Source organism: Miscanthus floridulus, chromosome 1 (genome assembly GCF_019320115.1).
Source record: "Miscanthus floridulus cultivar M001 chromosome 1, ASM1932011v1, whole genome shotgun sequence".
Classification (NCBI taxonomy): domain Eukaryota; kingdom Viridiplantae; phylum Streptophyta; class Magnoliopsida; order Poales; family Poaceae; genus Miscanthus; species Miscanthus floridulus.
The window spans coordinates 126064831-126136919 of NC_089580.1; the positions used below are offsets into that span (position 1 = coordinate 126064831).

The 72089-nt window shown below is 43.4% G+C and overlaps 1 protein-coding gene and 1 pseudogene across 1 annotated transcript; one reads left to right on the forward strand and one right to left on the reverse strand.

Annotated features, from left to right (window-relative positions):
* Positions 1 to 13354: 13354 nt before the first annotated feature.
* LOC136492957 (transcription factor DIVARICATA-like) lies at positions 13355 to 41673 on the reverse strand (annotated as a pseudogene).
* A 20403-nt stretch (positions 41674 to 62076) lies between these two features.
* Positions 62077 to 67128, forward strand: LOC136540492 (ARF guanine-nucleotide exchange factor GNOM-like). The gene is made up of 2 exons (XM_066532504.1): positions 62077 to 62964; positions 63309 to 67128. Exons 1-2 carry the CDS (start codon positions 62227 to 62229, stop codon positions 66855 to 66857), a joined length of 4287 nt encoding a protein of 1428 aa, XP_066388601.1. The 5' UTR covers positions 62077 to 62226; the 3' UTR covers positions 66858 to 67128.
* Positions 67129 to 72089: the final 4961 nt, after the last annotated feature.

Sequence of the window (72089 nt, forward strand, 5' to 3'; positions counted from 1 at the left end):
TGTCGTTTGGGCTCAAGAACGCCAGGGCTATATACCAACGTGCCATTCAGGCCTGCCTCGCAGACGAGATAAAAGACGACCTTGTAGAGGCCTATGTGGATGATGTAGTTGTCAAAACCAAGGAAGCACATACCCTTGTTGACAAACTAAAACGCACCTTTACAGCCCTCAATACATTCCAATGGAAGTTAAACCCAAAGAAGTGCATCTTTGGTGTTCCTTTCTGGGTATATTACTAGGCAATGTCGTCAGCTACAACAGCATACGCCCTAATCTGGAGAAAGTCAAAGCTATCTTAGACATGAAGCCCCCCAAAAAGGTGAAGGATGTCTAGAAGCTTACCGGATGCATGGCTGCTCTAAGCCGTTTCATATCAAGATTAGGAGAAAAAGGACTACCATTCTTCAAACTGCTCAAAGCATCCGAGAAGTTTGAGTGGTCGGAGGAAGCCGACGCTGCCTTCACGCAGCTAAAACAATACCTTACATCACCTCCGGTCCTTACTGCTCCTAGAGAAGACGAAACTCTCCTACTTTACATTACGACAACCAATCGGGTGGTCTCCACTACCATGGTGGTCGAGCGCGATGATCCAGGCCATGCCTATAAGGTACAGTGGCCAATTTATTTCATCAGTGAGGTACTCAACGAATCCAAGACCAGGTACCCATAGGTTCAGAAACTGCTCTACGCCATACTGATAACATCCTGAAAGTTGAGACATTACTTCGATGGATATCGTGTGGTGGTCATGACCGAGTACCCTTTAGGGGACATCATTCACAATAAGGATGCAAACGGGTGCATCGTCAAATGGGCAATGGAGCTATGCCCCTTCTCCTTAGAATTTGCAAGCCGTACTACAATCAAGTCTCAGGCACTCGTCGATTTCATCGTTGAGTGGATAGACTTAAGCACGCCTGCCTCCCTTAGATCCGATGAATATTGGACGATGTACTTCGACGGCTCTCTCAACATTGACGGTGCGGGAGCAGGAGTTCTTTTCGTGTCACCATCCAAGGAGCAGCTCCGGTACATCCTCAGGATTTATTTCCCGGCATCTAATAACGCCGCCGAATATGAAGCATGCCTGCATGGTTTACGCATTGCGGTTGAGCTTGGTGTTAAACGTCTCTATGTCTACGGAGACTCGGCTCTAGTCATCAACCAACTCAACAAGGATTGGGACACGACCAGCGAAAAGATGGATGCATACTGCAAATCGATAAGAAAGCTGGAAGGTAGGTTCTATGGCATCGAGTACATACACGTGGTCCGGGACAAGAACCAAGCAGCGGATGCGCTGTCAAAGTTAGGATCGTCCTGAGCCAAAATCCCACATGGCGTATTTGTCCAAGACCTGCTCACGCCTTCCATCGAAGAGGAAGATTCCACGGTTGACAAAACTCCAGACCAGCAATTGGTGGCTACGGTTCCAGCGCTGAGCACAACCGAGCCGCCTCCGACCACTCATGAGCCAGACTGGAGAACACCTTTCATCAAGTACTTAACAGATGGCAGTGGTTATACTTATCGGACAGAAAATGAGCACCTGATGCGTCGCAGTAAGCAGTATCTGCTCATCGATGGCAGGTTATGGCACAAAAATGCAAAGGAGGAAATCTTGATGAAGTGTATAACATAGGAGGAAGGCGAACATCTCCTGGACCAAATCCACTCTAGCTCCTATGGCAACCACGTGGCCTTAAGAACACTGGTCGGTAAGGCTTTCCGAGCAGGGTTCTATTGGCCATCGCAGTAGCCGACGTAGAGAAGCTAGTCCGCCACTGTGAGGGTTGTCAGTTCTTCACCAAGAGAATCCACGTACCAGCACATGAGATCCAGACGATTCCAGCCTCTTGGCCCTTCGCATGCTGGGGACTGGATATGATCGGGCCTTTCAAACCAGCTCCTGGGAAATTTACATGCGTCTTCGTACTGATTGACAAATTTTCTAAGTGGATAGAATACATGCCTCTAGTACAGGCATCCTCAGAGAAGGCTATCACATTCCTCGACTAGGTCATCCACCGTTTCGGTGTACCCAATAGCATCATCACCGATCTAGGTACTCAGTTCACCGGGAATGCTTTTTGGGACTTCTACGATGAAAGGAGCATAGTAGTAAAATACGTCTCAGTGGCGCACCCTAGAGCTAATGGACAAGTCGAGCAGGCAAATGGCATGATCTTGGACACATTAAAGAAGAGGATGTATAGAGAAAATGACAAAGCTCCTGGAAGATGGCTCAAAGAGTTACCAGCTATGGTCTGGGGCCTCAGAACATAGCCTAGTCATAACACCGGCGTCTCACCATACTTTATAGTTTATGGCGCTGAGGCTGTCCTCCCACTAGATATAGCTTTCCGATCAGCACGAGTAGAAAACTTCGACGAAGGCAAGGTCAATGAAGTACGGGAGCTAGAAGTAAACAGCATAGAAGAGAAAAGGCTCGATTCTTGTGTACGCACGGCCAAATACCTTGCTATTTTGCGCAGGTACTACAACAAGAATGTTAAAGAGTGGTTCTTCATGGTCGGGGACTTAGTCCTGAAGTGGAAGATGAACCAGGCTGGTGTCCACAAACTCGCAAGCCCATGGGAGGGACCCTTCATGAACAAGGAAGTCACACGACCAACGTCTTACAGGTTAGCTCACCTAGACGGTACGGACGTACCAAACTCGTGGCACATCGACAAGCTTAGACGTTTCTATGCTTAACTACTGAGATATGTACTCCTCTTGTACTATCGATTTAATCCAATAAAGCAATTATGATTTCTCCGACCACTCTAATGTGTCACTTTGATTTTTATGGTTATTCTACCTTAGCCAGTAAAAGCCGACCACCACTCCTTCTACGGTTTTTGAAGCAAGCCTTGTCTCCGGTTCCTCCCAACACGTGCATGGGATCTGCTCTCTACGTTACAGGTGATCGGTAGGTCCCCCTTGGTTTGACTTGTCCATGTCTACGTGTGCACAGGTCACCGCACCTCACACTCCGACCACATGACAAACTAGGGCCACACAAACTTTTCGGGATGATGTGTCGAGCACAATGGTACAACTAGACAGAACGTTAACATGTTCTTACTCAGTTACACCAACATAACGTATCAGGCTTAAATACGCTTTATATAAAGCAAACAAGCTTATAATGATATACAGTTACATTATTACAAGCTTGCCTGAAGAGGCTCAAGTTTACAATAACACAACTATGTCCTCCTTCTACAGCTCTAAGCCTATTACATTGGCTGGTCGGGGTGCATGGCACTTACTGCTCGCCGCTTTCGATATCCTGCTCGAGTCTCGGGGACTCTTGTGCTAGTCAAGCTGAAGGGGATGGCCCCGCCGGTGCCTGGGTGGTTGAGACCACAGGCTTCGTTGGTTGGCTTGCAGCTGATGGCATTTCTAGCTGACTTGTTGGTGGCATACCCTGTATAGGTGCTATCCCACCTCCACGCAGGTTAATGTCGCCAATTATCTTTGACGACAAGTCTAGCTGGGCCGTCCGAAGCTACTCCGCCTTGTCTAGGTCTACCTCCTTCGGGTACCCAGCCTCCAGGCGCTTGAGATCGATCAGGGGGTAGTGAGCACGTACCATGCTTAGCACATGGGCACCCGTGTACTCACCCGCCTCCTTCATGAATTCTTGGAACCATCCCCACGCTTGTCTGCATCTCTTGACCAGTCCGAGCTAGGGCGTCTTTGGCTCTTCCTCTGTGAGCGCCGGGTTGATAAGATCGAGGACAGGGACAATGCCAGTTGCCACTTCTTGGCACCGGTTCTTCCACGTGTCCCGCTCCTCGGTGGCCTTGAGGCATCATGCTTTCCAGCCGTCACGCTCTTTGATCACGGCCTCTAAATGCCTCTTGGCATTGACTTTTAAAACTGAACACCATATGAGACATCAAGATGTTATGGCATGACAAGACAAGGCATGCAACAGAATGAGAAAGGAGGTCTAGAATACTTACTTTTCAGTTCCTCCTTCATTTTGGTGGTGTGGTCCTAGAGTTGAGACTGGCTGCGTGCCAGTTTCTTGTTGTCTTCCTTTAGGCGACCACACTCTATGGTCACGCGGCTATTCCCCTCTTGGAGGCGGGTTACTTCAGTTTCTAAGCCTGCATTACAGCTGTCACTACCAACAACACAACAATACATGTTACACACTTGCTGTGATTAAAGTGACAACTTACTTATTCTTTCCCGCTCTTTGTTATTAAGCTAGCCGACTAGGTTCTGGTTTTGTGCCTCTAGCTCTGCCCTCTTCTGGTTGGTGGCTTCAAGTTGGTGGCGCAAGTGTTCCACCTCGGCCGCCAGTTCTTTATTATTCGTCGTGATCCCCTCAATCTGGTCGAAGCACCTCTTTCGATACTTCGCGGTCTTCATCAAGTCATGCACATAAATAAGCTAAGTCAGACAGGTCGACTACATAACAGGGTCAAGTGGTCAAGCCAAACATACCTGGACTTCTGTCACCAGACGCTTTGCCGCCCGTTCGACTCTTAGGGTCTCTTCGACCTCTGGGATTTCTTCGTGCATGACCCATTCGTCGTTCCGCCAGCGCGACACATATACATGTTGTCGCTTATCTTGGGGATGGCCTAGGACCTCTTCTACTTAATCCTCTTCATCCTCCTGTTCGAGGGGCGGTGCTGGTCTAGAGTCTGCAGTCTCCGCGACCACCATGGCTTTTCCACGAGCCGTTGCATCTGCAAGAGTGCTCTGTGCCACTTCTGGCTGCTACTCCTCGGCTTGATTCGGCTCCCTTGGCGCCAAGGTATCCACCTCAGCAGGGTTTGTGCTCGGAGCACTTGTACTCTGCTCGGCTATCTTCTCCACCAACCGCTCAGGGACTAATGTCTAGTCATCCGCCCGCTGAGGTCCTGGCGGAGTTCCTTCTACAGGCCCCTCCATGGCTGGCTGCCGGGTAGTTTTTTCCGCCATTGCTGGCGAAGTTGTGCCGCACCCGGCTAGCTGGTCGGGGTTCTCGTTGGACGCCGACCTAATTTATCAGAGAAAAGTTCAGAAGATAATAGTATTCAATAGAAATTACAAGCTTACATCAAAGTTATAGATACTTATAGCTTCGAAGCGTGGAATGATGTGGCGAAGGAGCGTCTCTTCGACCGCCCCTGCTCTGCATGCTCAGTAGGTTCCACCGGAACTCTTTCCACCACTGGTACAGGCGTCGGGGTTTGATGCTCGGCATCTCCTTCGTTTGTCCTCTGTGTTGTAGTGATCGGTGATGCGATCACTGTTGGCACATAGGAGCCACCCTACTCTGTTGACCCTGTTTGTCTCCTCCTCTTTCGGGCGACGAGCTAGAAGATGTCCGCATCCTCTGCTTCGTCGTCCGAAAGGGGGAAGACGGCTTGGCGTTGTTTGTTGGTAGCCAGACGCTTACCAGCAGCTCTGGTCGATGCATCCTCCATAGCCTCGAGTGCCGCCTAGTGGACATCGTCGGTCCTAGCGCTGGTCTGGGCAACTGGGCTGGCAACTTGTGGCCAATCTACACCGGGGGGCAGAGACACGAACACTGCTGCCCGGTCACAACCATTACTCTGAGACACATAATGAAGACAACAGTCAATTTCTTGTTACAAAATGATTCTACAGTTAAAAGGAAGCATCATTTACCTTTGGGGGAGGTCAGGCCAGCTTGAAGGCATGCTCAATGTTGTTCAACTTGATGTAATTGGGATCGGCCAGGTTGAATAGCTCCCCAATCCAAGCCTTGACTTCTGTCTTGTCGAGCGCCTCTTTTCTAGTCCTTGTTGGATCTGCGCTTCCCTGGTACTCGAAGCCAGGATGTACCCTCTTCTGGCAGGGCTAGATCCTTTGGCTAATGAAGTTCCCGACCACGCTTGGACCATCCAGTTTTCTCCATGGGATCATCCTGAGCAGTTCTGCGATCTGCTCCAAGTTCTCGGGCTTCTCCGACCAGCTGTTCTTCCTCTCTGGAATCAACCCCATGTCGCAGAGGGTGATTGTGTTCGGCTCTTCACGAATGTAGAACCACTTCTTGTACCATTCGTCCAGCGAGGTGTTCCAGGGGCAGTGCAGGTATTGGGTCTTCATGCCGTCACGGAGATTGAGGTAGACGCCTCTGGCTATCTTCGAGCTGTCGCTCCCTTTCTTCCGTAGACAGAATAAGTGGCGAAAGAGGTCGAAATGGGGCTAGAAGCCACCATAAGCCTCGCAGAGATGGATGAAGGTGGAGACAAGAAGAATCGAGTTGGGATGTAGATTGCAAATCCCAATCTTGTAGTACAAGTAGAGACCCTGAAGGAAAGGGTGCACTGGAACCCCAAAACCCCGTTTGAAGAAATCTTCGAACACCACAATCTCACCTGGTTGTGGATCGGGGAAGCTTTCTCCTTCCGGCGCACGCCATCCTGTGAGTGCCTTGTTGTGGAGCACTCCCATGGCGATGAGGTCTTCGATGGTCTGCTCATTGCTCCGTGACTTCCACCACTCCTTTGCCATGACTCCGCCTTTCTTCAGGGCGTCTCTCTTTGCCATTAGTCTGTCCTTACTAAGGGGGTGGATGCAGTGGAGAGGGGGTTGGTGGTGATTTTCGGAGGAATAGGGTTTGGCAAGAGGAAGAAGAAGGTTGCAGCAGCGAATGACAATGGGGAACGGTATGAGTAACTTACCAGATCTACATTATAAATAACAAAGAGCTCCGTCATTTCGTCCGCCTGAGATTATTGGGAGACGTGCGCACGCGCCGTAGACGGTTGTTCACACAACCTCGAGATCTACGCCAATAAACATGCCCCTTCGTTACCAGTGTACATGCCTCTTCATTGATTGTGTAAGAGGGCCCACACTGATGCACCTCCATACAGGTGCCAAGCGACTGTTTGCCAGAAAAGAGTAAGAAGATAGAATGACGTACTATACCCATCTGCTTTTTTGACCAGGCATGTCAGACTGGACTTGGTAGAGAAAGGAGATAAATAAATACACCAAATAAATACATTAATGGCATTCGTATTTTCGATACTTGTTTTGTGCTCAAGGATGGATCAGACTCCTACAATGCTCGGGGACCGCCCAGACCACTGCCGTGCTCGGGGACTGCCTAGACAACTGCTGTGCTCGAGGACTACCCAGACCACTGCCGTGCTCGTGGACTGCCAAGACCACTGCCGTGCTAGGGACTGCTCCAACCACTACCATGTTCGGGGATTGCTCCGACCACTGACGTGCTCGGGGACTGCTCCGACCACTGCTGTGTTCGGGGACTGCAGCGACAACTGATGTGCTCGGGGACTATCCCGACCACTACTCGGAGAATGGTTCTCCTCGGCTACATGTGATTTGTACTCACATACAGTTGAGAGACATTTATTTAGACCTTGCTACAAGGCTCATATTTCGCCTTTCAGCAAGCTCGGGGATTGCGTTGGTACGATGCACCTGCCGGTGCATCTTGTATCGCCTGTACAACGATTGGATTTTTAACTTTGGTGGAAATTCTTTTTTAGACCCTGGCACCACGTGCCTATGTCACCTACTACTAGGCTCGGGGACTAAGTGGGCACACTTCACCTTGCGGTGAATGTGTTTATTTAAAAGACCCTTATGCTTTGACTGATTGTAAGGATTACTATTGTGCTCGAGGACTATCCCGACCACTGCTTGGAGATCATTCTTCTCGGCTACATGTGATTTGTACTCACATACAGTTGAGAGACATTTATTTAGACCTTGCTACAAGGCTCATACTTCGCCTTCCAGCAAGCTCGGGGACTACATCGGTACGATGCACCTGCCGGTGCATCTCGTATTGCTTGTATGACAATTGGGTTCTCAACTTAACTGGGAATTCTTTTTAGACCCTAGCACCATGTGCCTACGTCACCTACTACCAGGCTCGGGGACTAAGTGGGCACACTTCACATTGCGGTGAATGTGTTTGTTTTTCGACCCCTACGCCTCTGATGATCAAGGACGCTACGCTTCAAGACGCACTTACATTTCTGTTTAGAAATACAAGTGGGCACACTTACCAAAACGGAAATCTTTTTCTTTTTTCTTAAGAGCACCATACATTCTTTGGACAACCTACTTCTCCAGCAACAATGGTGGTCGAAGATGTCAAGGACTCAAGCCTTACTTGTCGGAGAAGGTTAAAATGGCGTCTCGCAGCATAATACATGGTGCTCGGGGACTAGCTGTGGTGGTATTAACCCCTATACCCTTATAGCTAAGCTTGGGCTGGCCCGGATCGATGGGTTTGGTCCACCCGAAAGACGACGTGCGGCCCAGCCAACCTGATCGGAGTCCCGCACAAGGAGTCAAGGCAGATTTGGCAATCGAGCAGGATCCTGGTTGGTTAGAATAGGAATCCTTATCCGACCACATATGGCAATTGTAATTGACTAGGATTGGTTTCCAGATCTGTAACCCTGCCCCCCGGACTATATAAGGTGGGCAGGGGATCCCTCTGAAAACATCTCTCATTGACATACAGCAATACAAATCAGACGCAGGACGTAGGTATTACGCCTTCTTGGTGGCCGAACCTGGATAAAACCTCGTGTCTGTCTTGCGTCACCGCCTTGTTTGTGGCTTGCGCATCTGTCTGCTGATAATCTACTACCTTGGGCATACCCCTAGGTAGATAGCCGACCATATTTCGTCGACAGAGGGGAACTCTCATGGTGAATATGATTATCTAGTGCCACTAGGTGAACTAACTCCATGCGTTTGCATTAGGACCTAGTGAGTGCTAACAACCCTTGAAAATATTTGTGAAAAATTCTAACTCACAGTACACAAGTGTTCGAAAACATTGTGGAGTTAACACATTTGCACGACGGTTGAAGTGTTGGAAGATTTGGAGTAGCTCTTGGGTACATCGGATGCTGTTGGTGTTGGCATCATTAGACAAATGGTCATTGCACCTGATGGCTAACCCTTGGTGCTCGAGCGATAGTAGAGTGCATTGGACGATGTCACTATAGACATTGGACAAACAAGTTTGTGTTTGATGTGTTTTGGGCACTCTCTGTCTCGCGAAATAATTCTTTGGACAACTTTCTGCGAAGACATTGGACAAATGACATCATCTATTGGATGCGACTAAGGAGTGCCTGATGTCACTGTTCACACAAGCGGCTCATGTTTCACTTGTGCATCAAACGTTGGGGCTTTGTCCAATGTGAACCATCGGACATGTCCGATGTGTTTTGAGCGGCTCTAGATGCTCTCTAGAACGCATCGGACACTAAGTGACATTTTGTCCAATGTGACATCGGACAACAAGGCACGGTGCTAGCTGCTGGGCGCCAACAGCTATATTCAAACAGCTAGTTCATGTGTCATCGAGCGATACATCGGACACTATAGACTTTTGTCCGATGTGAACAGTGCAATGTATGATGCTCCCAAGATAGCTACAGTAATGGTGGCCAATGGCTCTTTGAGGCTTAGGGCCTCTATAAATATATGTTGGCCGACTTAGGTTCACCCTCTTTGACATTTTCATAAGTGATACATCCTTGTGAGCTAAGCCAAATATCTCCTGACTCATCTCCTTCATTTATTCATCATCCAAGTGAGAATTGGGAGTGATCCTAGTTGCATTTGCTTAGAGTTTGAGCATCTAGTGGCACTAGAGATTGTGTGAGCAGTGGGAATTCTTGTTACTCTTAGTGGTTGCCGCCACCTAGATGGCTTCGAGCAGCAGTGATCATTGAGCGGAGGGTGGTGATTGTCTCTGGCTCTAATTAGGTGATTTGTGAGGGGTTCTTGTGCCTTCCCTGCTGGGAGATTCGCAAAAGGCAATTCTAGTGGATTGCTTGTGACACTGAGTATCCTCTCTGTGTTGGTTCTGACGATGCCCAAGTGTTGCGCTAAGTGTGTGATTCCTATTAGCACGTGAGCCACCAAGTGAGTGTGTCTTCATAATGAGGACGTAGATTGCCGGCAAGCAATTGAACCTCGGGGTTAAATCATTGTGTCTACTTGGTATTCTTGTGGCTGATTTGTCTCTTGCCGGCTTGGTATATCACTCCTACACTTGCTCTTTACATTATTAGTTCTTATCTTGTGTAGAGCTTGTTGCTAGTTTTGCTAGATTGTAATTGGTTGTAATAATTAGTTTCTTCACTAGCTCACTAGTTGTAGTAGTAGCAACTTAGCTAGTTAACTTGTTTGTGTGACATAGAGATCACAGCAACTAGCTTGTGGTAGGTGGCTTCCATTTCACCTGTGTAGAGCTAGAGCAAAACTGCTATATCGTCTTATTGTTGTCTAACAATTCGCTCTAGTGAATTTGTAGATTTTTAATTAGATTATTCACCCCCTCTAGCCATTTAGGACCATTCAATAGCTACAATTTTAAGATAACGTTCGTCTCCATCCGACTTTATGTGTAAAAAGTTATGAATTACTTTTTTGATGCAACTATCAAAAATAGGAAAAAGAAAAAAATAGATTCACCATAAATTTTAATATTTCTATATGTATTTGATCAAAGTTTAAAATATTTAACTTCTCGAGAATTGAGAATAATATTATTTTGGGACCGAGGGAGTATTTGCTAGTTGTTTTCAATTAAAATTTCTTATGTATTTCTATATTTAAGTTTTTGAGTAAGTTGTTTAGCCCTAAAATAATCTCTAAAAAATAAAAAACATCTAAATTCGTGATTGAAAAAGAAGTATTTTGTCAGCTATTTATTTCTATATATATGCTTAGGTGAAACCCAAGTTTGTTAACAAAGCACATGCTAAAAAATCAAGTTTAAATTTAAAAATAAATCTAAAATAATTAAAAACATGTTTAATGATTCTAAATTTACTTTCAAATTGAAACTTAATTTTGAGCATGTTTCTTGTTTAGAAACTTTAGATTTCACCTAAGCATATACATAGCAAAAAGAAAACAAATAAAGTGATTTTTCCTAACTATAAGCAACTATGATTCTATCTCCTCCCTACGTAAATACTGCTTATCAAAATATGTGATGTAAAATACTCTTTCTGTCCCTGAATAAATAGATTCATAGCAAGTTTAGGACAAATTAGTATGACAAAGAAACGATCATACTAGCCTTAATTAACTAAAGTAGTTGCACACTGATAGGTGATTGTTCTAATATCACACTAACTGTAGCATTTACTACACACATTCAAATGCACAAACTCAACACTAGACTCGGAGATGGAGGGGAGTGCAGTAAATGTGAGAAGACTTCGAGGAAAATAAATGAGCTAGTGAACCATTTAACATCATAGAGATTGATTTATTTATAGACAAATTATTGAACTAGTAATCTATTTATTCAAGGATAGAGGGAGTATATACTATTTTTTATCTAGCTACCTAGTAAAAAACAATCATAGAAAATACTCCCTCCGCCCCAAAAAAGTGATGTTCTAGGATTAAGTTCATTTTCTAGAACAGAGTGGCGTTTTAGCCTCTAGTGGTGGGTCTCACCTTCTCCGTCTTATCCACTTGTTCCTCTCCCATCTCGTCCGCTCAGTCCTTCCTGGTGTCCATCTTCGTCCCCACCCTAAGGTGGTCTCTTTCTCCACCTCCACCACCGGAAGGAGGCCCCTCCTCTTCTCTAATGGTGGGATCCGATGCCTTCACTCCTTTGCTGAGATTTGGCACCCTCCCTCCTCTTTCTCCATCGGTGGTCCACCCTCCCCTTCTTCTCCATCGTTGCCCCACCTCCTCTTCTCCGCCTCCGGCGAGAGCTGGCATGGCCTCGAGCTAGAGATGTTACCACGTTGGGAGAGGCCTACACGCCAGCATGGAGGAGCACTCGTTCGAGCACAGGGGTCAGCAAGGCGGGCATGACCCATGCACCGGCGAGGGGGAGGCGAGCTCACCTAGGTCAATGAGGCCACAACCACGTCGACGATGGGGGGCACTCTCACCTAGGTCGATGAGAAAGTGAGTGCTGGCCTCGTGCCTAGGTCAACAAGTTTGCTGAGCGTGGCCTATGTGCCGGCGAGGCGGAGGCACCGTCACATAGGATGATGGGGCCATCGGCATGGCCCATGCGCTGGTGAGGGGGAGGTGCGCTTGCCCAGGTCAATGAGGCCATGGTGGGCGACACTGGCGACCATAGCTAGAGGAGTACTTTAATGGATCTAGATAGAGAAAGGAGAAGCGTAGGAGAGAGAACACAATTATGATAGAGGTATTTTTGTCTTTTCTCTTTGTTCTTGGTAGACGCACTAAGACCTATATTCTCATTTAATTTGGGACGGAGGGGGTATGTACGTGCTGCACTGCTGCTACTTCTCGGTGCTGACTGCCTTGAGGGGTTGTCTAACCCCCTTCTCCCTCGCTCACTATTCATCTTTTGGCATTTATGTTCTTCGATTCCAACATGTCATGATAGAGCAAAGGAGCATGCTACTAGGTTTTTTTAATAGTCGCCTAACACATCAAGTGACGTACCAACCATGCCAAAGGTGTTTTGGCCCTCTTCCTTTGTCTCAATCTTGAATCATTGTGTTTTAGTTTTATATAGTAGCGACACGTCATGTTAATAGGGTCGGGTGGTCTTCTAACCTCATTCATGGTAGATTGAGATCCCCTACTATTGCACCTGCAATAATGTTTCTTCCTTGACCAAGTTATTGAGGAAAGGTCATTATAGGAACCTAGCCTTGTCTTGTTGTCCTCGTCACCATTTACTATTATTAATATATCTTTGTGGTGTTGATTGTTTATTTGTATCATTCATGTTTTATCTTGTAATGAATTTATCCCTTGTTTGGATTAGTTGGTAATATTTAGATACTTGAAAATTTAATATCATAATCTCGATTGATTCCATGTAAAAATTCCAAAACCATAGAATACTTCAAAGTGAAAAAGTACAACAATGTAATGTGTGGCATGCCACCCTCTAGAGGAACAAGTTGCATACATGTGTGCATAGGTTAGGATCAGTTTGTACATGGGAGTCTTACATTTCCTTAGTGATAGATATATGCCTATGGAATTTGCATCTTCTACTTCTCTAATCTATCTAATGTCATCAATAATATTAGAGTATAAGTCCCACATCCAACCATTAAAACAATGAAATAATATAAAATAGGGTAAGTAAAAAATCTAGTGCATAGCTAAGAATAATTAATAAATAAATAAGCTCAATGTAATGTTGATTCTGACATACCCGATACACCAGACTAAGTAAAATGCTAGAATGAAACAAGACACATACATTTGAAAGTACCACACAATATTTCATGACAACAAAGTTGCTCACACTCTAGAATAAGAATATACTATGACACTTAACCCACATATATAGGATGAACTATAGGCCACCATGCAACTTGGCAAACTAGATGGTGTATAAAACCTAGTTCATGTCCGCATTCATCATCCACCGAGTACAAAGAAGATTTCCCAGCTTATCACTAGTCTAGTCCAAGTGGCCCCCATCTGCCTCCATGGTCGGAGCCACTAAAGAACTACTAGCTCCCATCAGCTCTTGTTGCTGGCCAATAGCCAATGTGGCCATCTAGCTATTGTTCCTACTTCCATGGCCAGTGTGGTATAGGAATGGTGACCAAGTCTGGGCATTGTTCATGGAAGTAGGATGTCCAGCTAAGCTATAGTGATTTGTGTTGTAGACACCTCTACCAAAGGTGGGCCCCACTGTAACACCCTAAAATTTGAATTCTTTTTAAAATAGTAAATTTGATTTAAATATGCAATTATATGTGCAATTCAAATTAGGAAATAATATTTCTTTTATGAAATTAAAAGAAAATACAAGAATAGAAACATGTTGATGCATTCATGCTATTGCATATTTATTTCTGTGACGGGTGGTTTTGTTCAAATGCTAAAAGATTTTAAAAACCTTTTGAAAATGAGTTTGAAAATTTTATTTATAAAAAGAAAAAGGAAATTCCTTCCTTTCCCTCCCTTCCTCAGATTCGGCCCGCTGGCTTTTCTTCTTTCCGCTGGCCCAGCTCCCTCCCACGGCCCAGCGCCTGCCGCCAGCCTAGCCGCGCGCTCCGCGCCGGCCCAGCTACGTGCGGCCCAGCAACTGCCGCGCCCAGCCCAGCAGCCGCACGCCTCGGCGTCGCCCGCACCAGGCAACCGCCCGTGCCCAGCCGCTGACTGCCCGGGCCCGCTTGTCGGCGCCGTCTTCACCACGCGGCTCGGCAACCGCCCGCGCCTGGCGCTGCAGCAACCGCCGCCACGACGCGCGTCGTGGGAGCGTCCTCCCCGCTCCCTGGCCGCTACAAATAGGAGCCGAGCCCCCCTCGCACGCCCCCTGCTGCCCCCGCTCCATTTTCGCCTCATTCTCGGCCGCAACTGCCGCACGGAGGAGCTTCGAGGATTGCCGTCTGCCGTCCGCGTCGCCGTCTTCCCCGAGCCACCGTCGACTCCATCTTTCCCCGCTGTGAGCTTCACCGTGGTCCCCTCTCTCTCCCCATGTAGTTCATTTCGCGTTTCATGGCTTATAGCGCTCAATCCGCGAGCGTCGTGAGCTCCATGCCGCCGGCCATGGCGCCCGCGCCCCGGCTTTCCCCTCCGGCCGTCTTCTCGACCTGTGCGCGACCCCCTTCTCCCCCCCGAGCTCTTGGGTGCCCTCGGTTTCCCATTTGGCGGACCCTAGCCCCCCTAACCGAGCTCGCCGGCGTGATCTTTGCCGCCGGCCATGGCTAGCCTCGCTGGTGTTACTGTTCTGGCCGGCCGAACCCCCCAGGCCGATCCTAGCCGTCCCTCGCGTGATCAACGGCCAGGAATAGAAGATACCCCTTTGCGGGTAGATTTGCTAAAGAGCCCTCCTAGTTTCACCGAATTGAACCCGTAGTCCAAGGCATAATTCCCCGAATGCGCAATCCCGTTTGGAAAGCGTAAACTTCACTATTTAAGTCAAAAGTACGCTTTCAATATTTACAGAAATGCCATTCGAACTGTTTCGCTTATAAAATTGTCGTTTTAGCTCCAAATTGATCCATTCAAATCGCGTTAGCTTCGTAATTTCATAAGCTACATGTTGGAGCTACTATTAGTCAAGTTTGGAACTTTTTAATTTCATGATAAGATTTAATTAAATATAGGACTATTAGAAAACCCGTTTTAATCATAACTTTCAAATTTTAGCTCCGTTTTTCGTGAACTTCGCGTTGACGTGATCGTAGCGAAACGTAGATTAGTTTTACAAACATTTTATCTTGATTTCAATACTGTTGGTGTACTGTTCTAATGATAGGAATGTTTGCTTTGCATGAATGCTTTTGGAATGTTGTATGTTGCCGTGTTGGTTGCGTTCAGACGGTGAGGAAAACATGGGAGACCAAGAACTCTTCGACGACCAGCAGGACCAGCACGAGTTTGTGAACCAAGGCAAGTATAACATGGGCCTTCCTTGATGTCCTATTTCACTTTAAGCAATTACTCATTTGCATGTGTCTAATTTTGATACCCGTAAGGACATCCTAGTGATTGTTATCCTGTTCCTTGTCTCCTATGGGTTAAATGCATATGGGTAGATTGCTAGTGCTCTAACTGAACTTGATATACATATTGATGAATGATACTATGGAACAAAGTGAGTAATATGAATTATAACAACTGTTCCATAGGGCGAAAGTGCAAATGACCTTTGTTCATGTTGCTCCTGGTCCTCCATAAGGACTTATCTGTCGGCAAAAGCTGGGACTGACAGTGCAACCGGGAGAGTCATATGGCTCTGACTTTAGCTCAGTAATAGGACCTTTCCTAGCTGGTTAGAGGTTACCTTTTTGGCGCAAATGGGGCTTGCCACTTTGGGTATAGGGCTGCCTCTGTTCCTATGTGTATAGCCGCGATGGATTTGTGCCATAGGAAAGGGGGGTTCCTACATCTGCCTACCAAGGAAACCTAGCGGCCCTAACTTGTTAGGGAAACCTATGAAATGGCTTCATAGTGTACCCTGCCTGCTCACCTTGGTAGTGACATGGGAGTAATTAACCCGGGCATATGGGGATCACGACTCGTGGTGAATGTGCACCACCTCTGCAGAGGGTAACAAACTGTTATAACAGCCGTGCTCACGGTTACGAGCGGCCCGAAAAACTCACAGAATAACTGTTTAATTGTTGATGATCATTTAAAGTTGTTCAACGATGATATATGGTACACCTGACCTTGATATTTGTTCTTATGGGAATTAAATGGGAGCTTAAGCATAACATGATTATACTTGAGAATAAAAGTTTGACCTATTAAAAATGCTAACTGCAGTAAACCAGAGTCTATCCTTTTTGAGCTTCATAACCCCATGTTAGCTTGCTAAGTACGGAATGTACTTACACTTGTTTATTTTCTTTACTTGGATAAAAATCCCGGATGGGTAACAGATGACAACGGGTATGAGGATTTCCCGGAGGATTATTAGGCTTGTGGTCAACCAGTTGACCTTCCCTGTGATGACGGCCACGAGAGTTTATTATCTTTTTATTATTCCGCTGTGATGTATAAGACTAAGTTTTGTTATAACTCTGATGTATGAAACACCGTGATGATACTATTTAATTTGTTAGCTTGTGTGTATGATTGATTCCTGGGCACACACGAGTTTTGTGCATTCAATTTTATCCTTAAAATTGGGTGTGACAAATTGGTATCAGAGCCGTGTTGACTGTAGGACGCCAGCCTAGTTAGAAAATGGTCGTTTTAGCAGCTTTGCTCCTCTGGTTTCTTGCTTACTGACTTATTCTTGTTATTTTATTAAAACATTTATGCTTTTCATACCTTAATCTATTATTTAAAATTGTTGATTCTAATTCTATCTCACTTTAAATCTATAGATGTCTCATAATCCGAAGACTGCTCGACTCAGCACCGCCGGCTATCGTGCCATGTTCACCCCGCGTGCCCCACCGGTGGAGAGGGAGATTGTGATCATCTCTGACGATGAGGAGATGGCTACACCGACGCCTACACCTACCCCTACACCAGTCGCCGTGCCCGTCTACCCTGTGGTAGCTACACCTGAGGAGTCGACGGCTACTTCCCCTACACCTGCACCCTCCCTAGTTGCTCCCGTGGAGGACGAGGAGATTGGCTGGAAGTGCAAGTACTACTTCAAGCCAGTTCCAGAGATAGCCTACTACCACACTCTCCTCACCCACGCGCTGGACGACTACTTCCCCGACTTGCACGCCTCCATCAGCTACCACTGCGCTGAGTACAAGCACCCACTGAAGGCTACCTTCTAGAAGGTAGAGCTGGTGGTCACTGCATGGAATGATATCATCAATGGACATGAGGTGGAGACTATCCATAGTGCCCCTGCCAGGAGAGCCCATGCTTTGGATGGCATGGAGGATGCAGCACAGAATGCCTACATCCACTACCATGGTTGTCGCTTCGAGGCCATGAGGGAGGATCGCTTCAGGTTCCTTCCTCGAAATGATCATGAGGGTGTTTGGCAGGTTTTGGCTCCACCAGAGAATGACCCAACTCTGGAGGCAACGGTGCAGCATGTCCACGCTATGCAGGGAGTGGATGATGAGGTCAAAGGAGAACTGCGCGCATCTCAAAGGGCGCAGAGACGTCTGCAGAAACAAGTGGATGAACTTCGAGCACAACTGGGACAGCCTTCCATCTATAAGAAGAAGCGCCGTTCCTTCACCATGATTGACATCGCTCCATAGGTGTTAGGTGCCTTGATCTAGATTATCATGTCGTTAGTTCGAGTCCTTATTTAGTCTTGTTGGTCTTGTGAACTTGGTTGATTAGATGTTTGATTTGTGAACTTGGTTGATTTGGTATTTTGATTGGTTGCTAGAAGTTTGTGGGCATGTCCACAACTTCCTTAGTTTGGAACTTTAAATTTAGAATGAAATTTTAATGCAGAAGTATCATTTTATCTTATCTCTGCTGTGCTGATTTCTGGAGCAGCTTGTGTTCTTTATCTGGTAACTCGAAATCTGGGATGATAAAAATTCTGAAATTTTTGTGGAGATAACTAGACCTCTGTGTCTTTCAAGTTTCTTTGGAATCACGTCAATAGCTATTCAGGTTTGGGAGATCTAATTGGCACAAGTTGATGTTCCTGCGCTGTCTGGAACTCAGAACAGTTTCGGTTTAGCTCTATTTTTGACTATGTGCAGTTTTGAATCTGTAAAAGTGGTCTAAATGAAAGCTGTAGCTGATGTCCTAAGCTTTCTAACGAATCTTGGTGCACCTCTGTTGGATCTTGGAAACTTGAGTTATAACAGTTTTACTGAACTGCTGAATTTGAATCTTGCCCAAAAAATTTTCAGCATTGTTCTTGTCTCTTGTAAGCTCTTTGTAATTGGAAAAATCTCTAAATTTTGCACATTTGTTGGAAAACAGATGGCCGCAAGAGGAGGAAGGGGCAGAGGCCGTGCTCGTGGGCGTGATGCTCTTATGAATCCACCACCGCCACCTGTGACCATGGAGCAGATATTGGGAATGCAAGCGCAGCTGATGCAAGCTATGATGCAGCGCTTGGACAATGAACCTGCAAGAGGTCCACCGCCTGTCCAGGTTAGAGATAAGCGTGGAGAGTTTATGAAAGGTCGTCCACCGGTGTTCACACATGCCACAGACCCTATGGAGGCCGATGATTGGTTGCGTGCTATGGAGAAACAACTGAACATAGCACAATGCAACGACCTGGAGAAAGTGTTGTATGCTTCCGGGCAACTCCAAGGAGCTGCTCAGGATTGGTGGGAATCATTCCAGTTTGGACGTCCCAACAATGCCCCTGATATCACTTGGCAGGAATTTAAGGACAGTTTCCGATCATACCATATTCCTGATGGACTAGTGGAACTGAAGCAGGAAGAATTCAGATCTCTCAAGCAAGGATCAATGACTGTGGCGGAATATCGGGACAAGTTCGCACAACTATCTCGCTACGCTCCTAATGATGTGGCAGACGACAAGGATAAGCAACGCCGTTTCCTCAAGGGACTCTATGATGGACTGCAGCTCCAGCTGATGTCTAATACTTATCCTAACTTCCAGTCTTTGGTGAATCGCGCAATCGTGATTGATGATAAGCGCAAGGAGATGGAAGCTAAGAAGAGAAGGCTCCAAGGGCAAGCTTCTGGAAGTAACACTCGCCCACGTGCTTATCCCCAGCAAGGTTTCCAGCAGAGGAATCAAGGACCAACTCATCAGGGAAACCGTGGTCAGTATCCTCAGCGGAACTAGTTCCAACAACGCCCTCAGTATCAGCAACAGTTTGGAAATCAGCGTCCCCCGCAACAGACTAGCAATCCTGCAACATGCCAGGGAGTGACTAACAATGCTCCTGTGAAGAGTGGTGCACCCAACAATCCCAATGCCTATTACCGATGTGGAGAAGTAGGTCACTATGCTCATCAGTGTCCTAAGAAGCAGAACCAGCAAGCACCTCAGAACCAGGCCAACAATCAGAAGTTCAACGCCCGACCACCTCTCATAGCGAAGGTGAACTATGTGTCATGGAACCGACCAATTTATAAGAGCACAAGTACAAAAACAATCGCCGGAACGATCAAATTCTCGAACTTGAGCCCATATAAACCCGGTAGTCAACCGAAATCTCGAAGGATTTCAAACCAACTTGCATACAACCAAGATCACAGTAATCCAACATAACATATCGTACGTTACAACATTTCACAGATGTTTGCAAATAGATTACATCATCACAGAGTCATTGTTATTACAAAACAAGTCTTGTAAAATATGCGGAAGCAAATAGTTTAACTCACACACCGAGTTCAAATACACATACTGGTTCGCTGATCACAGACCGCAAAAGCATTCAGATAAGAGAAGGGAGATCATGCCCATGATCTAGTCCTCATCACCCGCCGGGTGGAGACAATACTTGCAGAATCCCTGATATAGGAGGTCATCTGCAACAAGAGGGAATAAACCCTGAGTATGGGAATGTACTCAGCTAGACTTACCCGTCGAAAACCAAACAAATGACACCAAGGATTATGCATAGCTTAATGTAGTGGAGCTGGCTGACACTTTCTTTTTGCAGAAAAGCACAAGTAGTATGATCAACTCTTAACCTAAACTAGCAGTAACTTTTTAGCCATTAACCTATCATCTATATTAGCACCTGTACTAAGCAATCATTTTATTAGGGTGCAAAACATTAATAACCATATCGGGTATTCATTGTGGCAACTTTATCATCATCCCTTTAACCATATCGTTAAATTAATTGAATCTACGTTGCCGCTGCTCAGTCAAGTTCTCACTATCCGGGAGAGACGGCGATTCGAATCGATTCCTATCCAGCTGGAGGGGTATTCCTAAACACAAACCCTGCTTCCCCCGTCAGGGTCGCAACAAGTCACCTTTGGTACAATTCAGGAGTCGCGGGTCCGAACAGATCGGCATTCTCAGAGAACCACTCTGCCAAGGTTGTTCGGGACTCTAACCCGCCTTGGACTTATGCCAATGGCTCTCCGCACATCCTTACTACCTCCAGAGTGCCGCCACTGCTCGCGTTCCCGGCCTGAATCGAGCTACTAGGCTTCGCGGTCGGAACGACTTATCCGGCCAGCTAAGTGTTAGGCTGCGTTCAACATGACATGAGGACGTACAGCGTATCGGTCCTTAAACGACTCAGACGGAGTCACTATGTTCAAACCTACACAAGACCCCGCCCGGTCTTAATTCATTATTTACATGGTTCTTTTCCACGATAGCAAATATAGCCAACCGTGATCCACCTCATCCTAAAGCTCGCAGGTGACAGGAAATCACCTGACTTCTACCGCACTAAGCGTGGCTAAGCATTTAACCCGTCCTGGACTTAAATGGGATTTTAGTGCGATATCTGGACAAGGAAGGATATATAATGCAGCAATTGGTTCCAACCAATTCCTATACTTAATGCATCATCAACAATAAAAGATACTCAATGTATTTGTGAAAACATAGGAGGCTTAATATGCTCCGGGGCTTGCCTTTCAGGAACGAGGAAGGCTGGTGGTCAGGGCACTCGGGCAATTCCTCCGCGGCGACTGCTTCGTCGGCTTCCTGCACCTCGGGTTCCTCCTCTTGGTTGGCTCCCTCGAACTCCAGCAACGTCACTCCCTCCGGCACACCTATTGCATGAATGCGCAAGATAAATATCATGGATGCACATGTATGAATGTCGGGGATGCTCGGGGAATGCACATGTTCGCTGTAGTTTGCATATTCCAACTTAAGCCCTATTCAAATCACTTTCACTTACCACGTTTATACAACCTAAGGTATAATTGCTCATCTTCCGTTAATGACCTAGCACCTGCACCTAAGCATATTCTTAAGTTAGGCTAACCCCTAAACAATCAATGAGAACATTGCACAAGCATACACTCAAGCATTTGTATTTCAGCAAAATGAATGCTATGTAGCGGCGCAGTAAACTAGTCATAACTGAAGATTTATAAATCCAAATGATATGCAACAAGACAACCTGAAAAGCTTATAAAATTGTCTATAATACATTTTCAGAACTCAAAGCATGATTCAAACCTTTACCAGGTCGAATTCATCAATCAACCGAAGTCTATCCTCACAAGGCAGAGAATCAGCAAAAACTGCAACCTAACTTTAAACAGCTGTAGTTTCTAAACTACTAGGCCAATTGATCTCAAATTTTGACAGGAGCTAGCTATATAGATTATCTACAACTCTTGTATTCAATTCAATCACAGAAAACCAAAATATCATGGGGAACCTTTCAAAGTCCCCAGATCTGTCCAGAGGGACATAATGCAAACAATTAATTACTAACTTATGATATAAACACTTAATTGGACAAAACTAACTTTACTGATATATCACACATATCACAAGAACACCAGAAAGTAAAGTGTTCATCACCAAAACATTTCTTTTACTACCTTTCTTAATTTATTTAATTAATTAGTGGAAATAGTAAACATATATGAAAGCTACACCATTAAATCTACAAAAATTACAGTAGACCCTACATGGTCCAAGTAGACTACCATAAAAATTTCACACCATTTTAGTAAGTACGACAGCCTACACAAAAATGGTAAGACAGAATGGCTTAAAATGGCATAATTAGGAAACCCTAGTGAAAAGTGTCAAGCAACAGATTTCATATTTTTCCTAGCATCTATAAGGTACCAAGATACTACCTACCAAGTTTCATGTCCATAGGATTCATAATTAATTTACTAAAATTTACCCAAGTATCTACCAATGATAAAAGGAAAATCTATAACTTAAAAACTACACAAGCAATGACTCTCAAATTTTAACCAGAGCTTCTACTATACAATACTAGCTTACCCACAAAATTTCATAATTTTTGGATCACAGAAACTCAAGATATGATTTAAACAAGTTTGCATGCATTCAAAAACACATTTCAAGTTCCTATTTAATTCATCCAAAATTTCTTCATAAAGTGCTCAAGACATATTTTTCTTAAATACTAGACCTCACAGAGAGTCTAACAAAATTGGAAGTACTCAATTTGGATCTACAAAACAGGAGATACAAAAATATCAAATAAGCAATCAAAACTGTATTTTTGAACTATCCTTAAAAATCCCTAGCCACTGACGTGTGGGACCCGGCTGACAACCGACCCCACCGGTCAGCGAGACGAAACAGAGGACACGGCTGCGACGGCGCGGAAGACGGCGCAGCTCACCGGCGGCGGCCCCTCCGGCGAAATCGACTTCACCGGCGTGACCACCACTACCACCCGCATCGATTGACCTACTTAACTTAACCTCAATCGACCTAGAGGTACTCTGGCCACGGAGCTCGGCGGCTCGGCCATGGCGCATGGCGGCGCGCGGCCGCGTTCTGGCCGGACTGGACCGACCTGGAAGGTAGCGTCTTCACTGGAGCGACTATGCGAGCTGGGGAAGACGAGACGAGGGATAGGGGTAGAAGAAGGGTGCAGGGGTGCGCTGGCCACGGTGAGCGCCATCTCCGGCGAGGGCGCGACGGTGCGGGAACACCGACAGCGGCCTCACCTGAGGTCGAATGACCACGCGGAGATGACGACGAGCAAGAGGGGGTCACGGCGGAGCTTCGGTGAAGGTGTAGTGCGCGTTTTCGCGGTGGTGAGTGCGCGGGAGCTTGCCGAAGCTCGCGGCGGCAATGGGGAGCGGTGGTTCCGCTGCTACGGCTGCGGAGGAGAAGGAAGGAAGCGAAGAAATGAACTGAGGCACAGGGGGGGCTCTCGGTGGCGTGCTGCGGTTTGTGCTGGCGCTCTCAGGCCCGACGTGGCCTGGCCGATCAGGCCGGCGGTGACGCGCGGCGCCACGCAGCGGACGACCTCTGTTGCCGGTCGGCCAAGACCGAACTAAAACTTTCGTTTCAGTGTTCATCGAGCCCGACTGACAGGCGAATTTTAACACCGATTAACTCCTAAACCGTGATGCCATAGAGGAAACAATGAACATGAAAGTTGTAGCCTGTACTTCCATCTTCAATTTCTATTTAAGTGCCAAGGACTAATTCTCAACGAATACAGAGTAAAGTCAAGCCAAAGTCCAGTTCATGAAACTGAAAACTCAGTTTCATACTTAGAAAAATTCTAAGTGTTGAATCCAACCATAAATCTGACTTGTGGGTCCTTTTGGAGCATGTTGTGCACTTTTTCATGACTTGGCTTCTAAACAAAGTTTGTTCCTTATTAAATTCTCTACAACTTTGCTTTAGGTTGCTCAGACATGCAAACATCCTAAGCTACACATTTTAAACAGTCAAACACAGGAGCTCTAGGGTTCCAAATTGGTCAACCATGACTTGGAAACCTAATTAGGCAAAATGATCCACATGAACATTGTTCCTAATGACATTCTAGGTGTAACTAAGTTACTTAGGATGATTATTAACCACACCACACATTGGTCACACAAGTATCAAGCAAGGTATGTACGGAAACACTGAAAAACACATGAATGTTACAACTGTTTCATAGTCATGTTTCACTTGTTTCATGATTGGGTTGCATAGCACTAACTAACCTTGTTTCACTAAGTGAGTGGCACATGTTGCACTTAAGTGTTGCACACTTTACATTTCATAAAAGAACAACACACATGAATATACAACACGTTGCAATGTTTCGAAATTATGTTCCATGTGATATAAGTTCATGAATGGATGCATGATGCTCGTGTTCATGAAATGCAGTGCAAATGTGGAAGCTAAACACCTGGGGTGTTACAGCCCTCCCCCCTTATAAAAATCTCGTCCCGAGATTTGAAAAGCGTACCATTGTTGAAAGAATTCCTTATAACCCTCCCTCAAATAGTCTTCCCTTTCCCACGTTGCATCGCGTTCACTACCCTGATTGCTCCACATGACTTTATAGAACTTGACTACCCGACTCTGAGTCACTCGCTCACGAGTGTCAATCACTCGAACCGGCTTTTCTTCAAAGGTCAAATCAGATTTTAACTCGATATCCCCTAATGGAACTCTCTCTTCAGGGACGCGAAGACATTTCTTCAATTGGGATACATGAAAGACATTGAAGATAGCACTCATCTCAGGAGGTAATTGAATCTTGTACGCCACTTTACCACTTTGTCCAATGATTTCAAACGGACCAACATATCTCGGCGCAAGCTTTCGCTTCACACCAAAGCGTTGGACACTCTTCATAGGTGAGACTTTTAGATAAACGAAGTCTCCAACTTCGAACTCAATAGGTTTCCTACGTCGATCAGCATAACTCTTCTGCCTAGCTTGAGCTGCGGCCATGTGGGTTTGGATAGTACGGACTTGTTCTTCAGCTTCTTGAACGAAATCAATTCCATAATATCTCCTTTCACCGGCTTCTACCCAGTTCAACGGGGTTCTACACTTTCGGCCATACAAAGCTTCAAATGGTGCCATCTTTATGCTCTCTTGATAACTATTATTGTACGAGAATTCAGCTAGGGGTAACCATTTTTCCCATGAGCCCTTAGCCGAGATGACACAAGCTCTCAACATATCTTCTAAGATTTGATTCACCCGCTCAGTTTGCCCATTGGTTTGCGGATGATAGGCAGAACTTCGTACGAGCTTAGTCCCTAATAATCCGTGTAAGTGCTCCCAAAAGCGAGCAGTGAACTGTGGTCCTCTATCTGAGACAATAGTACAAGGGATCCCATGAAGTCGGACTATCTGGTTGAAGTACAACTCCGCGTAGTCGGTTGGACGAAAGTCTATGCGAACAGGAATAAAGTGTGCCGACTTGGTCAGTCGGTCCACAATTACCCAAATTGAGTTAAAATTCCTCTGAGTGGTAGGGAGTCCAACTATAAAATCCATACTTATCTCTTCCCATTTCCAACCTGGAATAGAGAGTGGCTGAAGTAATCCAGCTTTCATGTGTACAGCCTTAACCCGACAACAAGTGTCACACCTAGCCACATAAGCGGCTATCTCTTTCTTCATTTTGGTCCACCAAAATCGTGGTTTTAAATCATGATACATTTTACTACTACCAGGATGAATAGATAGTTTGGAGGAATGAGCTTCGGATATGATTTGGTTTCTGAGCTCTCTATCCTTCGGAACTACCAACCTATCCTTGAACCATAACACGCCTTCCTCATCGACTCGAAAATGTTTGGTTTCTTGCTCTTTCATCTTGCGCTTGATGTGAAACACACCTACATCTGTCTTCTGTAGCTCGATAATCCGACTCTATAGAGTACAACTGACAGTGAGGTTGTGTAGGACTGCAGGATGAAGAAGCTTTGACAAATGGACATCACTCTCAATCAACGAGTGGCAATGAGACTTTCTGCTTAAGGCATCCGCGACGACGTTTGCCTTGCCAGGGTGATAGTGCACTTGAAGGTTATAATCCTTAATCAACTCGAGCCATCTTCGCTGACGCATATTTAACTCTGGTTGAGTGAAGATGTACTTGAGGCTTTTGTGATCAGTGTAGATGTTGCACACATTGCCAAGCAGATAATGTCTCTAGGCCTTCAAAGCATGAACAACAGCAGCGAGTTCCAAGTCATGCGTTGGATAATTCACTTCATGCTTCCGAAGTTGGCGAGAGGTATAAGCGATGACTCTACCCTCTTGCATAAGAACACCTCCTAACCCAATACCTGATGCATCACAGAACACATCAAAAGGTTTCTCGATATCCGGTTGCGCCAAAACTGGAGCCGATGTTAGAAGAGTTCGCAGGGTATGGAAAGCCGCGTCACACTCAGGAGTCCAGACAAACTTCATGTCTTTTTGCAGCAATCGAGTCATAGGCTTGGCTATTTCAGAGAAATCCGGGATGAAGCGACGATAATAGCCAGCCAAACCCAGAAAACTCCGAACCTCGTGCACCGAGATGGGAGCCTTCCAGTTCAGTACTTCTTGCACCTTGGTGGGATCAACCATAATTCCACCATCGGTCAACACGTGTCCAAGAAAAGGTACCTCACGAAGCCAAAATTCACATTTGCTGAACTTTGCATACAGCTGGTGTTCTCGCAATCTAGTAAGAACCACTCGCAAATGTTCAACATGATCTTCTTCATTCTCAGAATAGACCAGGATATCATCTATGAATACCACCACAAATTTGTCCAACTCAGGCATAAACACTGAATTCATCAGATACGAAAAATGTGCGGGGGCATTGGTCAATCCAAAAGACATAACAAGGTATTCATACAGACCATATCTTGTAGAGAATGCAGTTTTTGGGACATCCTCAGGCCGAATTTTGATTTGATGATACCCAGATCTCAAATCAATCTTAGAAAAGACTTTTGCTTTAGATAGCTGATCAAACAAGATATCTATGCGTGGCAGAGGGTACTTATTCTTAATTGTAACTGCATTCAAGGGTCTATAATCTACACACATGCGTAGAGACTGATCCTTCTTCTTCACAAAGATGGCTGGGCACCCCCACGGAGATGAACTAGGGCGGATAAGGCCTTTCTATAGTAGTTCATTCAACTGAGTCTTGAGTTCAGCTAGTTCATTGGGAGGCATTCTATATGGCCTTCTAGATATGGGAGCTGTACCAGGAAGCAACTCTATTTTGAATTCTACTTCTCGATCCGGGGGCAATCCAGGCAAATCATCGGGAAAAACATCCGGAAAGTCACACACGACAGGGATATCTGCCAGAGACTTTGCTTGCACCGCATTGGTCGTGCAAGAAAGATTGATGTCCTTGGGTAACTGTACTAGAAAACCCTCCTGATTACCAGGATCTCTGAGCATGACTACTCTAGTCGACGTATCAATAAGCACTCCATGACGGCTCATCCAGTTCATTCCCAATATCACATCGATACCTAGCCCCGGTAAAACTACCAAATCAACCTGATAACTTCGCCCCTCTATCTCAAATTGTACGTCCCCAACTACCAGCTTGGTTGGGATAATACCACTGGCAGCCCTAATACAATAACTCTCACCCTCAACAGTATATGTTTTCAGCATAAACTTGGATGCAAATGATGGACTAATGAAGGAATGCGAAGCACCTGAATCAAATAGTACAACTGCGGGGTGTTGGTCAATCAGAAACTTACCGGCAGTCACTACCTCTCCTGAAGGGATCTCAGTGATATTAGTGTGGTTCACTTGTCCTTGACGACCGCCCTGGTAATTATTCTTCTTAGGGTAAGGGCATTCCCTTGCCCAGTGGCCTGTCTTATTGCAATTCCAGCACGGCATGTTGCTTGGTGGAGCTCTGGAACTGCCCTGACTGGTAGTGCCCTTGGGAAGAGCAACTGTAAATGCCTTGCGAAACCCAGTCTTGGCGGGATTCTTCTTCAGCGGGGGGCAAAACTTGGCGGCTGACGCTGGAGGACGGAATGGAGCCCTTTGTGCGACGGGAGCCTTAGATTGTGAGGCACCCGCCTCATAGGCCCTCTTACGACTTTTTGAAGCAGCGTACACAGCATTGTTGTTCTCTTGCGATAAAGCATCGCTCACAAACTCATTAAAATGAGCGCACTTGCAATTTCCCATGGTCTTCATCAGTTTGGGGCTAAGTCCCCGCTTGAAGCTTGCAATCTTCTTGGCATCTGTGTCCACAAACTCGATAGCATACCTTGCAAGGTTGTTGAAAGCTTGCAGGTATTCGTTCAGGCTCGTGTTTCCCTGAGTCAGCTTCATGAACTCTGTATGTTTGATCGCCATAAGACCAGGAGGAATGTAATTTCCCCTGAAAGCAGACTTGAACTGATCCCATGTGATTTGGGCATTAGCAGGCATAGTGGACCGATGATGACTCCACCAAATGCCAGCAGGCCCATGAAGTTGGTGCGATGCGTACTCAGTTTTTAGCACCTCAGTCAAGCGGAGCAGACGGAACTTCTGCTCGAGAGTATTCAACCACTCATCCGCTTGTAGAGGCTCCTCAGCCTCCTTGAAGATTGGGGGTTTCGTGTCAAGAAAATCCTTGAAATCACTGTACTGATTTGGATCCGGTCCTTGGCGTGGACCACGGCCATCACGATTCGCGATCGTACGGAGGGCCTCGGCCATAGTGCGCTGTCCTTCCGCAAGCATTGCTATTAGTTCCGTGGGTGTGGGTGGTGGTGGCGGAAGATCATCATCATCACTCGCACCGGTGGAACGAGTACGAGGCATCTGCACAATGCGCAACCAGTAATTATTGATGATGTCAGCACATTGGAGAAGAATCAATATAATCGCGCCAAACTGAATTTACTGATGAGAATGAAAGCTTCATACAATAAACAGAGGCAATAATTCATTCCCCAATCACCACATCATCAAGTAGATTACTAGCGCCATACGCAGTGCATTCCAACATGACAAGTTCTAAACTTCCATTACGATACGCATCCCGAAGGGCGCGAATTGAGGTACTTCACAAGTATGACTGCAAAAGCTTAACTCGTGAGACTTGCTAACAAACTACTCGTCGAAGTGATTACTGTCCACATTGGAGACACCTTGGACTTCTTCTGGGTATTCCTCTCCTTCTAACTTCTTGCCGAGAGATTTCACCTTATACTTGGGTTAAGCAATTATAAGGGAGGGAGTAATGCAATATGAATGTCATGAGTGAATATGATGCATGCTCATTCCGTACGTCCTCACAAACCTAAGAAAATTTAAGCTTTAGCGGAATATACGGTGGCATACATATGTTCTCTCAATTAGCGATAACTAGTCGATCTACACGGTGCGTTGTTAGCGTACCTGCAGAAAAACTTCATTGCAGCCCAACCCAACAAGATATAATGCTAATTACACAAACAGTATTAAGATACTTTCCATATATACATCCCCCGATATATATACTTCGGCATCCAAACTACCCGACAAATGTACCCACAATTAAGTACTTTCATATATACATGTATGCAACATGTAAATACTCCAGTAACCACAACTAGCTCTCCCCTAGACCGACGGTTGGACGGTCATGCTCTCTCAACTCACACTTACCTTAGCGTAGAGGCAATTGATCCATACATTACCATTCAACGAATGGCACCCATGCAATATCACGCCGCATGGACGACGAAATAGAAACAATCAATTCCCCCAGTTAGTAATTATATATAAGCCACCTAGAAGTCCTTAAGTGGGCTATAAGGGATGTGATCACCAGTATACCATAAAAATTTTGATTTTTGAACACTTATATATAACTATAAGTTTGAAAACCCTTTTAACAACAAAAACTTTTGTTTTAAATAGCCGTAAGACATGTTTAATGTTGAATCTAGCTCTGATACCAGCTGTCACGGAACCGACCAATTTATAAGAGCACAAGTACAAAAACAATCGCCGGAACGATCAAATTCTCGAACTTGAGCCCATATAAACCCGGTAGTCAACCAAAATCTCGAAGGATTTCAAACCAACTTGCATACAACCAAGATCACAGTAATCCAACATAACATATCGTACGTTACAACATTTCACAGATGTTTGCAAATAGATTACATCATCACAGAGTCATTGTTATTACAAAACAAGTCTTGTAAAACATGCGGAAGCAAATAGTTTAACTCACACACCGAGTTCAAATACACATACTGGTTCGCTGATCACAGACCGCAAAAGCATTCAGATAAGAGAAGGGAGATCATGCCCATGATCTAGTCCTCATCACCCGCCGGGTGGAGACAATACTTGCAGAATCCCTGATATAGGAGGTCATCTGCAACAAGAGGGAATAAACCCTGAGTACGGGAATGTACTCAGCTAGACTTACCCGTCGAAAACCAAACAAATGACACCAAGGATTATGCATAGCTTAATGTAGTGGAGCTGGCTGACACTTTCTTTTTGCAGAAAAGCACAAGTAGTATGATCAACTCTTAACCTAAACTAGCAGTAACTTTTTAGCCATTAACCTGTCATCTATATTAGCACCTGTACTAAGCAATCATTTTATTAGGGTGCAAACATTAATAACCATATCGGGTATTCATTGTGGCAACTTTATCATCATCCCTTTAACCATATCGTTAAATTAATTGAATCTACGTTGCCGCTGCTCAGTCAAGTTCTCACTATCCGGGAGAGACGGCGATTCGAATCGATTCCTATCCAGCTGGAGGGGTATTCCTAAACACAAACCCTGCTTCCCCCGTCAGGGTCGCAACAAGTCACCTTTGGTACAATTCAGGAGTCGCGGGTCCGAACAGATCGGCATTCTCAGAGAACCACTCTGCCAAGGTTGTTCGGGACTCTAACCCGCCTTGGACTTATGCCAATGGCTCTCCGCACATCCTTACTACCTCCAGAGTGCCGCCACTGCTCGCGTTCCCGGCCTGAATCGAGCTACTAGGCTTCGTGGTCGGAACGACTTATCCGGCCAGCTAAGTGTTAGGCTGCGTTCAACATGACATGAGGACGTACAGCGTATCGGTCCTTAAACGACTCAGACGGAGTCACTATGTTCAAACCTACACAAGACCCCGCCCAGTCTTAATTCATTATTTACATGGTTCTTTTCCACGATAGCAAATATAGCCAACCGTGATCCACCTCATCCTAAAGCTCGTAGGTGACAGGAAATCACCTGACTTCTACCGCACTAAGCGTGGCTAAGCATTTAACCCGTCCTGGACTTAAATGGGATTTTAGTGCGATATCTGGACAAGGAAGGATATATAATGCAGCAATTGGTTCCAACCAATTCCTATACTTAATGCATCATCAACAATAAAAGATACTCAATGTATTTGTGAAAACATAGGAGGCTTAATATGCTCCGGGGCTTGCCTTTCAGGAACGAGGAAGGCTGGTGGTCAGGGCACTCGGGCAATTCCTCCGCGGCGACTGCTTCGTCGGCTTCCTGCACCTCGGGTTCCTCCTCCTGGTTGGCTCCCTCGAACTCCAGCAACGTCACTCCCTCCGGCACACCTATTTCATGAATGCGCAAGATAAATATCATGGATGCACATGTATGAATGTCGGGGATGCTCGGGGAATGCACATGTTCGCTGTAGTTTGCATATTCCAACTTAAGCCCTATTCAAATCACTTTCACTTACCACGTTTATACAACCTAAGGTATAATTGCTCATCTTCCGTTAATGACCTAGCACCTGCACCTAAGCATATTCTTAAGTTAGGCTAACCCCTAAACAATCAATGAGAACATTGCACAAGCATACACTCAAGCATTTGTATTTCAGCAAAATGAATGCTATGTAGCGGCGCAGTAAACTAGTCATAACTGAAGATTTATAAATCCAAATGATATGCAACAAGACAACCTGAAAAGCTTATAAAATTGTCTATAATACATTTTCAGAACTCAAAGCATGATTCAAACCTTTACCAGGTCGAATTCATCAATCAACCGAAGTCTATCCTCACAAGGCAGAGAATCAGCAAAAACTGCAACCTAACTTTAAACAGCTGTAGTTTCTAAACTACTAGGCCAATTGCCCTCAAATTTTGACAGGAGCTAGCTACATAGATTATCTACAACTCTTGTATTCAACTCAATCACAGAAAACCAAAATATCATGGGGAACCTTTCAAAGTCCCCAGATCTGTCCAGAGGGACATAATGCAAACAATTAATTACTAACTTATGATATAAACACTTAATTGGACAAAACTAACTTTACTGATATATCACACATATCACAAGAACACCAGAAAGTAAAGTGTTCATCACCAAAACATTTCTTTTACTACCTTTCTTAATTTATTTAATTAATTAGTGGAAATAGTAAACATATATGAAAGCTACACCATTAAATCTACAAAAATTACAGTAGACCCTACATGGTCCAAGTAGACTACCATAAAAATTTCACACCATTTTAGTAAGTACGACAGCCTACACAAAAATGGTAAGACAGAATGGCTTAAAATGGCATAATTAGGAAACCCTAGTGAAAAGTGTCAAGCAACAGATTTCATATTTTTCCTAGCATCTATAAGGTACCAAGATACTACCTACCAAGTTTCATGTCCATAGGATTCATAATTAATTTACTAAAATTTACCCAAGTATCTACCAATGATAAAAGGAAAATCTATAACTTAAAAACTACACATGCAATGACTCTCAAATTTTAACCAGAGCTTCTACTATACAATACTAGCTTACCCACAAAATTTCATAATTTTTGGATCACAGAAACTCAAGATATGATTTAAACAAGTTTGCATGCATTCAAAAACACATTTCAAGTTCCTATTTAATTCATCCAAAATTTCTTCATAAAGTGCTCAAGACATATTTTTCTTAAATACTAGACCTCACAGAGAGTCTAACAAAATTGGAAGTACTCAATTTGGATCTACAAAACAGGAGATACAAAAATATCAAATAAGCAATCAAAACTGTATTTTTGAACTATCCTTAAAAATCCCTAGCCACTGACGTGTGGGACCCGGCTGACAACCGACCCCACCGGTCAGCGAGACGAAACAGAGGACACGGCTGCGACGGCGCGGAAGACGGCGCAGCTCACCGGCGGTGGCCCCTCCGGCGAAATCGACTTCACCGGCGTGACCACCACTACCACCCGCATCGATTGACCTACTTAACTTAACCTCAATCGACCTAGAGGTACTCCGGCCACAGAGCTCGGCGGCTCGGCCATGGCGCACGGCGGCGCGCGGCCGCGTTCTGGCCGGACTGGACCGACCTGGAAGGTAGCATCTTCACTGGAGCGACTATGCGAGCTGGGGAAGACGAGACGAGGGATAGGGGTAGAAGAAGGGTGCAGGGGTGCGCTGGCCACGGTGAGCGCCATCTCCGGCGAGGGCGCGACGGTGCGGGAACGCCGACAGCGGCCTCACCTGAGGTCGAATGACCGCGCGGAGATGACAACGAGCAAGAGGGGGTCACGGCGGAGCTTCGGTGAAGGTGTAGTGCGCGTTTTCACGGTGGTGAGTGCGCGGGAGCTTGCCGAAGCTCGCGGCGGCAATGGGGAGCGGTGGTTCCGCTGCTACGGCTGCGGAGGAGAAGGAAGGAAGCGAAGAAATGAACTGAGGCACAGGGGGGGCTCTCGGTGGCGTGCTGCGGTTTGTGCTGGCGCTCTCAGGCCCGACGTGGCCTGGCCGATCAGGCCAGCGGTGATGCACGGCGCCATGCGGCGGACGACCTCTGTTGCCGGTCAGCCATGACCGAACTGAAACTTTCGTTTCAGTGTTCATCGAGCCCGACTGACAGGCGAATTTTAACACCGATTAACTCCTAAACCGTGATGCCATAGAGGAAACAATGAACATGAAAGTTGTAGCCTGTACTTCCATCTTCAATTTCTATTTAAGTGCCAAGGACTAATTCTCAACGAATACAGAGTAAAGTCAAGCCAAAGTCCAGTTCATGAAACTGAAAACTCAGTTTCATACTTAGAAAAATTCTAAGTGTTGAATCCAACCATAAATCTGACTTGTGGGTCCTTTTGGAGCATGTTGTGCACTTTTTCATGACTTGGCTTCTAAACAAAGTTTGTTCCTTATTAAATTCTCTACAACTTTGCTTTAGGTTGCTCAGACATGCAAACATCCTAAGCTACACATTTTAAACAGTCAAACACAGGAGCTCTAGGGTTCCAAATTGGTCAACCATGACTTGGAAACCTAATTAGGCAAAATGATCCACATGAACATTGTTCCTAATGACATTCTAGGTGTAACTAAGTTACTTAGGATGATTATTAACCACACCACACATTGGTCACACAAGTATCAAGCAAGGTATGTACGGAAACACTGAAAAACACATGAATGTTACAACTGTTTCATAGTCATGTTTCACTTGTTTCATGATTGGGTTGCATAGCACTAACTAACCTTGTTTCACTAAGTGAGTGGCACATGTTGCACTTAAGTGTTGCACACTTTACATTTCATAAAAGAACAACACACATGAATATACAACACGTTGCAATGTTTCGAAATTATGTTCCATGTGATATAAGTTCATGAATGGATGCATGATGCTCGTGTTCATGAAATGCAGTGCAAATGTGGAAGCTAAACACCTGGGGTGTTACACTATGTGTCATCTGATGCAGCTCAGGAGACACCTGAGGTCATGTTGGGTACGTTCAGTGTCAACTCTATTTCTGCTACCGTACTTTTTGATTCTGGTGCTTCGCATTCTTTTATCTCCCAAGCTTTTGTTAGAATGCATAGCGTACCTTTGTGTGCCATGAAAAACCCAATACTAGTGAATTCCCCGGGAGGTAGTATGCCCGCTTCTTATTGGAGCCCCTCAACTAGCATTTCCTTAAGGGGGGTAGACTTCAAGGTGAAGCCTATTGTGTTGAGAACAGCGGGAATTGACCTTATCCTGGGGATGGATTGGATGAAACAACACCGGGCAGTGATTCAGTGTCAGGAGAAATCTGTGGTTGTGACATCACTCAATGGGGATAGAATCTGTGTAGAAGTAGTAGTGCAAGCTCAGCCTACAGCCACAGTGAATCAGCTAGATGGTGAAATCAATGAACAAGATCGTGTTGTGGAGGAATTTCCGGATGTCTTCCCCAATGACTTGCCAGGTATGCCACCTGACCGAGACATTGAATTCATTATTGAATTATAACCTGGAACTGCACCAATAGCTAAACGTCCATATAGAATGGGAGTTAATGAATTAGAAGAGCTTAAGAAACAACTAAAAGAGTTGCAAGAAAAAGGTTTCATACACCCCAGTTCTTCCCCATGGGGGGCACCTGTGATCTTTGTGGATAAGAAGGATGGTAGTCAACGGATGTGTGTGGATTACCGCTCACTTAATGAGGTTACCATCAAGAATAAATACCCTTTGCCTAGGATAGATGATTTGTTTGATCAGTTGAGAGGAGCTCATGTGTTCTCCAAGATTGATCTCCGATCTGGTTATCATCAGCTTAAGATTCAGAACTCGGATATACCCAAGACAGCATTCACTACACGGTATGGATTATATGAGTACACCATTATGTCATTTGGATTGACCAATGCACCTGCATACTTCATGTATTTGATGAACAAGGTGTTCATGGAGTTTCTGGATAAATTTGTGGTAGTATTCATAGATGACATACTAATATTCTCCAAGACTGAAGAAGAACATGCGGAACACATAAGGATGGTCTTGCAAAAGCTTAGAGAGCATAAGTTGTACGCTAAGCGGAGCAAGTGTGAGTTTTGGTTAAAGGAAGTCTCTTTTCTGGGTCATGTTGTCTCCAATGGTGGGATAGCAGTGGATCTAGGCAAAGTGCAAGATGTACTGAATTGGAAACCACCAACTGCTGTAAGTGAGATTCGTAGCTTTTTGGGATTGGCTGGTTATTACCGAAGGTTCATTGAAGGCTTTTCCAAGCTAGCCAAGCCTATGACAGCTTTGTTGGAAAAGAATGCTAAGTATGTATGGTCGGATAAATGCCAGGCAAACTTTGAAGAGCTAAAGAAGAGATTGACTACAGCTCCAGTATTAATTTTGCCCAATTTAAACAAGAACTTCTCTATATATTGTGATGCATCCCGTTTGGGTCTTGGATGTGTGCTTATGCAAGAAGGAAGAGTGGTTGCATATGCATCTAGGCAACTAAGGAAGCATGAGTTGAATTATCCTACTCATGACTTGGAATTGGCAGCTGTGGTTCATGCTTTGAAGATCTAGAGACATTATCTGATTGGACATAAGAGTGATATCTATACTGATCATAAGAGTTTGAAGTATATCTTCACCCAATCAGATCTGAATCTAAGACAACGTCGTTGGTTGGAATTGATCAAAGACTATGATTTGGAAGTGCATTATCACCCGGGAAAGGCAAACGTCGTAGCTGATGCACTTAGCAGAAAGAGCTATGCTAATGGAATTCAGACAACATCTATGTCAGCAGAGTTGTGTGCTGAAATGGAGTATCTCAACTTGAGCCTGGTCACTAATGCAATGGAATTGGTGATAGAGCCTACATTGGAGCAGGAGATACGCAAAGGTCAATTGGAGGATGAAAAACTTAAAGAGATAGCAGGGAATGTAGTACTTGGAAAGGCACCCGGATTCAGAATGGATGAGAATGGAACTCTTTGGTTCGGAAAAAGGATATGTGTACCGGAAGTGAAAGCTATCCGAGATGCAATTCTGCAAGAGGCCCATGAGTCTGCTTATTCTATACATCCCGGGAGTACCAAGATGTACTTGGATCTCAAAGAAAAGTATTGGTGGTATGGTTTGAAGAGAGATGTGGCAGAATATGTGGCTTTGTGTGACACTTGTCAAAGAGTGAAAGCTGAGCATCAAAGACCTGCAGGGTTACTACAACCAATGAAGATCCCTAAATGGAAATGGGAAGAAGTTGGCATGGATTTTATTGTAGGATTACCCCGCACTCAAAGAGGTTATGATTCAATATGGGTAATAGTGGATCAACTCACCAAGGTCGCCCACTTTTTACCAGTCAAGACTACATATAATGGTGCAAGATTAGCAGAGTTATACATGGAACGAATAGTGTGCTTACATGGTGTTCCCAAGAAAATTGTGTCGGATAGAGGCACCCAATTTACATCGAAATTCTGGCATAAAGTACATAGATCTTTAGGAACAAAGTTGAATTTCAGATCTGCTTACCACCCGCAAACTGATGGACAGACTAAAAGGATCAACTAGATTTTGGAAGATATGTTGAGAGCCTGTGCACTTCAGTATGGTGATAGTTGGGATAAGAGTCTACCTTACGCAGAGTTCTCATACAACAACAGTTATCAAAAGAGCCTCAAGATGGCACCTTTCGAGGCGTTGTATGGACGTAAGTGTAGAACGCCTTTGTTCTGGAATCAGACTAGAGAAACCCAAGTGTTTGGTCCTGATGTCCTTAGAGACGCGGAAGAACAAGTGAGAATGATTAGAGACAATTTGAGAGTAGCTCAGTCTCGACAGAAGAGTTACGCTGATACCCGTAGAAGAGAGCTGACTTTCGAGATTGGAGATTATGTGTACCTGAAAGTGTCACCAATGAGAAGTGTGAGAAGATTCAATATGAAGGGAAAGTTAGCCCCAAGGTATATAGGACCTTTTAAGATCCTAGAAAGACATGGAGAAGTAGCTTATCAGTTGGAATTGCCTGAGAGCTTGTCCGGTGTGCACGATGTGTTCCATGTTTCCCAATTGAAAAAGTGTCTGAGGGTACCAGAAGAACAAATTCCTTTAGAAGAACTTGTTGTCAAGGAAGATCTTACTTATGAAGAGTATCCGATAAAGATCTTGGAAACTGCCGAAAGAGTTACGAGAAGCCGAACAGTAAAGATGTGCAAGGTACAGTGGAATCGTTATACAGAGGATGAGGCTACTTGGGAAAGAGAAGAAGATCTGAGAAAGACTTATCCCCAACTGTTTGAGTAAGCAATCACCCGAATCTCGAGGACGAGATTCATCTTAAGGGGGGGTAGAATTGTAACACCCTAAAATTTGAATTCTTTTTAAAATAGTAAATTTGATTTAAATATGCAATTATATGTGCAATTCAAATTAAGAAATAATATTTCTTTTATGAAATTAAAAGAAAATACAAGAATAGAAACATGTTGATGCATTCATGCTATTGCATATTTATTTCTGTGACGGGTGGTTTTGTTCAAATGCTAAAAGATTTTAAAAACCTTTTGAAAATGAGTTTGAAAATTTTATTTATAAAAAGAAAAAGGAAATTCCTTCCTTTCCCTCCCTTCCTCAGATTTGGCCCGCTGGCTTTTCTTCTTTCCGCTGGCCTAGCTCCCTCCCGCGGCCCAGCGCCTGTCGCCAGCCCAGCCGCGCGCTCCGCGCTGGCCCAGCTACGCGTGGCCCAGCAACTGCCGCGCCCAGCCCAGCAACCGCGCGCTTCGGCGTCGCCCGCACCAGGCAACCGCCCGCGCCCAGCCGCTGACTGCCCGGGCCTGCTTGTCGGCGCCGTCTTCACCACGTGGCTCGGCAACCGCCCGCGCCTGGCGCTGCAGCAACCGCTGCCATGACGCGCGTCGTGGGAGCATCCTCCCAACTCCTCGGCCGCTACAAATAGGAGCCGAGCCCCCCTAGCATGCCGCATGCTGCCCCCACTCCATTTTCGCCTCATTCTCGGCCGCAACTGCCGCATGGAGGAGCTCCGAGGATTGCCGTCCGCCGTCCGCGTCGCCGTCTTCCTCGAGCCACCGTCGACTCCATCTTTCCCCGCTGTGAGCTTCACCGTGGTCCCCTCTCTCTCCCCATGCAGTTCATTTCACGTTTCGTGGCTTATAGCGCCCAATCCGCGAGCGCCGTGAGCTCCATGCCGCCGGCCATGGCACCCGCGCCCCGGCTTTCCCCTTCGGCCGTCTTCTCGACCTGTGCGCGACCCCCTTCTCCCCCACCGAGCTCTCGGGTGCCCTCAGTTTCCCATTTGGCGGACCCTAGCCCCCGTAACTGAGCTCGCCGGCGTGATCTTTGCCGCCGGCCATGGCTAGCCTCGCCGGTGTTACTGTTCCGGCCGGCCGAAGCCCCCAGGCCGATCCTAGTCGTCCCTTGCGTGATCAACGGCTAGGAATAGAAGATACCCCTTCGCGGGTAGATTTGCTAAAGAGCCCTCCTAGTTTCACCGAATTGAACCCGCAGTCCAAGGCGTAATTCCCCGAATGCGCAATCCCGTTTGGAAAGCGTAAACTTCACTGTTTAAGTCAAAAGTACGCTTTCAATATTTACAGAAATGCCATTCGAACTGTTTCGCTTATAAAATTGTCGTTTTAGCTCCGAATTGATCCATTCAAATCACGTTAGCTTCATAATTTCATAAGCTACGTGTTGGAGCTACTGTTAGTCAAGTTTGGAACTTTTTAATTTCATGATAAGATTTAATTAAATATAGGACTATTGGAAAACCCGTTTTAATCATAACTTTCACATTTTAGCTCCGTTTTTCGTGAACTTCGCGTTGACGTGATCGTAGCGAAACGTAGATTAGTTTTACAAACATTTTATCTTGATTTCAATACTGTTGGTGTACTGTTCTAATGATAGGAATGTTTACTTTGCATAAATGCTTTTGGAATGTTGTATGTTGCCGTGTTGGTTGCGTTCAGACAGTGAGGAAAACATGGGAGACCAAGAACTCTTCGATGACCAGCAGGACCAGCATGAGTTTGTGAACCAAGGCAAGTATAACATGGGCCTTCCTTGATGTCCTATTTCACTTTAAGCAATTACTCATTTGCATGTGTCTAATTTTGATACCCGTAAGGACATCCTAGTGATTGTTATCCTATTCCTTGTCTCCTATGGGTTAAATGCATATGGGTAGATTGCTAGTGCTCTAACTAAACTTGATATACATATTGATGAATGATACTTTGGAACAAAGTGAGTAATATGAATTATAACAACTGTTCCATAGGGCGAAAGTGCAAATGACCTTTGTTCATGTTGCTCTCGGTCCTCCATAAGGACTTATCTGTCGATAAAAGCTGGGACTGACAATGCAACTGGGAGAGTCATATGGCTCTGACTTTAGCTTAGTAATAGGACCTTTCCTAGCTGGTTAGAGGTTACCTTTTTGGTGCAAATGGGGCTTGCCACTTTGGGTATAGGGCTGCCTCTGTTCCTATGTGTATAGCCGCGATGGATTTGTGCCATAGGAAAGGGGGGTTTCTACATCTGCCTGCCAAGGAAGCCTAGCGGCCCTAACTTGTTAGGGAAACCTATGAAATGGCTTCATAGTGTACCCTGCCCGCTCACCTTGGTAGTGATATGGGAGTAATTAACCCGGGCATATGGGGATCATGACTCGCGGTGAATGTGCACCACCTCTGCAGAGGGTAACAAACCGTTATAACAGCCGTGCTCACGGTTATGAGCGGCCCGGAAAACTCACAGAATAATTGTTTAATTGTTGATGATCATTTAAAGTTGTTCAACGATGATATATGGTACACCTGACCTTGATATTTGTTCTTATGGGAATTAAATGGGAGCTTAAGCATAACATGATTATACTTGAGAATAAAAGTTTGACCTATTAAAAATGCTAACTGCAGTAAACCAGAGTCTATCCTTTTTGAGCTTCATAACCCCATGTTAGCTTGCTAAGTACGGAATGTACATACACTTGTTTATTTTCTTTACTTGGATAAAAATCCCGGATGGGTAACAGATGACAACGGGTATGAGGATTTCCCGGAGGATTATTAGGCTTGTGGTCAACCAGTTGACCTTCCCTGTGATGACGGCCATGAGAGTTTATTATCTTTTTGTTATTCCGCTGTGATGTATAAGACTAAGTTTTGTTATAACTCTGATGTATGAGACACCATGATGATACTATTGTAATTTGTCAGCTTGTGTGTGTGATTGATTCATGGGCACACACGAGTTTTGTGCATTCAATTTTATCCTTAAAATTGGGTGTGACACCCACCCAGGCAGAAGCATTTGTCTCTGACAAGGGCTCAAAATCATAAAGTCCAATGTCATTGATGCTATAACATTGCTTCTTGGTGCCATTTTCTTTCCTAAGGAAGTACTTTTGGGCATGGCTAGAAACCTGCACTGGTGTCTTGTTGGTAACAAAGTGCCAAGAGATGTTCTTCCAATTTCCGCGACTGTTCACATGTAGACCACGGAGGAATTGCCTACAATGAGGTAGAGTTTGAAGTGAACTAATTAGATAGAAATTTAGATTTCATTTCCATATATATTCAAGATTAGTAAAAGATAAATAATATATAAGCACTTCATCATAATAATACCTCATAACCAATGCTTAATAAGGGTACTAAAACTTCATATGACAAGCATTAAAAATCTATATGAGATGCTTTAAGGACATACCAAATAACTAACCTATGCTCGTCTGCGGTCCAAAACCTCCTAGTGTGTTGGCTCTCCTTTCGAGGAGTAGGCTTCCTCCATGGAGTCCCCTTCACATTCCTCATGTCGGACATCTCTACTTTTTGGTAACCATCAAATGCTTCCATGTTGCCCATAGATGGATCCCCCAGAAACACCCCAAAGGGTTGATTCATGAGGTTGCTACTTGCTTCCAATGGCTGGTTGCCACTCTACAATGTTTGCCTCATCTCCACCATGACATCAACATACAAGTTGATTACTTGATGCTTCTCCTTGTTAGGCAACATAGCTTGGAGCTCATCCACAATTTGATTGTGCTTCTTGTTCATATCACTAGCAAAATTATTGTTGGCGTTGTCCCATGCAATGAGAGATTTCACCATCTTGATCTCAGAGGCACTCCACTCTCCCTTGAACTTGGGATCCATGTGGTTGAGTACTACGCAACAATTGGTAGTTTCAGCTAAAAACGAGGGTTGTTGGGTTGTGGAGATTGGCAAACACCAAGGCTAGTATTTATAGGCTTCAAGTGAATCTTTTTGTCCTAATTTTGATTAATTGGATAATTTACTTTGATATGAAGGCAAAATTGAGATTTTGATAACAAAGTCAAAGAATATTATACACTCAATATATATAGTATATCTCTACTTGTGTGACTTTTTTTCTCAAATGCATTAATATTTAGTGCTAGAAATTTGCTATAAGCTCCATATACACATTGTCAACTTGCCAACGCCAATAGCTTTCCTATGCAGAGCACAAACTTGAGAGTAGAAAAGGTAGAGAACACTAGTGCAGTCTAGTTTGGTTGTGGAGGTGAGGTTTCAAGGCAGACCCATGTGCACCCATGTATGTAGCCATTGACGGGGTGACATGTGTGGTCATGCATGGCCATACTGCCACTGAAGTCGTTCCTAGGCACACAGGATAGAGTGATACCAGCATCTGGTTTAGCTACTATTAGTTGACTACATCGTCATTGGGAAGTCTAATGATTGCAATGCTTCATCTCACACGTGTGATATATATATTTATCTATTCAAATATCTTGATGAGTTACTGCAACATAAATGATCACGAACATTTCGAATCTTGTAATATATGCATATCTTTTCTTGTGATATGGTACTTAATAGTTTTATTTGGTACAGATGTACCAAATGAATGTCAGTGTAAGTAATTTTGTTAATTGGGAGTATACAACTAGGTCAGTGTGTGGTTGGTTTCGTCTTCCCTGTTTTCTTAAGAAGCTGTTTCAAATGACCTAAGAAGATATGAATTGCATGTTTTCTTCATACCTTCATGATTTATGTATGCATGCAGGATAGATTTCACTCACTAATTTGGTAAGAAATGTTTTTGATTGCGCCATAGATGACTCTTTGTTGATCAGCCGCAATCCACTCATGGTCTTTCTATCAAAGGCTATAAGTGCTCATAATAATTAGTTGACATAAAGAGCAAGAATTAGAGTTAACCTCGGTAACTTAGTATCTTAAATATTTAAAAACCATTTTATCCGCATTTTATCCACATATATTTGCACTTTCATTTCACCATGGGTTCAACGAGCCCACAATCCAATAGTACAAATACAATAAGTGGAATAATTATTTTTATCTTCGAAAGGAATATATCCATGCAATGATATTACTAAATATAGGTGTCTATAGATTGAAATGTGAATGTACTTAATTAGTGTCCATGTTACACATAAACCTACTTATTCATAAAAGTTTCCTCAATTTAACAAAAAAGCAAATAACTTTAGACTCAAGGTACACTAGCCATAGTTCATCGAAAGGAAGCACACTTATCATAGTAGAAATGCGCATATCTGTGATGAATTTTTACAAACAAATCAAAATCATGTCACAAAATAGTGCATAGTTATGATAAATTTTTTGGTTTCACCATGGATCATTGTTGATGGGCCTTGGGTGCTGACTATTTGCGATGAACTATGATGTCACCACAAATATTGTCATTGAACATCACATGGTATCATCACAGATCACACACACCACTCGCATATCTATGATGCTTTATTTTCGAACGGTAACAAACACGACTTCGACACTAAACCAATCACTCATATGTGACGCTCTATTTTCGAACTATAATGAACACATGTTCGTCATTAATCCATTTAGCAAGACAAAAGTGTTAAAATGTCCATCTTTCTTAATAATGGTTTCTAGAAAACTCAAATAACACAAAAAAATTAAGTGTCTGTCAAGACTTAAATCACAATGTTTAGCTCACACAATGTCTCGCAACCACACTCACTTTTGAGTATGTATATATATATGACGCTATCTTTTTGTATGAGCATTTTGTAATATTATATTGGATATTTTGACTACTAAATGAACTCAGATAAAAAATGTTTCAGCTATAAAAGTTTTAAATTAGTAGTACAACTTTGGTATACCATGTGTCTCGATACGAGATTGTTTGGAAATATCAAAAACTTGAATCTCAAAATATATGAATTTAAATAAATATTCGAGACTCCAAGCAACTTCAAATAAAAACTTATCAACAACAGAATAATGGGACTAGGTTGGCCTCTAAATTTAGTATGAACCACATGAACATTCAAGGTTGTTTGAAAACTTAAAATTTTCAAATATGTGAACTTAAAACAATATTTGAGATGCCAAATGGTTTCAAATCAAAATCTTTTCAACTAAAATGTCATTGATTGCGTGGATAGCTATAATTTTAATATAAAGTTTTTCTTCATTCAACTTCATGTAGAAAATTTATATATTATTTTTAAGCAACTTCAAAAAATTATAAAAATGGTCTAAACTAGTGCCATGTGTAATTGTAGGCCTACCTTGTCAGGTCCATCATGCTACGTATTTGTTGGTCCACCATGTCGATTACAACAAACATAAAACCCCCAAAAATGAGAATAGATGTTTCTCAAGGCTTGAATCCTCAACCTTCAACTTACAGAACACCTCCATATTACTATACTACACACTCATTTATGATTATATATAGGATGCTATCGTTGTGTATAAACATTTTATAATCTTGTATTGAATATTTTAGCTATTAAATGAACTTAAATGAAAAAAGTTTTGATTATAAGGTTTTAAATCTACTCAAACAATACATCTTTGGTCTAGGATGTGTCTCCGTCCAATATTGTTTGAAAAATTCAAAAATTTAAATATCAAATTATGTGAATGTAAACCAAATATTTGACAATCTAAATAACTTCATATAGAAAACTTATCAACAACAAACTCATAAAATAGGTTAGCCTCAACAACTTCGGTATTAACCAAATAAACATTCTAGATAGTTTGAAATTTCTAAATTTTGAATTTGAAAATATAAGTTCTTAAAACACATATTTGGAACTCTAAACAACTTTTCAAGGACAAAGTTCTAGACTATATTGATAACTAGAACTTTGGTATAGACCATGTCTAACATCCGAGATTGTTTAAATTTTAAATTTCAAAATCGATAACATAAATTAATATTTTGGGACTCTAAATAGTATTAAATCAAACCCTTCTCAACCACAAAGTCATAAATTGCATTGATAGCTGAAAGCCCTAGTTTGATTTTGTCTAATTGATGAAACCTATTGGACTAACCCTATGTCTAAGTGTGATTATGAGATTGGTTGGTCCATGTCCAAGTGATGGAGCTAGATGGCACTCAAGTGATGGAGATGGCCAAAAGATGGTGATCAAGTGCTCCAACTTGGAAAAGAAGAAAGAGAAAAACAAAATGTTGGTCAAGGCAAGGGTATAAATGCTAGGACCATTTTGTTTTGTCGGTCAAGATGCAATACAGTGCATGACTAGGTTTAGGATAGATAGCCATACTATTAAGAGGGGAACTCTCATGGTGAATATGATTATCTAGTGCCACTAGGTGAACTAACTCCATGCGTTTGCATTAGGACCTAGTGAGTGTTAACAACCCTTGAAAATATTTGTGAAAAATTCTAACTCACATACACAAGTGTTGGAAAACATTGTGGAGTTAACACATTTGCACGACGGTTGAAGTGTTGGAAGGTTTGGAGTAGCTTTGGGTACATCGGATGCTGTTGGCGTTGGCATCATCAGACAAATGGTCATTGCACCCGATGGCTAACCCTTGGTGCTCGAGCGACAGTAGAGTGCATTGGACGATGTCACTATAGACATTGGACAAACAAGTTTGTGTCTGATGTGTTTTGGGCACTCTCTGTCTCGCGAAATAATTCTTTGGACAACTTTCTGCGAAGACATTGGACAAATGACATCATCTGTTCGATGTGACTAAGGAGTGCCTGATGTCATTGTTCACACAAGCGGCTCATGTTTCACTTGTGCATCGAACATTGGGGCTTTGTCCGATGTGAACCATCGGACATGTCCGATGTGTTTTGAGCAGCTCTAGATGCTCTCTAGAACGCATCGGACACTAAGTGACATTTTGTTCGATGTGACATCGGAGAACAAGGCACGGTGCTAGCTGCTGGGCGCCAATAGCTCTATTCAATCAGCTAGTTCACGTGTCATCGAGCGATACATCGGACACTACAGACTTTTGTCCAGTGTGAACAGTGCAATGTATGATGCTCCCAAGATAGCTACAGTAATGGTGGCCAATGGCTCCTTGAGGCTTAGGGCCTCTATAAATATATGTTGGTGATTTGTCTCTAGCTCTAATTGGTGATTTGTGAGGGGTTCTTGTGCCTTCCCTACGGGAGATTCGCAAAAGGCAATTCTAGTGGATTTCTTGTGACACTGAGTATCCTCTCTTGTGTTGGTTCTGACGACGCCCAAGTGTTGGGCTAAGCGTGTGATTCCTATTAGCACGTGAGCCACCAAGTGAGTGTGTCTTCACAATGAGGACGTAGATTGCCGGCAAGCAATTGAACCTCGGGGTTAAATCATTGTGTCTACTTGGTATTCTTGTGGCTGATTTGTCTCTTGCTGGCTTGGTATATCACTCCTACACTTGCTCTTTACATTATTAGTTCTTATCTTGTGTAGAGATTGTTGCTAGTTTTGCTAGTTGTAATTGGTTGTAATAATTAGTTTCTTCACTAGCTCACTAGTTGTAGTAGTAGCAACTTAGCTAGTTAACTTGTTGTTGTCTAACTTGCGGTAGGTGGCTTGCATTTCACCTATGTAGAGCTAGAGCAAAACTACTATATCACCTTATTGTTGTCTAACAATTCGCTCTTGTGAATTTGTAGATTTTTAATTAATTTATTCACCCCTCTAGCCATTTAGGACCTTTCAATAGTGTCAGCATGAAAATTCATCTCGTGCCAGGCACACAAGCAAGTTGGAAGGGTTTGCTCAATGGAGCTGGAGATCCGCCTGGCTTCAACGCAGGGATGATCGATCTTGCATACTCCTCCCGAGACGTGCCAGTCAATTTGACCCTATAATTGACAAAGAGAGAAAGTTTATTAGTAATTTAAAGTGGAACATGTCGGTTTGTGCCTAGATAGTTCCAAGTGTGCTGCATTGGGAGCAGCCAGACGCGAAAGGCGACTAAATAGCTGATCCGCACAGAAATCGGCTGTTACGAACTGTAAAGTTCATGGGTAGCGATTAATTTTATGTTGATAGGTACTGTACATATATGTAAACAAGATCATATGCTAGACAGATATTGCTAGTGTAAACTATTAAGCCAATAAATCTAATCAAGACAAGATATAGCACATGAACAAATCGACTATCTAATATGAACGGGTCTACAAACACTCTGAATATAATTTGTTACCACCAACAGTGAGGTTCGACTGGATCGATGGTAGCTATGATGATAGTAACAAACTAAAACCAAAAAATCTACAAACACATCCATACTTCAACAGGCTTTCTAAAAGACAAGCTATACGTGAAGGCTCGGATGAATCGGCTAAAATAACCGATTTAGGTGAGAAGGACAATGATGTGTGAACAATCGACTATTTCACACGAACAAACCCGTGGACTCCTTAGACTCAACCCGCTATCCCTAACGGTGGGGTTCGACCAGATTGATGCAGCCGTGAAAAAGACAACGAATCAAGTCCTCAAAGCACACAGATCTATTCACGCTTAACAGAATCATAGACGCACACCGTAGGCGTTAACGCACAGGCGATCGGCTATTTAGCTGATGCAAGCATAGCAAACAGCTAAGGTCACGCCTAACTAGGAACAGATCTACTAACTAGCATCCCCCAATCTACAGTGCCATCAGTGGGGATCGACAGGATCGTTACAGCCATAATGGTGAACTATAAACTAGATTCAACTAGCCAGCAAATCTCTTCAAGATTATTCATGCCTCAACCACGTACTATGCACGATCAAGATCAAAGTAAAAATAGCCGATAAAGCATAACCCATCATTCAGAGTAAGAAATATCGTGTTGTGGTAAAGCGAACGACGGACTAAAAAGATATAAGGCCGATCTAATTCAATCTCGACCGGGCGGATTGATATTGTTGTAAACTAATAACAATGAGACACATCAGCAAGATTGGTAACTTAATGAATCTACCCGAAGGACACCACCCTTAAATAGAGCTAATAACTTGACCTTAATCTAGTTCAAGCAGTGGAGGTCGACCGGATCAATGCAGCCATACTTGAACTAGACAAGAGTTAATAACTAGCTTTTACCAGAGTTGCAGTGGAGGTCGACCGGATCGATGCAGCCATATTAATAGAAGTATAAGCCATGACGGTACTTATAGATAAGCCAGAGGTCGGCCAGACCGATGCAGCCCTGCTCGCTGAAGAACTCGTTGAGATCTACTCTACTCCTACTCCTAAGGGGTGGTCGGAGCCAAAAAAAGTAAATGACTTGTATTTAATTGATTGTGTGTCCTTTATAATAGTCGGGGTCCAATATTTATTCCCTGAACCTACGTATGAATCCTACTTAAGCACGACTCATTATAATTTTTGGCCTAAGAGAAAACATTCCTAATTTAAGATAACTTGGACCCTAATCTTTCCCTTTTTGTAGAGTCCAACATGTTTTTCCTGGCGTCGATTGTAGCTTTTATAGTTATCTGCTGGCGCTATCTGAAGAGAGCTGATTCTAGTGCTGCATTTGAATCAGTTGATACTGACCTTTATGCAATTGATTCCTTGATGACATGATCTTGGGAGCTTTCGAGTTCCTGCAATCCTTCTTCCAAATTATGGTGTAAACACATGCCCCCTAATTTTGGGATAAAAATAATTTTATTCCAAAATTATCACGTCTGTACCCCCGATAGGTCCTGCTGTCATGGGTAGAGAATCTTGATCTGGGGTCTACTGTTTGTCACCGTCTATGTCAGCTTATGAGCCCATGCTTCAAAACTTTTATGAGAGCATCATTGCTTCATGGGTGCTTGGATCCATCTTTCCAGGCCAACTATAAAATGTCTATCCGACTCTGGCAAGAGCAATTCAATAATTCAGCTATGTTTCTCTTCTATCTACTTCCTCGAGTGCCTCTAACTCCACCGGACCCTCCATGGTCTATCTTTTTGCCATGAAGATCTCGAGTGATTAGAAGAATTCTTGTGCATAGGGTGATTATGTTGCTCATCTTAGCACCTTGTCGAGCAAGAGGATCAGCTACTACGGTTAGAAGAATTCTTGTGATATCACCTGAGTCTTCTCTCCATGCTCGTAGAGCTATTCTAGTGTTTGCAAGGGCTAAAATGTATGGACACCTTTCCCTTGTTCACTCCATCAAATGCCCATCGGGAAAGCCACAGACTTCTTTCCCACAGTTTCCTAGTCATCGAGAAATTAGCTGGGCATCTGTTTAAGCAGGCATCCTTTCCCCTTCTCCTGGCATAATTTTATCAATGGGCCGATGTGACTCAGTTCATGATGACCTTTGGCCTTGTGGGGATCCGGACTCCCTTTAATCCAAACAAGCCTTGGTGGGTTGATCGCTGGTCAATGTAAACTTTTCGTATCTGTCCCATAATATATTGTGATTATGGGAAGCAATAAGTCCGAATCTATTATCTCTTCGCTATCCGTTCCCTAAATTTCTAGAGTGTCAATCCATTTCTGTATCTGACTTTAATTCCATAGCCTCGGCGAAATCTATCTTCTCACCTTACCGGGCTATATATACGGGACACGGTTGTGGATCAAAAAACAACCCGCTTTGTCTCAAACCTTTCATGTCTTTAGTGCGATTTCTGCTTTCCCATAGGTGTGAGATCATGGAGAACAGCAAGAGGTCTGCTAAGGAGGCTCTCAATAGAGCTGTGTCATCACACCAGTGCCTTCGTCACCAGGAGGATGCAACTCGTGATCCCCTCACTGCCTCGAGGCATAGGGCCGACTCTGTTCAGCCTTTGGGGTTCTCTTCATCAACACCTCGCCACCAGGTCCCCTGCTATCCGAGGAGGTGGATTGACAATGATGACCTGCTCACCTCCATCGATAGGCATGGCCAGAATCTCACCGACTGTCTCTCCCTCGTAGAATCGGCTCTGGCCATGGTCCGATGCCGATTACCTCCTAAGGCCGATTTGGTGGAGGATAGGTTGGCCAAGGCTGAGGCTAGAATCATGGGTGATATGTCCATCATAACTTTTGTCTCCTCTCAATTTTATCCTCAAGATCCTGATCATCTCCCCTTTGAATCTTTTTAGATTTGTCAGCTCAGCAGGAAAGCCTCCGATCAGCCATGGAGTACGTGGCGGGATTTGTCAATGCCAGAGGCGCCGTCCCAGTGGTTTGCCTGTATGACATCTCGAACCATGTTAGGGAGGTCACTTCGCATGGCATTCATCATGGTGCTGCCATGGCGTTGGCTGCTGCGCAAGCTTGTTCTGGTCACGAGCTTCGGCTTCTTCCCCATGGTTTTTCAGCCGCGGCACACCCTAGGGATCATGAGCGCCTGGTCGAGGATTTCTTTGGTGCTGCCAACTTTGTAGCCCTTACTTCTCAGGCCAATGATATAATAAACAAAGTGTTTTCCATCCTGTAGCTTGTAATAGACGATATCAACAAACAATTCCTTCGTTTTAAGTGACTTTTCTTTTGCTTCGTACTTCATATTCCATGCATCAATATATCCATGTTTGCTTTGCTCTTGTAGGCGATACATATTGTATCGGCTTCTACCCTTTTAGGTTTATTTTTTTATTCTAGAGACGATACCCTTCTGGTATTGACTATTAGAGCCGACGACCGAACAAATCAGTTGTCAAGTATTGATCCAAATGCTAGGATAATACTTCTTTAGATATTTCCCATTGATTGCTTTGCCAAATTCTTCCTCTCATCTTAGCGTTTCCAAAATATAAGCCTTGCCAAGCGCACAACGCTTAATCCGATAAGGTCCTTCCCAATTAGGTGACCATTTGTTGTACTTGTTGTCTTTTGACCCGATCAGCAATTTCACTTTCTAGACCAAGTCTCCTTTAGAAAATTGCTTGCTCTTGACCTTTTTATTGTAATATTTTGCAACCCTTAGTTTATTGGCTTCGATGTTCTCAAGAGCACGCAGCCGATGGCAACTCAAGTCCTTTAAATTGTCTATTATAAGATTCTTGTAGACTTCGGCTAACAAATCATTTTGTAATGTAACACGCTTCAATCCAGCCTAAACTTCCCAAGGAAGGACCACATTATGGCCATACACAAATTCATAGGGTGACGTTTTAATCGATCAATGACAGGCCATTTTATATGCCCATAGTGCCTCATTAAGCGTTGAATGCCACTTCCTTGGCTACTCCTCAATCTTTTTCTTGATCAGCTTAATCATAATCTGATTGGATGCCTCTGCCTAGCCATTAGCCTGAGCATAGTAAGGAGAAGAATTTAGTAGCTTGATTCCCATACTGGTAGCAAAATCTCCAAACTCTTCTAATGTGAACATTATCCCTTGATCGGTAGTGATAGTTTGAGGAATCCCAAAATGATACACAATATGCTCTTTGACAAAATCAACCATGTTCTTTGAGGTTACCGTCTTCAAAGGAATTGCCTCAACCCACTTAGTGAAGTAATCCGTTGCTACCAATATGAACTTATGTCCTTTACTTGAGGGCGGAAAAATTTGGCTAATTAAATCAATTCCCCAACCTCAAAACGGCCATGGTTTGATTATCGGATTCATGGCCAATGCAGGAGATTTCTGGACATTACCAAAATATTGACAGTCCTGGCACCCCTTATAATATTCAAAACAGTCTTCCATTATTGTTGGCAAAAAATATCCAGTTCTGCGAATAATCCATTTTATCTTATAAGCCGATTGATGAGCCCCACATATCCCTTCATGCACTTTGCGCATCAACACCTTAGCTTCCTCTTAACTTAAGCATTTGAGCAACACCCTATTGATTGTTTTGTAATATAGCTAATCATCCAGTAACACATACTTAGTCAATTTATATCTTAGCTTTCTGGTGACTTTCTGTGGTGGATTCAAAAGGGATTCGACTATTTCAACTCTCCAATCGTCATTCGAGGTTTCACTACTCAAGACTTCTTGAAACACCCAATAACCTGATGCACTTTGAGCTAAATAATTAGCCTCTTGATTCTATGCTCTCGGAATATGTTGAAAAGAGACATGAAGAAATTCCTTGAGCAATTTTTGGCACTCATCATAGTATCCTCTCAAAGTATCCTCTTTGCACTCATATAGGCTGATCAACTGATTAATAATCAACTGTGAATCTACAAATATTTCAATTGCTTCGGCCTTTACTTCATAAAGAATCTAAAGCCCTTTAAGAATAGCCTCATATTCTGCTTGGTTGTTGGTAATTATTGGTTCAGTTGGAAGAGCAAACTCAAAACTTGCCCCCCGAGGCAAAATAATAACAATACCAATGCCACCACCTTGCTTCCATGATGATCCATCAAAGAATAATGTCCAAGGTACTGGCTCTACATAATCAATGCTTGGCTTACGATGCTGGGTGACAAAATCGGCCATTAATTGTCCTTTGACTACTTTAGCCGATTCATACTTCAAGTCAAATTCCGATAACACGAGAATCCACTTTCCCACTCTCCCATTTAGTATTGGCATTAATAACATGTGCTTAATCACATCGGCCTTGGAAACAACCGTACATTCGGCCGATAATAAGTAGTGTCGTAACTTAGTGCAAGAGAAATATAAGCATAAGAATAACTTTTCGGTGGGAGAATATCTTATCTCTAGATCTAGGAGTCTTCTACTCAGATAGAAAACAACTTGCTCCTTTCCTTCAAACTCTTGCATCAAGGCCAATCCAATTGTTTTGTCATCAGTCGATATGTACAACTTAAAAGGCTTACCTTGCTGAGGAGGGACCAGCACAGGCGAACATTTCATATATTCTTTTATCTCCTCAATTGTCTTTTGTTGTATGTCATCCCACTTAAATTCTTGATCATTTTTCAACTTCAACAAGGGAGAAAATGGCAGAACTCTTTTCGACAAATTTAAAATGAATCTTCCGATAAAATTAATCTTACCAAGCAAAGATTGTAACTCTATTTTAGTAGTCAGGGGAACTGCCTCATCAATTGCTTTTATGCTTTTTTGACCAACTTTGATTCCTCTCTCATGGACCATGAAACCTAAGAATTGTCTAGCTGATACTCCAAAGGCACACTTATTAGGATTCATCTTCAGACCATGTTTTCTTGTGCATTCCAGAGTCACCCACAGATCAGCTAGATGTTCCTTGTACCTCTTGGATTTTATCATCACATCATCAATGTAGATTTCAACAATCCTGCTGATCAACTTATGAAAAATATAATTCATTGCCCTCTGATAAGTTGCACCGGCATTCTTCAGACCAAAGGTCATCACAACCCACTCAAATAAACCGATTGCGCCAGGGCACCTAAAAGCGGTCTTTGCTATGTCTTCCTCAGCCATAAAAATTTGGTTATATCCTGCATTACCATCCATGAAGTTAATAACCTTGTGCCCGACTGCTGCATCTACCAACATATCAGCTATCGATATCGGATAACCATCCATGGGTGTGACCTTGTTTAGATCTCTGAAATCAATGCAAATTCTTTACTTTCCATTCTTCTTATACACAGGGACAACATTCGATATCCACTCTGCATATCGGCATGGTCGGATAAACTTTGCTTCTAGTAACCTTTTAGTCTCCTTTTTTATATCATCAAGCATGTTTGGGTTGAATCTCCTTGGAGCTTATTTAAACAGCCAATATCCAGATTTGATTGGCAACCGATGTTCAACAATTGATTGGTCTAGACCAGGCATCTCATAGTATTCTCAAGCAAAATAGTCTTTAAATTCCTTTAATAAATCAACTAACTCTCGCTTATACTCAAGATCCAACTTGGCACTTACATATGTTGGCCTAGGTCTATCTCTAGAACCAATATCTACCTCTTGTAATTCATTGGCCGACATGAAGCCATGTCCTAGTTTACCATCTGTACCATCTATTGGATTATCCATTAAGACAAATTATTAAAGCCAACTGCTTGGATTGGCTGTTGGCTTTCATTACCGATTCTAATGAAGCCTCCTTCCCATATCTTGCCAAAAAAGCATTCAAAGTCTCCTAGTTCCCAAAAGACTAGATCAGTTGTTGTGACACTCACAGATTCATAAGCGTGAACCAGCTCAACATCATCTCCATGTTATTGAATCAAACACTAATGCATGGTTGATGGCACACAACAGTTTGCATGAATCCAATCATGACCAAGGAGTAAACTATATGACCCTTTTCCATCAATGACAAAGAACGTGGTGAGCAAAGTCTTACTCCTGATTGTTAGTTCGACGTTCATTGCCCCCTGGGTCTTAGACGCATTACACCCAAAGTCCTTAAGCATCATGTTAGTTTCAATCAAATCTCCTAGTCCCTTGCTAAGTTTACAAAAAGTGGTATAAGGCATGAGATTGACAGAAGCACCTCCGTCCACCAACATCTTGTTCATCGACTTTCCATCAACAAAACTTTTTGCATATAAGGCCTTTAAGTGCCGATGCTTGACTGGTTTATCAAATATTACTTGTTGTATAACTATCAACTTGGCAACTATCTCCTTATACTTCGATTCATCAAAATCTGAGTAAACTTCTTGATCTGCTAGAGCTCTAAACTCTAATGGCAATAGAAAAGCCATTTAAATATTAGCCAATGGTTGCCTTCTATCAGCTGTTTGCTTAGCACGCCATACTTGAGGTTTACCAGATGCCTGAGCCTGTTCCAACTCTCTATTCCTTAGGTGTTGCACCCTTCTTTTCTGGCTTCTTGTCAAACCTCCTGGACACCATTGGCCTTCCTGCCAAACACATCCTTCTTCATTACTTTCATAATCAGCCTAGTTTTGATCAACAACTCATTTTCTAAGCCGATCATGAATACTTTCATTTTTTAAGCGTCGATCCATGTTATTATGATGATACGCATCTAGAGCATGGATAGACCGGCGGTTGGCTTGAAATTGCCTAAACTCTCAATATTGTTCGATGCACTCTAGACAGTTATTTCTAGTAGACAATTTCAAACCTTTGTTCTAGCAATGTCTGAAGAAAGGACAATTCCAATGTGATTTAGTTTGCTTTCTTTCATACCTCTCTTTTTCCTGTTGACGTTGGTATTCTTGCTCTTCTAACCAATGTTGATAATCCCTTTCCTTCTACCACTGCCATTTATTCAATAAAATTCGTGATGTAACCCATGGCTTTGTCACCCCATCTTTTGACGTTTCTCCCTGCTCATATCGACTCTTTTGCTTGTCATGACGTCTTTTAATTTCTCTGTATTCGTCAGCCAATATTTGCATCTCGGGATCAATAGTTCTAGTTTCTCTTGATTTGGTTGATGTCAGGACCTTAGTCTTTCCTTTGAGCAGCCTAGCATCGACCATATGTTTGATCTCCTGGGAAAGGATTGTCATCAATTTTTATCTTCCGAGGCGTATCAAATTTGAGCCTCCCTTGATGAATAACCCTCTGTATATGCTGCTGGAAAACTCTGCATTCATTGGTAGAATGAGATGTAGCATTGTGAAACTTGCAGAACTTCTTATTTTTCAACTGATCAAGGGCAACATAACATGATTATTGGGCAACTTGATCTATCCCTTCTTGAGTAAGAAATCGAAGAGCTTATCTAATTTTGTGATGTCAAAGTCATAGCTCTCCTTGACTCCTCTTCCCCAAGGATTTAGCACCATTACTGTCTTTTTGCCCCAATTTCATTCAGCCGTGGCAACCTCTTCTTCTTCATCATCTTCATAGCTGTCATCGACTGAATATGGATTATAAGCTTTGGCCATTGTGGTACTTTTCTGAAATCGGATATCTCTACGCATACTCTAGAATTGGCTATTGAGTGCTGCCACTCATTGAGCCAATTGACCCAAGTTATCAAACTTTTGTCCCAGCAGCTTCTCTCTCCATGTTGGCAACATCCCTTAAACGGCCAAAGCAGCTAGCTGATCATCAACCAAGTTTAATGAGAAGCACAAATTTCTAGTCTCTTAGAACCTCTAAAGAAACTTAGTGTCTGATTCATTAGTTTTCTGCCTTATAGTTGTTAAATCGGTAATCTTCTTTTCTCCGGTCCTAGTATAAAAATATGTATGAAATTTCTTCTCTAGGTCAGCCCAATTGGCAATGGAGTTGACTGGCAGTGATGAAAACCAAGTGAAGGCTAGCCCTGACAGTGACAGGAAGAAGAAACAAACTCGATGGGCCTCTTCAACGGATGCCTCACACAATTGTGTAAGATACCGACTGGCATATTCTATTGTGCTTGTGTTGTCTTGGCCAGTAAACTTGGCAAACTCTCGGAGCCTGTAATTTGTAGGGAGAGCGACCAAATCCTACCATTCTAGATATGAGCATTTGTACGAGAAGGTCTGCCCATTCAGCTTCAAACCGAACTGATTCTTCATCATCTCGGTTACTCTTAGCAACAACTCATTAGCATTTGAATTTGGATTACTCTGTACCTGCTGACCCGTTTGTGGATTAAAATTTTGGGTACCTTGGTACCCTAGATTCAGAATCATGTGAAGGGTATTATAATCTATGCCATAATGATATCCCTGTGGAATCTCTATCTGCTAGGTCCTCTGCTAGTTTGCTGCTTGAAGTCTCTGGTTATAGACATTAGGATCTATATCTCTATGGATTATTTGAATTAATGGTGCTATTTTTTGAGCCAGCGACGGTATGTGGCCTGATGTGCCAAAATTAATCATATGACTCTGACATTGCCCTATTGGTTGTTGCACATGCTGTACTAACGATCCAGGATTATACTATATCTGATTTGTAGTAGCACCTTGAACTTGCTCAGATGAGCTTTGAACTACCTAGATATCATCATTACTGGCTGGTGCTACTTCTTGATGGCTGGTATCGACTTGATTAGTCTCTTGAGTCGACGGATGTGGAATGTTGTAATAAGCCAGTCCAACCTGATCAACTAGAAACCCATGAAACATCTCTTTTATGGTGTTGTGGAATATGTTCAAGAAACTTCATTATGGTTTGATATGGCATCATGAATAGATTTGTTTACAGTTTCCACGAAGAAACGCTTGTCTTCCGCTTCATCTACATCTATCTACCCATGTAACAGAACTCTTGGTAGTGGATATTTCTTTGTATTGTCATGTGTCTTGGTGTATGACAACAAATACTTGTTCTAAAATTCTTCTATAGCTTTACTGATGACATCTTTATCTCCATTAGGTAGGTCTTCGTAAGGTACCATAAGGATATCGTTGTTGTTGTAAGCCGCCATGACGATTGTGGGGTCCCACTAGGCATGCCAGAACATGTGTTGGCAAGAAAATTCATCTCCTGCCAGGCACATGAGTAAGCTAGAAGGGTTTGCTCAATAGAGCTGGAGATCCACCTGGCTTCAACGCAGGGATGATCGATCCTGCATACTCCTCCCGAGATGTGCTAGTCAATTTGACCCTACAATTGACAAGGAGAGAAAGTTTATCAGTAATTTAAGGTAGAACATGCCAGTCTGTGCCCAGACAGTTTCAAGTGTGCTGCTTCGGGAGCACCAAGACACGAAAGGAGACTAAATAGCCGATCCGCACAGAACTCGGCTGTTACAGACTGTAAAGTTCATGGGTAGCGATTAATTTAATGTTGATAGGTACAGTACGTATATGTAAACAAGATCATCAGCTAGATAGATATTGTTAGTGTAAACCATTAAGCCGATGAATCTAATTAGGAAAAGATATAGCACACGAACGAATCGACTATCTGATATGAATGGGTCTACAAATGCTCTGAATCTATTCTGTTACCACCAATAGTGAGGTTTGACCGGATCGATGGCAGATATGATGATAGTAACAAACTAAAATCAAAGAATCCGCAAACACATCCATACTTCGACAGGCTTTCCGAAAGACATGTTATACGTGAAGGCTCGGATGAATCGGCTAAAATAACCGATTTAGGTGAGAAGGACTACGGCGTGTGAACAATTGACTATTTCACACGAACAACCCCGTGGACTCCTTAGACTCAACCCGCTATCCCTAACAGTGGGGTTCGACCGGATCGATGCAGACATGAAAAAGACGACGAATCAAGCACTCAAAGCACACAGATCTATTCATGCTTAACATAATCATGAACACACACTGTAGGCGTTAAGGCACAGGCGATCGGCTATTTAGCCGATGCAAGCATAGCAAACAGCTAAGTTTACGCCTAACCAGGAACAGATCTACTAACTAGCATCCCTCAATCTATAGTGCCATCAGTGGGGATCGACCGGATCGTTACAACCATAATGGTGAACTATAAACCAGATTCAACTAGCCAGCAAATCTCTTCAAGATTATTTATGCCTCAACCACGTACTATGCATGATCAAGATTGAAGTAAAAACAACCGATGAAGCATAACCCATCGTTCAAAGTAAGAAATATCGTGTTGTGGTAAAGCGAAGGACGGACTAAAAAGATATATGGCCGATCTAATTTGATCTCGACCGGACAGATTGATATTGCTATAAATTGATAACAATGAGAGACATCAGCAAGATCGGTAACTTAATGAATCTACCCGAAGGACGTCACCCTTAGATAGAGCCGATAACTTGACCTTAATCTAGTTCGAGCAGTGGAGGTCGACCGGATTGATACAGCCATACTTGAACTAGACAAGAGTCGATAACTAGCTTATACCAGAGTCGTAGTGGAGGTAGATCGGATCGATGCAGCCGTATGAACAAAAGTATAAGCCATGACGGTACTTACAGACAAACCGAAAGTTGGCCGGACCGATGCAGCTCTAGTCGTTGAAGAACTCGCTGAGATCTACTCTACTCCTACTCCTAAGGGGTGGCTGGAGCCGAAAAAAGTAAATGACTTATATTTGATTGATTGTGTGTCCTTTACAATAGCCGGGGTCCAATATTTATACCCAGAACCTACATATGAATCCTACTTAAGCATGACTCATTATAAATTTGGGCCTAAGAGAAAATATTCCTAATTTAAGAAAACTTGGACCCTAATCTTTCTCTTTTTGTAGAGTCCAACATGTTTTTTCTGGCGCTGATTGTAGCTATTATAGTTATCTGCTGGTGCTATCTAAAGAGAGTCGATTCCAGTGCTGCATTCGAATCAGCTGATACGAACCTTTATGCAATCGATTCCTTAATAATATGATCTTGGGAGCTTTCGAGTTCCTGCAATTCTTCTTTCAAATTCTGGTGTAAACAAATAGCTACAATTTTAAGATAACGTTCGTCTCCATCCAGACTTTAAGTGAAAATGTTATGAATTATTTTTTGACGCAACTATCAAAAATAGGAAAAAGGAAAAAATAGATGCACCATAAATTTTAATATTTCTTTATGTATTTAATCAAAGTTTAAAATATTTAACTTCTCAAGAATTGAGAATAATATTAATCTGGGACGAGGGAGTATTTGCTAGTTGTTTCAATTAAATTTTCTTATGTATTTCTATATTTAAGTTTTTGAGTAAGTTGTTTAGCTCTAAAATAATCTCTAAAAATAAAAAAAATCTAAATTCATGATTGAAAAAGTAGTATTTTGTCATCTATTTATTTCTATATATATGCTTAGGTGAAACCCAAAGTTTGTTAACAAAGCACATGCTAAAAAATTAAGTTTAAATTTAAAAATAAATCTAAAATAATTCAAAACAAGTTTAATGATTCTAAATTTACTTTCAAATTGAAACTTAATTTTGAGCATGTTTCTTGTTTAGAAACTTTAGATTTCACCTAAGCATATACATAGCAAAAGGAAAACAAATAAAGTGATTTTTCCTAACTATAAGAAACTATGATTCTATCTCCTCCCTAAGTAAATACAACTTATCAAAATATGTGATGTAAAATACTCTATCTGTCCATAAATAAATAGATTCGTAGCAAGTTTAGGACAGATTAGTATGACAAAGAAACGATCATACTACCCTTAATTAACTAAAGTAATTGCACACTGATAGATGATTGCTCTAATATCACACTAATTGTAGCATTTACTACACACATTCAAATGCACAAACTCAACACTGGACTGGGAGATGGAGGGGAGTGCAGTAAATGCGAGAAGACTTTGACGAAAATAAATAAGCTAGTGAACCATTTAATATCGTAGAGATTGATTTATTTATAGACAAATTCTTGAACTAGTAATCTATTTATTCAAGAATAGAGGGAGTACATACTATTTTTTATCTAGACACCAGTAAAAGAAACCAATCATAGAAAATACTCACTCTATCCAAAAAAAAGTGACGTTCTAGGATTGAGTTCGTGTCCTAAAAAAGAGTGGTGTTTTAGCCTCCAGTAGTAGGTCTCACCTCCTCCGTCTTATCCACTTGTCCTCTCTCATCTCCTCTGCTCAGTCCTTCCTGGTGCCCATCTTTGCTCGTCCTTCCTGGTGCCCATCTTTATCCCCACCATCGGCGTCCGTTCCCACCCCCCAAGGTGGTGTCCGTCTCCACCTCCATCACCGGTGGAACCCCCTCATCTTCTCTAATGGTGGGATCCGATGCCTTCACTCCTTTGCCGAGATTCAACACCCTCCCTCCTCTTTCTCCATCAGTGGTCCACCCTCCCCTTCTTCTCCATCGTCGCCCCACCTCCTCTTGTCCGCCATCGACGAGGGCTGGCGTAGCCTCGAGCTGGAGATGCTACCACGCTGGGAGAGGCTCACGCGCCAGCATGGAGGAGCGCTCGTCCGAGCACAGGGGTTGGCGAGGCGGGCACGACCCACGCGTCGACGAGGGGGAGGTACGCTCGCCTAGGTCAACGAGGCCACGCCCGCACCGATGATGGGGGCACTCTTGCCCAGGTCGATGAGGAAGCGAGTGTGGCCTCGCGCCCAGGTCGACAAGGCTACGGGCGCGGCCCACGCACCGGCGAGGCGGAGGCGCCCTCACCTAGGATGATTAGGCCGCCGGCATGGCCCATGCGCTGGTGAAGGGGAGGTGCACTCGCCTAGGTCAACGAGGCCATGGCGGGCGCACCGGCGACCACTGCTAGAGGAGTTCCTCAATGGATCTGGATGGAGAAAAGAGAAGCGTAGGAGAGAGAACACAGTAATGATAGAGGTATTTTTGTCTTTTCTCTTTGTTCTTGGTAGACGCGTCGAGTCCTATATTGTCATTTAATTTGGGGCGAAGGGGGTATGTGCGTGCTCCCCTGCTACTGCTTCTCAGTGACGCCTTCTACCGCACAACGGGCTTGCCCCTGGATGTCGATTGCCCTATGGGCAATGATAACACCCACGTGGACGATGCATGTACCATGTGGCGATCTTGTGTCCGCAATCCACGCCGATATGTACGTACCTATTATCCCTAGAACACCGATTGGACTCCTATGGCCTCCCGGTCGATTAGCACATAAATTTGCAATTTTATTACTATGGCTTCTAGATCTGTAATTAATGATTAAAATAATATTTTTTTAAAAAATAATCACACATTACACCGAAAGAATACGTTACCGTTACTTTCTATTTGTATATAATAAAGCTTGATCCGTTTCATAGCTGAGGTAGGATTTAATTTTTCCGGTAAGAGAGAAAATGATGGATCACTTTCCTGCCACTCCCACACAATCAAGACTTAGGGTCTATTTGATGCATTAGTGCCAATTGTTAGTAGCTAAAAATTAACACTAGTATATACAAGCACCCTAACTAATGGTTCAAAATAGACTATCTAGATAATAAAAAGATATTATCTTTAGCTTCCCTAAGCTAAGTACTAATACTATTTCTATCTTTAAATATAGTGGATTTTCAATTGCCCTAAGCCAAACCATGATAAGTTTTATCGACGGTAGAAAAGGACAATAATATTGACAATATCAAATAAACTTTATTACATATATGATGAAATATATTTTCATAATTTATCTTTTTGATCCGCTAGATGTTATTACTCTTCCCAATAAACTTGGTTAAATTTAGAATGGTTACTTAAATAAAATAACTAAAAATCCATTGTATCGAGGGAGAAACTCTAAAAATATAAGATCCAAACACGATTCAACTAATAGATTAATTAATACAGTAGCTTTGTTAATTAAAAAAACTATTGGTTAGTTTCCTTTTGATACTGCTACTAATATAATAGCATTAAAGGATCTAAATAGGACCTTTGGTCAAATTGAGGACAAAGTGTTGGTTACATATACTAACTTTGTGAAGTTTGAGATGTAATTCACAGCAAGATTTCCAATCAAAAGATGGAAAAGGATGTTCGGCCAAACAAAACCCGCCCAAAACCTGTATTTTTATTGTAAAAAGGAAAAGAAAAAAAGCAAATAAAGAAACCCTCACGACTGACTAGGAGGAGTTCTTCCAGATCCAGCCCTTGGCTCGCAGTACACCACAGCAGACCCAGATCTCAACGTGCCCCTTCTCTCAGATCTCAATTCCCAAATGCCCTCGCCGTCGTAGCTGCACCCCGACCCCGCGCGCTCGCTCGGATCCATGGGCGGGCTCAGGGCAGCATCGCCGTCAGGCGCAGGATCCGGAGCCGTCGCGGGGGCGGGATCCGATCACGGGGCGCCGCGACTGGCGATGGCGTGTGTGCTGGCGTCAGAGGCCGCCACGGTGCTCGCCGTCATGCGCCGCAACGTCCGCTGGGCGGGCGTCCGCTACGGCGACGGCGACGGCGGCGCGGGCGACGACGAGCACCTTGATCACCCGCTCGTCGCGGGGCTCAAGGCTCTCCGCCGCCGCGCTGCCGCGTGGGGCCACGGTCGCTGGGCGGGCGTCGAGCCGCTCCTCTACCTCCGACCCTTCCTCGATGTCGTCCGCTCCGACGAGACTGGGGCGCCCATCACGGGCGCTGCGCTCTCGTCGTTGCACAAGATCCTCACCCTTGACCTCGTCGGGCCCGGCGCACCAGGCGCCGCCGAGGCCATGGCCGCCGTCGTCGACGCCGTCACGGCCTGCCGCTTTGAGGTCACCGACCCGGCGTCCGAGGAGGCCGTCCTGGCAAGGGTCCTGCAAGTGCTGCTCGCCTGCGTGCGCAGCCGTGCAGCACCGGCGCTTGCCAACCACCACGTCTGCACGATCGTCAACACATGTTTCCGCGTCGTGCAGCAGGCTGGAACCAAGGGGGAGCTACTGCAGCGTGTCTCCCGCCAGACAATGCAGGAGGTTATACGAACTGTCTTTGCCCGCCTGCCGGACATTGATGTCACTGTGTTGTCCGAGGAGCAGGTATGGAGCATTGTTATACTCGCTATTACTTTGCTGTGGATGAACATGGAAAATGTTGCGATACCATTCCTCGCTTAGCATAATAACTCAACTTTCTCCTACTATGCTTATGTACATTGGTCTGAAGTGTAAACAAGTGAAATGATCTAGGTTTTTTTTGTCCTTAGTTTTAACTAATTGTTGTCATTTGAACAATATGACCACGTTGCAATTACTGACAGTCTGACACTAAGATCAGCTCTTGTTAGTTTGGAACCAAGCTTTTGTTAGTAGGAACTTGAAAGGCTCATATCTTCCTATACTAAATGAATTTTATTAATTTGCTGGTAGCATTTGTTATGCAGGTTGCTGGTGGCAAGAACCAATGTTTGGGTGCTGAGGAGACAGAGAACGGGAAGAGTGACTATGTATGTTTGAATAGCTCTGGCCATGAGGTGGGAGATGGTTCTGGTGTTGTGCAAGACAAAGACTTGATGGAGCCCTTTGGGGTTCCTTGTATGGTAGAGATATTGCAATTCTTGTGCTCCCTCTTGAACATAGCAGAAGACATTGAGGTGAACCCAAAGATGAATCCAATTGACTTTGATGAGGATGTGCCGCTTTTTGCTCTGGGGTTGATTAATTCGGCTATTGAGTTGTCGGCTTCGTCTATACACAGACATAAAAAACTTTTAGCATTTGTACAGGATGAATTGTTCCTCAATCTAATGCATTTTGGCTTGTCAATGAGCCCCCTGATCCTGTCGACAGTGTGCAGCATTGTTTTTACTCTCTTTTACCATCTGCGCCATGAACTTAAGCTGCAAATAGAGGCTTTCTTCTCATGTGTTATCCTAAGATTAGCACAGAGTAGATATGGAGCAAGTTATCAGCAGCAAGAAGTTGCCCTTGAGGCTCTAATTGATTTTTGCCGGCAGAAAGAGTTTATGGCTGAGATGTATGCAAATATGGACTGTGATTTACAGTGCTCAAATATTTTTGAAGAGTTAGCTAACCTTCTGTCTAAGAGCGCATTTCCTGTGAACAGTCCTTTGTCAGCTTTAAATGTGCTTGCTTTGGATGGTTTGGTTGCTGTCATTCAGGCAATGGCACAGCGGACTGATAATGCACCTCAACATCATGAGCAAACAGTGCCAGAAATAAGTGAATATTTTCCTTTCTGGCAGTTGAAGTGTGAGAGCAGTAATGATCCTGATCAGTGGGTTAAATTTGTCCACCAGCAGAAAAGCATCAAGAGAAAGCTAATGGTTGGTGTTGAACATTTTAATAGGGACAAAAGGAAGGGTTTTGAGTACCTACAAGGCGTTCATCTTTTGCCTGAAAAACTTGATCCACACAATGTTGCTCTGTTCTTTAGGTACACACCTGGGTTGGACAAGAATCTTCTTGGGGAGTACCTGGGTAATCACGATGAATTCTCTATTCAGGTCCTTCATGAATTTGCTCGAACCTTTGACTTCAAGGATATGAATTTGGATGCTGCCTTAAGGCTCTTCTTGGAAACTTTCCGGCTGCCTGGTGAGTCACAGAAGATACAGAGAATTCTTGAGGCCTTTTCTGAGCGATATTATGAACAGTCACCACAAATGTTTGTTAATAGAGATGCAGCTCTGGTGTTATCATATTCTGTAATCTTGCTCAATACTGATCAGCACAATGTAAGGGTTAAGAAGAAGATGACTGAGGAAGACTTTATTAGGAACAATCGCCGTATAAATGGAGGAAATGATCTGCCAAGAGAATTCTTGTCAGAGCTTTATTATTCTATTTGCCAGAATGAAATCAAAACTATTCCTGAGAAGGGAGCTGGGTGTTCTGAGATGTCTTTCAGTCGCTGGGTTGATCTAATGTGGAGGTCAAAGAGAACATCAATGTACATTGCTTGTGACTCCTACCCTTTTCTTGATCATGACATGTTTTCTGTTATGGCCGGACCAACAGTTGCTGCTGTTTCTGTGGTTTTTGATAATGTTGAGCATGGCCATGAAGAGGTTCTTACAGGGTGCATTGATGGCTTTCTGTCAGTGGCGAAATTGGCTGCATTCTATCATCTTGATGATGTTCTGAATGATCTTGTTGTGGCACTATCTAAATTCACCACTTTGTTGAACACTTCCTACATTGATGATCCTGTAACAGCTTTCGGGGAGGATACCAAGGCTAGAATGGCAACAGAAGCTGTTTTCACTATAGCAACTGCTTATGGTGATCACATACGCAGCGGATGGCGGAACATAATAGATTGTATTTTAAGATTGCATAAGATAGGACTTCTTCCTGGTCGCCTCACTGGCGATACAGCTGATGATCAGGAATCCTCTTCAGAGTCATTACCCGGCAAACTTACTTCATCCGCTCCTCAAGTTTTGCCAATTATCACTCCTCGGAAAACTTATGGACTGATGGGGAGGTTCAGCCAACTACTGTACTTAGATGCTGAGGAACCAAGGTCCCAACCAACTGAGGAGCAACTTGCTGCTCAGAGGAATGCTTCAAAGACTGTAAAGAAGTGCCAAATAGGTACCATCTTCACTGAGAGCAAATTCTTGCAAGCTGATTCGCTCTCAAATTTGGCAAGAGCCCTCATTCAGGCAGCAGGCAGACCTCAGAAAATCACCAGCTCACTTGATGATGAAGGCATAGCTGTCTTCTGCTTAGAGCTTCTAATTATTGTCACATTAAACAACAGAGACAGGATTGTTCTTTTGTGGCAGGATGTTTTTGAGCACATAACCCATATTGTCCAGTCCACGGTGATGCCCTGCAACCTAGTGGAGAAGGCTGTTTTTGGACTCCTGCACATCTGTCAGAGGTTGCTTCCCTATAAGGCGAACTTGGTAGATGATTTGCTGAGGTCATTGCAGCTTATTTTAAAACTTGATGCCCGTGTAGCTGATGCTTACTGTGAGAACATTACCTTGGAGGTCACACGGCTTGTCAAGGCCAATGCAACCCATATCAAATCCCAGATGGGTTGGCGGACTATCATTTCCTTGCTCTGCATCACGGCACGCCATCCTGATGCTTCTGATGCAGGATTTGAAGCCCTGGTTTTTATCATGTCAGAAGGAGCGCACCTCTCACCTGCCCACTTCATCCTTTCAGTGGAGGCATCAAGGCAGTTTGCAGAATCTCGGGTTGGGTCTGCAGAAAGATCTATCCATGCTTTGAACCTAATGGCAGACTCAGTTAACTGCCTTCTGCGATGGTCACGAGAGGTTAGAGAAGCTGGTGGAGAGGCAGACAGAATATTGGAAGGAATTGCTGAGATGTGGCTGCGGCTAGTGCAGGCTCTACGCAAGGTGTGCGTGGATCAAAGGGAAGAAGTGAGGAACCATGCGTTGTTATCGTTGCACAGATGCTTGGTAGTTGATGGAATATCAGTTAAGTCTTCAACATGGTTGATGGCATTTGACATTATTTTCCAGTTGCTTGACGAACTGTTGGAGATTGCTCAGAGCTACTCACCAAAGGATTTCAGAAACATGGAGGTGTCTCTCTTGCATGCTGTAAAACTGTTATGCAAGGTGTTCTTGCAGTCACTTAAAGACCTCTCAGGACAGGGCAGTTTTGATAAGCTGTGGTTGGAGGTCCTTGACATGATAGAGAAGTTCATGAAAGTCAAAGTGAGAGGGAGGAGGACTGAGAAGCTACAAGAGGCTATCCCAGAGTTAGTCAAGAACATACTGATGGTGATGAAAGCGAGTGGGATCCTGTCAAAAACAGGTGCAAGTGAAAACAGTTTCTGGGAAGCAACATGGCTTCAAGTTAACAAGATTGTGCCCTCTCTACAATCAGAATTTTTTCCTGACAATGAGGATGGAAGCACAACTCAAGTTGAAGAAAACAAATTGGATACACAAGCGCAATCTGACCAGAACAATGATCAATAGGACATTATACGTTCTCCCATCCAATCAAGTTAGTTGCAGCTGGATCCTTTCAACTTTTTGTTCCAAAACCATACACAGATGCTTGGCAGTTCTGTATGTGCCATTAGGAAGAGTAAGATGGTATATTGTAATTTTCTTAGTTTATATATATAATTTTGTTATTGACAAGGTTGTTGCTTTGGGCTTTATTGTTGCAACAGCAAAGTTGTATGATAAATATACTGTGTTACCGGCCTTGGAGAATCAAAGCTTTTGGCTGTTTATATTGTTATGATCCCGGCACCTGTGTACTGTACTACTGGGGAAAATTGTTTATAACAGTAGGTGTGAGGGTTTCCCCTTGCCATTATCTGGTGTTTCAAGGTGTCCAATATGAACGTGCTCTTCAGTTATTTCATATATGGGTGATATGCTGGATTGCTGGTTCATATGAATTTATTCACCTGTGAATGTGAAAGAGCTCAATAAAGATACCCTTGTTTTCCTTTATTTAGTAGAGGCCAGGCAGGAAGGACAAGCAGCTGAGAGCATGCATGCTTCCTTGCTCCTGCTGCATTCTTTTGTTCTTTTGCTTTATGTACCTCCTTCCTTGTTTAATTTCTATTCATAATAATGTTTCATAGGCTCAAATGGACATGCAGTGCTGTTGTCAAAATGTGCAAACATGTTTTTTTTTCTTACTGAAATTCAACTTATTTTCAGATTAAAATTTCAGAGTGGCAAGTTCTGAACAAATCAGATTTGGTTTGTAAACTCAAGGAAATCGCGTACCTTTTCAGATTCAGTTTGCAGAATTGGAAGGGTCTATTTATTCTGTGGAAAGTCTCGCAGATAGGAATTATGGTTTAATTTATTCAGTATGCTAATATTCATCCATTAGTACGTAATCTAGAAGTATTTTGTTTTCGTTCCTCATGGCTGTGTACATTAAAGCTTGTTTATGCTCTTTGGAATATTAGGACTGTAGCTTGACCGCAGAACTTAAAAAATGAAATGTGCATGATCTAATCGAAGGCTTTCTTAACTGAAAACTATGCATTACAACAAAGGTAACATTTCACATTGTTGAAAACTTCCAAATATGTGCATAATGCAGATAACTAAGAACCAAAAGCTGTTCAATCCTTCCCTTAAGAAAAAAAAAATGAGAGGAACCAAAAGAGTTTTGTGAAAAATGTATACATGGAGCTGCTGTGATGAAATCATTTTGGATTACTCTTATTTACTGCAATATATGAATGTACTTGGAAGCAAAGCTCGTATGGCATGTTCGTTTCAACGTGTGTCTGCAGTACTCCTAATGATCCTAGAAATCTAGCTGTTCAGTCTTTATTTCATTATTTGAAGGCCAAAAATTGTTCTTTGGTTCATTGTGGTTCAGCTGTCAAAACGAAATTCAATGTTTATGGACTGATGAATTGCCAGATACATGTTTGTTGCAACCTGATTCGTGCCAATTCTTGGGTAACATGCATGAACATATAGAGCTTTTATTTGTGATGTGCTTCTTATCTGGATTAGCTTTGTTGGACACTTGGACCATGTAAGGTACTGAAGTAAGCAAACTTTGTTGCACAGACTCGACATTGGATTTAACATTGAACTGACATTTGATCATTCCTTCTTTCTTGTACATACAAGAAATTGAAAGATGCACATGTTTCGCTGTTCTTAGCAAAAGGCTATCCAGTGATGAATTAGCTGAAAGCTATGCGCAACTCATATGCCATAGATTCTGGCAATGAAGTATCAGAACTTGTAAGTTAAAATTCATTTCGTCAACTAGACCCTTTTTCATGAGTCCCGTAAAGCCATTGACAGTATAAGCATAATACCTCTGTTCTCATTACTAAAACAAGCTGGGCTGCAGCAAAGCCGCTTGCTGAAAAACCATAGACAGATGTGTGGTAAGCTTATTGGCTGCAATTCCACGATTCAGATGATTTGACCCTGTAACAAAACCATGTGACTATGTGAGGTTTGTGCAATCACGAGTTATGGGTCCAATGGATGGTTGTCAAATAGGTTTATTGATCTGTCTTAGTCTGGACTTTCTTTTATGAGTTGTTTTCTTAGTTTGTGGCGGTGAGGTGCTAAGAATTATCCTTTGAATATTGATTATAAACCAAAATCTTATAATAATTGGTCTGATTCTACCGCTAGGTAGATGAAGCCGGGTATGAAATATCCTTTATCTAAAAAAAAAAATGGAGGTGGTCATTAGATTGACTTTTCGTGCTGTTGCAACCCACCCACCTTTACGTTGACTAGCGCGCGCGCGGCCGACCTCATTTTGCCGCTCTCCCGGCCTCCCCTCAAGCGTCTCCGCGACCGTGGGCGGCCGGTAAACTTGCGGGGGGGGCGCCTGTTATGCTTGCGCACGCACGCACACAGCAGCACGGGCCGCACCCTTGCTGCTATACGCTATCCGCCGCGTACGCTACACGTGAGCGACGCCGGCCGCGCGCGGCTACGGACAAGGACAACGGCGTCCTCCGCTCCGCTGAACGCTACCTTGCTGCACGGCGATGCTACAAACAGACCAACCTTTCATCTTTACGAAACAATAGTGCATAAGTATATGCTACATACACTCATCCTATGGACGCACCTAATCTGGTCAGCCCTACTAGAATCTGAAATGCCTGGCAAAGTAATTTAGAAAATTGCCCAAGTTGATTTGATACAAGTCTTTTCTCGCGTGATAAAGAAGTCCACCGATCATAGCTTGTGCATAGGACATTAGGATTCATCGTGGCTGCTCTAAGTCGTAGGCAGCGTTAGACGTTCTTAGTACCCACTAGCTTAAAGAATTCAGGTGTCAGATGTACGAGACGTCGATGACAAGCCTTGACGCGCCGTTCTGTTTTCACAGCGCGCGCGGATCGTACGTCCGTTCGTACTTCATCTGCCTGCTCGTTGCACGCAGCTAACCATAGCATGTGTAGCACAATCGTAAAGGAATAATAATACGTCTGTGATGATTGATTTCCATGATCCGAAGATTCAATAACGTCTAGAGCGTTTAATCGGTCCGCCGGCCGTCCAGTTTTTTAAATTGCTTGTGCCCGCTACCTCCCTTTTGTTAGTGAAACAAATGAACGGGATGTCCGTATGACTCAAAAGTGAGGGGCCGGGTGAATTGGAGTTAACACTAATCAAGGTTCCAAGTACAACGGTGATCTAAGATAAATCTAATCAACGCTATCTAAATGTGCAGATAAGTTTTATCTAGTGTTTCACCCACCTATAAACTAAGTTTTTGTTTTGCTCGCAAAAAAAACACTAAGTTTTGCAACTAGCTAGAGTCAATTCTATCACTAACCTATATCAAGCTACTCTAGAAAAAGTAAAAGCACACAATGAGTGAGGACCAAGGAATATACATATTTTTGCTAAGAGGATATGTTAAACTCAAAATTATTCATTAGATCCTTTTTAACAATGTCAATTAGGTATCATAACTAAGTGGATCCTAGTTGTTCAATTCTTTGATAACTAATAAGGTCATCCTTTGCTAAAGAGAAATGATCACTATGGGTCAAGACTTGTGATGATCAAGAGACACAAACTCTTAGCATAAAGATCTATCCCATGGTATTTTGGTGGGAAATGCACCACCATCTGTCCATGCTGAAGTTCCACAAAGACTCTAGTCGAAGTCAAGTGAGCAACTTACTATAAATTTTGGTCATTTTGAAGTCTCTTTCAGTTAACATGATGTTGTATTCATTATAGAGCTTCTTCACTAAGGATGGGCTCTCCTCGTCCTAAGAGAAAGCCCTGTCTCTGCTCCACACCAAGTCGGAGGGTCGAAGATGCCGATGAGCCAAAAACCCTAAGGAGCAAATGCACCTCACGTACAAATGGGCTTCACTCCTTAAACCATCAACAACTGGAGCTCACTTTCTTCTAGACCTATAACACTAATCCCTCACCCACTCACTCACACTTGTGCTAATCATCTCGATGATCACTCTTAGCACTTTGGTATCTTGCTTCTTCTCAAATGTATATGCCTTCTTATAGGAGCTGTACCAACCTCAAATAGCACCACGGCACTACCAGATTGGTGGTGTTCTCCTAGTGCCATGAACACTCAGGGTACGGCTGAAAGCACACGGTAATTAGCTTCTCTGAGCACACGTACACGGAAAATCATCCGTCGGAGGCCTTCATTTGGGAAATTTCAGATGCGCCGAGTGCCTTTTGTTTGTTTGATCGGAGGATTCTGAATTCCCTGTGCATGATCTGTTTACTCGGGGGTGGGAAATCATCACTCAAAAAGGTAGATATTGACGGCAGTTTCATTAACGGCTAAGTTTGTCACTTCAGCACTCAGTGTTTTGGTCACTTTAGCACTTGGAAATCACATTCACCAAATGCAATCACAAGGCTCCATGTGCAAGTTCCGAGTCATGTGTATCTTTTCGAGATAAGTTTAGAACACAAGGGATTTATTCCGTGTGTTTGTTACGAATGCTCGGACAACCCCACCGCACAAGAAGAAATTGCAAATTCTAGTGGCGTGGAAGGGGTATAAATAGCTTCATTGACAAAAACTAGTTGTTGCGCTAATGGTTACAATTTTTTATACTCAAAAGTAAAAGCATCAAATTTTTCTCGTGAACACCAAAATATCTGAACACTGGATAACCCTAGGCTAAAAGATATATTAACGCCTAAATTGCCTATGAGTTTCTTTTTTAGAAATGGCACAATGTGCGGTACGCACATATAGCAACCCAATGACAAAGGATATAAGCCATTACAAATGTCATTTTTTCATATTGCATCCTTAGAATCTATGATGAGGCCTGTAAATCACATAATTGAGAAACATGTTAAACATAATATCTTACGTCGCTCAATTATCAAAATCATGAAGCATGACTTACTCGGGCTACGTTTGCTACACTTAGGGCATGTCTGAATTATCTCCTCTAAACTTTAGAGCTCTTAAAACTTTAGAGCGCTTTAGCTCAGTTTTGAGCTCTAAAACTCTATGGTAAAGTGGACTAAAATTTAGAGTTAATTCTAAACCACCTGTTTAGAGACTTAATTTAGCTCTAGCTCTAAAGTTTAGAGGCCTAAATTTTAGAGGGGTGAATCCGAACAGGCCCTTAGCCAAAGGGCACTGGTGAGGTTTTGCGCGATGCAAATTTATACAGCATAAAAAAATCAAACATCGACAGAACTGTACAAATTTGTTTGATTTTAAGAGAAAAAACA

What these genes read in the sequence shown, in the direction of transcription:
- LOC136540492 (XM_066532504.1), top strand. Translation starts at nt 62,227, where the DNA reads ATGGGCGGGCTCAGGGCAGCATCGCCGTCAGGCGCAGGATCCGGAGCC. An exon ending in CTGTGTTGTCCGAGGAGCAG is followed by an intron (nt 62,965 to 63,308) that starts GTATGGAGCATT and finishes TTTGTTATGCAG; the next exon opens with GTTGCTGGTGGCAAGAACCA.